General features: G+C 33.1%; 1 protein-coding gene and 2 long non-coding RNA genes across 3 annotated transcripts; all 3 read left to right on the forward strand.

Annotated features, from left to right (window-relative positions):
- The first annotated feature begins 13,340 nt into the window (after positions 1-13,340).
- Positions 13,341-14,741, forward strand: LOC133188071 (uncharacterized). The gene has a single exon (XM_061323460.1). It carries the CDS (start codon positions 13,341-13,343, stop codon positions 14,739-14,741), a length of 1,401 nt encoding a protein of 466 aa, XP_061179444.1.
- Positions 14,742-36,732: 21,991 nt separating this feature from the next.
- On the forward strand, positions 36,733-52,753 carry LOC133187494 (uncharacterized). Its single transcript, XR_009721203.1, has 4 exons — positions 36,733-36,831; positions 48,863-48,973; positions 50,340-50,434; positions 52,635-52,753. It is a non-coding gene; the product is annotated as an uncharacterized LOC133187494 (long non-coding RNA).
- Positions 52,754-53,189: 436 nt separating this feature from the next.
- Positions 53,190-54,142, forward strand: LOC133187821 (uncharacterized). Its single transcript, XR_009721254.1, has 2 exons — positions 53,190-53,312; positions 53,473-54,142. It is a non-coding gene; the product is annotated as an uncharacterized LOC133187821 (long non-coding RNA).
- The last annotated feature ends 16,898 nt before the right edge of the window (positions 54,143-71,040 follow it).

Raw genomic sequence — 71,040 nt, forward strand, 5'->3', positions numbered from 1 at the left:
TGAGATGTCTAAATTTTATTCTATAAATAAAAAATTTTCATGTTGTGCATTTAAGAGATACATGATTAATGTTCAACATATACGTATGTAATGGGATGGCAGCAATTAACCTGTTAACCAATTTATCGTAAAGAAAGATTTTCACCGGTTACAAATTTCTTAACCGGTTAGTCAAGACTTGTACTTGTACTCTTTGATATTTTTCCTTTTAAATCAAAACTCGTGGTAATAAAGTATAGATGTGAATTGCTGAAAACGCCCAAATAAATAATTCTCAAGAAACTGGAACTGTCAAAACAAATGCCAATAATTTGAAAATTATAAACCATATCAAAGTTAAGTTTGCCTGTATAAAAATAGTCTACATGTTTTGGTACAATTCATGCAATTTGCAAAATAATATAGACACATGGGCTTACAGTACATGTAGGTCTTGCTTACCCAATATATAGCTTGTGCAAAAAAAAAAAAAAAAAAAAAATCATCACAATACATTTTGAGAAAATTACTGCAGAAAAAAATAGCCGCTGCTCATTTTACATTCTACACTCTTATTGTCAGTACTAAAATTAACAATCCCATTTAGTTTTCTTTGTACTGCCCCTACGTTTCATTCATTCTGTCTTCATTTCCTCCTATTCGAGATTCATTAATATACAAAAATACACATTCAAAGAAAGTATCTTCACATAAGTGCTAATTTATACATGATTGCAAGAATTAACAAAAAATGAACTTAATCTGGGAGATATTCACATGTAAGTTTCCAACGGAGTTAGTGCACAGGGGCTACAATTGTCCGGTCCATTCAAGGGAACGCTATTGTCTTTCTGTAATACGCCGCTGTCACATCTAATAAAACGAAAATTAAAAAGATGGAGTTCTGGCGTGTCATAGTCCGAGAGTAAGATAGTTAGGCATCTAGCACCGAGAAGAAACAAGTATAATTCACTTTCTGACGGTCCTGATAGCTCGGCGCCTAGTGAGATGTCGTAGTCCCACTGCTAAGATGTATATTTCAGAAGTAAGACAGAGTAATCTTAGAAGATAACTGATCCGCTATATTGTCACTAGTCATTGTATTATCATTTAGGATTGTAATTATAATTCTGAAGTCATAACATGCGACTTCGGAATATCTAATCTAAAGATCAAGCTGAAAATAAACTTTAGTTAGCAGGAACGTCATAGTAATTACAAATTTCAATATATTGTGTAGAACCAGACTGAGAGAATTTCTGTTTCAAATGTGGCAGCCATTTGGAGGAACAGTTATGTTTAACAGTACAGTAAAACAAGAAGTGCAAGGAACGTACGATTTTACTTAATTATAAACATGTAAGGACAATTCGCTATATTCGTTAAGTTCATGATATATTTCAAAGCCACTATGAATGAAAAACATTTTGCTGTAAGGGTAAACTCATTATAAGGTTGTGTGATATAACTGTGTTTTACCGTATTACCCCATCTCCTCTCAGCCAAAGGCTCAAGTGAGCTTTTTTGATCAAAGAGTGTCCGGCGTCCGTCTGTCATCTGTCGTCCTTCATTTGTCGTCTGTAAACTTTTCACATTTTCAACTTCTTAAGAACCACTCGGCCAAATTCAACCAAACTTGCCACAAAGCATCATTGGGTGAAGGGAGTTTAAGTTTGTTCACAAGAATTGCCGTTCCCTTTTTCAAGGGGAAATAATAAAAAATTCTTGAAAATTTGGTGGTTTCTTTTAAAAATCTTCTTCTCAAGAACCACTGGGCAAGAAAAGATGAAACTTAAGTGAAAGGTTCATTACAAAGGAATATATAGGAAATGTCTTTAAAAATCTTCTTTTCAAGAACAGCAAAACCATGATTAGTAAGATTATAATAGAAGTATCCTAAGGTAGTGTAGATTGTTTGTTCTTATCATGACCCCTGGGGGTAGCTAAGCCATTATTAGTCATTTGAAAAAAACAAAAGTATCCTCAGCTATTGCATATTCAAGTTTGTTCAAATCATGATCCCCGGGTGTAGGGTGGGGCCAAAACAGTGGGTCAAAGTTTTACAAAAGAATATACAGGTGTTATGGTTAAGGGGCATTTGAGTAAAACGCATTGAATACTTCAAATAATGAAATGACCTGACAACCCTTGGAATGGACTACCCAAACCAAAGGGTGTAAAAGGCAAAGCTTTGAAAAGACAGGCATTGCGAAGCTAGCTAAAGAAGTTGAATGTGGAATCAGCAATGAAGCAGTTAAGGTGTTCTAACCCTGATAGCAAAATATTTAATGAAATTGAATACATAACAGATGTGTAAGGGTTGAATACTTAGTATATTTAGTAGGGATGGCAATCGAATACAGAATTGCCAATCGGTTAACCGCAAGACGTTCCGACCGATTAGTCGGTTAATCGTATCAAAAATTCTCGACATAGCTACACTCAAAAGTAAACTGTAAAGACTATAAAGATGTTCATGTAGTAATATTATGCTTATATTTATATATTATGAGAATACTACATATGTTGTATTTCAATTTTAAACTGAAGTTGCAGATGCATTAAAAAAAATTCAGAAAAGATGTCAAGGAAGTTCATTCTGCATTGTCACCATTATCAAAATTAAGTCTGAATTATCGCTTATCTTACGATGTTTGTTTTAGAATATAGTTTGATAGGTAACTGCAAAGGATAGAAGAGGTAAGGTACACCTTATAATCAGTTGACAGTAGTCAAAGATCATTTAATTAAAATCATTAAAGAAACACAGGACAGGGTGTGTAACGACGAGTGTTTAAACAGCAATTAACGACTCGAAAAGTGACCAATTACCCCCCACGTGATGTCAATCTGGAGAGCCTTAATTATCTCCGAATCAGCTTAAATGGATAGGTGAACATGCTAACATTTCAGAAAATTTTATTTGTATTTTTTAAATTGAATTTTCAGGAAATTGTATTCAAATTTACACATATATTAATTTTTTTTCGACTAACCGATTACAGATTTTCTAACCGATTGCCATCGTTCCGACCGAGTAACCGGTTAACCGATTACAAATTGCCATCCCTAATATTTAGTGTATTTAGACATAATTCCCTTTTATTACTACATGTATTAACATGTAAGGATGGTATGTGTCCTAATTTATGACCTTGAATTTTGGTAAGAGTTATCTCCCTCTGTTTTAATTAATTATAAATCAATTTTTTTAAAAAAAAACTTAATATCTTTAAAAAAAAAATGTTTTCAATTGTTGTTCTAGTTCTTATGTTTTAATGCATCTTTTCACCACATTTTTATTGGTTTTCTTATGATTTGATTTTTTATTTAAAAACAATTGCTTGTCCCCATGGACTTCAATCCAATCTTTGTTAATTAATTACTGCTTAATTAATTACATTTTTGAAACATTCTCTTGGAAAATTCTTTTCTACTGTAAAATGCCTTAAATCGATATCAGAGTTACGTAATGGACATTTAATGATAGAGAATATGGTCCTATTAGGGATTGAAGCCCATAAGGGTAAGAGCAAATTAAAAGTATATATAAAACTTATACATGTAAACACCAGTGACAAGTATCCTAAGGAAATGATGTTAAGTTCTGGGTGTAGTAAATCTAAAGAAGATTGAGACACCCGGTTCTTATCTATCAATAGGAACCTAGGGGAGAAACACGGTGCAAGTAGTACCTTACCAAGTCCCCGTCTCTAGTACGGTGTGATTTACCTTCAGACAGAGCTGTCTTTATAATCATTCCAATCATTAGCTCGGACAAAGTAAAAGGAAAACCTACATATCCTTTGTAAGAACCTGATCACACGTTACATAGGAAATATCTTTAAAATCTTCTTTTCAAGAACAACTAAGCCATAATTATTAATCATATTATGTAGAAGCAACCTTAGAAATTGTAGAATCAAGTTTGTTCAAATCATGACCCCAAGGGGTTGGGGGGGGGGTCATCTTGAAAAATCTTTTGCTCAAGATCAGCAAAGCCATGATTATTCATATTATTATAGAAGCCTTCTAAGGTTTGTAGATTTCATTTTGTTCAGGATGGGTAGGGTAGGGCCACAATGAAAGATCAGAGTTTTACACAGGAAAAGATAGAGGAAAAAATCCTTAAAACTCTTCTGTTTAAAAAAATCAAGGTCATGATTAGTAAAATTGATATGGAAACATACTGAGGTAGTTTAAATTAAAGTATACCCCCCCCCTTCAATACTGAACTGATTTCTGTTTCTTCCTAGCCAATGTGCTCAGGTGAGCGATTTGGCCCATGGACCTCTTGTTAATATTATTTTAACTTTCTAATTTTATGCATGCGATTTCTTGTTACTTCTTGTCTCGAGTTCTGGACCATTTTCTAAATTCAGTGTTACATTTTGTCCACAGAAGATCTGGAGAACGGTAAGAGATATCAATGTCAAACTTTCAGGGATTACAGATCGTGATATATACCAGAGTTGTCGCCTCTTTTTGTTAGTTGTCGGCTCATATTTGCCTCATTTTGACTCTGAAACATTGGTTTCGCTGGCATAATCATAAGCGTAGTGGATTTTCATGAGGGCGACCCAATTAAGTGCAATTCAAAGATCTGCAGATTTTTTTCTCACTAATTTTAGCCTAAATGTACGTTTTTATCTTTAAATTATATGTGAAAAGACCTCAGAAGATAAACTAGAAATCTTGTAACATTTGTTACATTCAGAGCTTTACAGCTTGTATGTATTCTTTTCCCCTTTGATTTGGACAGTATCTCTAATCTCGGCAGCACTCAGCACACCTCGGCCGGTGACGGAATCAGCCGAGGTTTGCCGAATGATCTCAGCAGCAGAGTCGAAGTTTACGGAGACAGCCGAATCTGTTAAAATTTCACTTGGTAGGGCTTATGTCAGAAAACAACTAAAGAAGAAATACAAGGCAAAGAAATTTTCAAGAATTATACGGACTGATAGGTTTAAGTCAGTTTGCTGTTTAAAATTGTTGCTAAAGATGTTAAGCTGTTGTAAAAGCTCTACTTGTATTAAGTTTGTTATCATTTATGTATGATAGCCGAAATATGGCTGAAATATTGCCAACTCAAAAGACGAATAATGACCCCCATAGAATAATGACCGGGGGATCATATTTCAACGACAAAAAATGACCCCCCAGCCGTAGAAAAAATTAATTTTTTGTAGAAAAAGAGACCTAGGGGTCATTTTTTTATGTGTGCGTCCTATAAAAAATTGACCCCCGTTGAAAAATGACCCCCTTTCCATTAAAGTGCATGGTACAAAATTTATAACGGGTGATTGATGTCAAGGTTCGAACCTCAATGTTTGATAATCTTCTTTATGCCATTTTTGCATGACCAACACTGGACAAACGCACAATTAAAGTGCAATAAAACCGCATTACATTTACCTGCATATTTCTATCTTTTAAGGCTATTGTGTTCCCAGCACGTATTGAAAATCGCAAAATGGTTACTATTGGTTATAACTGTTAACGCAATTTCCCTTTATGACTGTCTTCCATTTGTTTCATATTTGAATATTTGACTGATTATATATAAACATTCATAGCTAAATAATAGACAAGCGGGATGTTCTGGCTTTTTATTGGTAAACATGTCTCCCTAAGTAATCAGCATGCTTTGAGTGGGATCAACTTTAAAAAAAAATAAATAAATGAAAAATCCTCTTAAAAATGAAGGGGAGAAAAGAATGAGATAAGTTTTCAGACATAAATACGGAAAGTTATGCAATGTAATGTATATGTATATTTTGAATGACATAAAAAGTCGAGCAAATGAGGTAGAATGTATCGAAAATGACGTGATAACTCGTGCGAACGACATACTGTGGATATATATATATATATTTAATGAAAAAAATGGTGAAGATAAAGACGAGTGATGATTTTACGGGAATTCCATTGTCGAATTTAGTATAAAAACAAGGGCTAAACAATTGACCCAATTTTAGGTTATATTTGTTGACAGGGTCATCGATACGACCATTGAATCTACGAAATGCTGACTTTAAACGAGGTTGTTGAAACCCCTGTAACATCAACTTACATGTATCTGTCAGTAGCCTGTCTCGATTTAAAAATTAATCGTGCTCTTGGGTATCGAATAAGTTGGTAGACGTAAACATTATATGCAAATGATTGCAGAATATTACCTCATAAATAAGGAAGATTGACAATAGAAAAGGCTGAAGACATCCCGTTTGTCAGACAATTTAGTTGTTAGTTGGTCTTTATCGTCTATAGTCAGTAGAAGCAGACATGACAAAAATAAGAAGGACATAAAATTTCTGCATGTCTGAAATATATACAATCTTATAATGTGCATTCAATTTTATTTATAAACAGTGGTCTACTCTATGGGAATTTCTTTTCAAGTATATAGAAGTAATACGTACAGGAGAATCCGAGTAAAATGTACATTCAAGTCTGGTACAATGTAACATGGTCGTCTGAGAATAGGATATATACATGTAAGAGGAATATTTTTTAATCCACTTTAAAACAGTGATACATTTAACAACTCGATATGGAAACATTTTCAATACAGTGTATATTGAAGTGGATTAATGTTTTCAATTTATAATTAAAGACAGACTATTTTACTGACCTTCAAGGTGAATACACGTATAAGGATTTATTTTTCCTACATTGACCTAAAAATAGATTGAAAACAATTCTGAAAAGTTATTTCACCTGTATCTGAATTCTACTCAAGTGAACATAATATTCAGGCACAAAGAATCGGAGAAGAGGGAGGGATTGTTCCCCTTTTCTGAATGTAAATTTTAGCAATTTCTAATTTGAAAATGTTCATTGAAAGTCTTGTAACCACCCCCTCTTTCTTATACAGTGTAGTTAAAAAAATCTCTCCTACTTGAGTGAACATGATGATCATAGCATTCAGGAACATAGAATCAGGGATGGGGTGTCCACCCCTTTCCATTTCCATGAACGTTTTTATTTTCTTAATTGTTTCGCTTGAAAATGGTCATTGCAAGTCTGGTTGTCCTACCCCCAACTTTTTGGTACAGTAGAGTAAAAGAAAATCCCACTTACATCAATAAACTTTTTGAGGGGTTCATCAAAGATATTTTTAACTAAAAGTATTTTTTTTGCCTCTTATAATGCGCCTTTTCCCCTTTCGATGCTATGCCTGACATTTATTTTTTTCTACATTGCACCAAAACTAGATTTCAAATGCAAAATTAATACTGGTTATGCTTATGTTAACTCCTATTCTTTCACTGTGTTTGGTTAGGACTTGAGCAAATGTAAACAAGAAACTTGACATGTCTGCTTAATCAGTTTGTATCAATATCTTTGAATCATATAATAAAACAATTATTGCTGTTTTTCTGTCAGGACGATTAGTGATTTTCCACCATCGAAAAACAATGCTCTCCTCACTCTTTGAACTCGATAAATCTTTAACTCCACTAGATTCTGAATCATTGAATTGACCTTAAAAATAGCAATGATTGTATAATGTAATGAGATCAATATATCATCGATTTATTCCCAAAGAAGCTCAAGTGAGCATTTTGGCCAACAGGTCTTTTGATTTATTATTTTTATTTTGCCCCCTAAAAGTTTCAACTTTAATCCGCTTAAATTCACAAGGGGTCATTATTCTACGGGGGTCATTTTTCTTCACGTGGGATATGCAGGTTTTTAGGGTGATGACACTTTTTCTACGGGCAAAAGGGTCATTTTTCGACGTCGAATAATGACCGGGGGTCATTTTTCGCCGTTGAATAATGACCGGGGGTCATTATTCGACGTCGAAAAATGACCCCCGGTCATTATTCTATGGGGGTCATTATTCGTCTTTACACCGGCATAAAAAAATAACAGATGATCAATTAATAATTTATGTAGAAACTATCGAAATTTTAAACCTGCACTGCTGTATAAATACTACGATAAGAGTATAGAATAAAACTTTGAAGACGGAGAAAAATACCTTTAATGCTTGTATACCTCTGTAGATTTTTAAAGACCTAAATAAAGCAGCCGAAGATAAAAGTTTGATACCCGAAAAGATAAATGGTATATATGTAATTAAAGCTTTATAAAAAGATTTAAAGGCAGAGATTTTTTACCAGGTGGTAAATTCCAGGTGAGGGAGGGGCTTATTTTGTACAGGTGTGAATGCCTTGAGGGCTAGCGGTCTACCTGTGGTCGTTTGTCTCCCAATACACAGTAGAATACCCAAGAAGTCTAACTTTACCTGTGTTGGGATTTTGAAATGATTTTAAATTAGAAATAAAAAGTTATAAATAAAGTTTAATCTCAATAATTTTTATAAATTTGTCATTGAATGTGTGTCAAAGCATCCCCACCAATTAAGATAATATTATTATTTAAAGTATTTGTTGAGCTTTGAAAAAAAAAGTTATACCTAATTCTGATATATATTATCATTATGAATATCATAATTATTTCAAATAATAAAGGTGTGTGTATATATGAATATATTGTCAAGCTAAAAATTCCATAGTAATGCAGCTTCTTTATTGTTTATACTATGTGTGGTTAATATCAAAGGATCAAAAAATTAATTTGAAGGTCACCACGAGTGCCACACAAGGTGTACAGGGTATACACAGGGACGAGTAAGTAAATGTCAATCAAGTTCTAGCACCCAATGATGTACCTTAATGCATTTGATTTACAGCGGTACACAGACCAGGTATTTTTGAAGGCGGTGCTTAAAATCTCTGCCTTTAAATAAGACAATAGTCTGTTCTTAAGAGACAGCGTACTTGTACATGTATTCATAAGAGAAAGTTTCATTCCTAACCTTGATAATAATATCGGTAAAGTCTTTGGAACCCCAAAAAATATACAAATGTTTTCTCGAAAATGATCTTGTTGTTTTAAGTGAAAGGACAAGGTATGGTACCGCCGAATATGGCCCCTTATTTGATATTAAAATCAGAACACAATTAAAACTGTGATAGTTTGTAGTTAAGAACTTAAAATAATGCTTGTTTTCAAAACAGCACTAATTCTGATTCAAAGTTTACACGGAGGCTACAAGAGGATGCAAAAGTAGGACATTTTCACGAATTTCCTCAGTTCTAGTGGAATTTCGTCAAATTAGACATACTTTTTACTTCGGGAAAAATAGAGCACAAGCATGCCTATCTGAGATTTTTATACACAAGATGCATCTGATTCTAATGTATGAAATATATAAATTTAGTAGATAGGCAAGCTTGTGCTCTATGTTTTCTAAAACAAAATGTGCTGTAAAATCGATGAACAATTGCATAAAAATGAGAAAATCCGGAAAGTGACACATTTTCTGACCTTTCTGTGACCTCTGTGTACCCCATAACTTTAAACCAATATCTCATTTTGTGGCAGGGGTGACAACAGGGTTATATTCTAAAAGACACCCCAAACCAGGGGCCAAAAAGGGGTCTTAGCCTACCTAGTCCTTTCAGGAAATATGCGTAATCAAATTAACTTTGTTCGTCGCAAGGAAAATTTATGATACAAAGATAAGATTTGGTAAAGGGTCCTACAATTGGAAAATAAACAGCTGGATTTAATAAGATACAGCTGTATTGAAATGTATCAATGAACTTAGAAAAATATCCTTCTAGCGACCAATCAAAAGGATTGTAGACTGACTGACCGTTTTATTTAAAACAAATTCTTGCAGACATCTGACTCAAAACAATTTATTATTACTCTTGAAAAGGAAGTTTAAACTATTAACATTATCGTCAACTGATACCAAGGTTATATAAACATTAACTATAGCCAAAAATGAAACAATTTCTTTGAAATGTCTAATTTAGATGCAGGAACTAAGTATGAGAGTATACTTATTTTTATGTTTGTTTTATTGAATTTTGTATGTTTTCCAAATACACAGAAGCACTCAGCATTGGCCATTCTCCGTTTGCTGTTTTGAAAAAAAAAATGTTTTTCAAAGATATAAGGCAATATCACTATATATTCAATAGAGCTCTTCCCTAACACCAGAACCACTGACCTAGGGGCCATGATACTTACAATTCAGAAAATGTAGCCCTGTTCATCATAAGCATACACTTAGTATATAAAAAAATACTCAGGAGCAAAAAGAAGGATTTTTAAAGAAATAATGCATTTTCACTATATAAGCAATAGAACCCCAGACTCCTTTACGCCAGAACCCTGACCCAGGGTTCATGATATTCATAATTTTAGAAGAGGCAACTTTGCTCATCATAATTGTGCACTTAGTTTCTTTTTTTAATTTACATGGGGAAAGAAGAAGATTTGAAAGAATTTATGGAATTTCACTTTATGATCAATAGAGCCCCACCCTAACTACATAATCTTGGGCCATGAATTTCATAATTTTGGTGAAGGTCTTATTGTTCAGTGTATGCTATAATCATCACAACAGTTTGACTGCTTGATGTCCAAGGGTAGAGAAGATTTTTGAATATTAAATTAGTTATGATGGTTTCGGTCCCAAAACTCAGGTCCCAAGGGTGTAGTGACTAATAAATTCAAAATTGTTGTCCCCACCCCACCCCCCTTTGCCGAAAGATGCTCTATATCAAAGTTTGTTGTTCAGCGGTTCTAGAGAAGATGTTGTAAATATTGAAAAGTTTAAAATCGACGAACAATGGACGACGCACGAAAACGGAGAATGGCCAATGCTGAGTGATTCGGGTGACCTAAAAAGGGAATACGTAGAAAAGAAACACAAAGAAAAAATGCCATGAAAGGAAAAGGTGAGTTATAATGCCACGAAAACATTAAAATTATATGGATAGATTTAATTGAAACAGGTAAAAAAATCTTAAATAAATGTGAGAAGGAAAGTTGATTATGCGTATATTGCAGCTCCGATAAGAAAACCTTTAATCAAAATTATTCATAAGTAATTAAGTGTTGTATTACCTAGAAAAACAATCAAAATGTTGATTTCTAGTTAAAGTTTAGTTTTTGGCAACACTTTCTCATTGTTAAAACCTCAATATTTACTATTATAATAGTAATACTCTTTTCAAACTTAGTGATTTCCATTGTAATTAAGAGTTAATAACATTTACATATAATTATTGTACAATATGAGTTTACAATCATGAATAAACTAAATTTTTTTGACATAAAAATGGTGAAAATTTGTATTTAAGAAATTACTTCTATTGTAGGAGAAAACGTTACCACAAGCAACTTTAAACTACGTCTAAATTAACGAGAGTTATTGCATCTCCCTAATAAAAATTTACTATCATGAACTAATGTAGTTCACTAAAGTAAAACCTTTGGCACAGATTTACTATGAAACTTTACTCTGGAACTTTTTTGAGATTTCGAAGCTTAAAATCTCCTTAATTCAATAATAGTGATCCAAATTTTGGAAATAATAAGTGAATATACAGGTAATAGTCTATTTAATCTAGAAAATGTACATGTACGAATTGAAAAACAAAAAATATAACACTCTGAAATCCATAGTAAAAATACTTTGATTTATTATAGTAAAATCTTTGATACTATAGTAAACTATAGTTAACTATAGTAAACTATACTTAACTATAGTAAACTATTGTAAACTATAGTTAACGACATATATAGTAATTTTTGTTAGGGCTTGGCAGAGTTCCATTCCGTTAAATAGCAATATCTGTGTGGATGTTAGTATTTAGCGGAACGAAACGAACACATGTATTGATTGTTCCTCTCGAGAATTTTTCACTAATATGGAGACGCCACCACTTGCCGGTGGAGGGCTGCAAATTTTGACCTATGCTTGGCACTTATGGGCATTGAGCAGTGATGGATCTCTTTCGTCCAGCACCTACTGCGACACGGGACCTCGGTTTATACGGTCTCATCCGAAGGACCTGTCTCCACGTCCCACAGTGGGATTCGAACTCGCGATGTAAGGATCAATTCCTTACTCCGAGACTTTAGAGCGAACGCTCTAACCACTGCGATACGCGGGCGACCGAACACATGGAAATTGAAACATAATGAAACATAATATATGAAAAAAAAGATGTTGTTTTATAAATTTCATTTTTTAAAATTAATAATTGAGGTCTTGTCAGTTAAACTAATTTGCGTAATAGGATATCTCGAATCACAGAGAATTCATGACAGCTTGGCTAATACATATAAATGCATACACATAGAGTGAAAATATCTTTATCTTGATATCGTAGGGAAACGAGATACAGTAACTGGCAGATATTTTAGTGAGAATTGTAGTTTTCTTGATTTTATAGGACCAGGTCATGAAATTATGGCTGATAGAGGAATATTGATTAGAGATTTATTGCTAGAAAGGCACACAAACTTTGTACCAAGAAAGTTTATTCTTGCTTTGACTTAAATTCAATTAAAACTTCTATACATACAATTTTGATATTTGGCATATTTTTGCATATTTAATTATTTGAATGCTATAATGCTATACCTTTTTATCGGAATTTATTGGATTTTGAACAACTGTAAATTTGAAGTATTTCCTCATGCTACAAGTCTGTCAGTAGAAAGAAAAAGATAAAATGGCATTTTCTGTCAGCAGTGGTAAGAATATAATTCGCCGCGATTGTGCGAAATTTCATCTAATACTTTTTGAAAATACCAGTGTTTCAGTTTAGTTGGCCTTTGCCCTACTTTCCAAGAACCTTCCAAGCCGTTTAATTATTTTCAGGAGGCCCGGGTTTGATACTCTTTCGCCGCGACGACGTAACCTTCGCCACGCTCCCGACACTAGATGTGACTCCTATTTAATTTGAGTTAAGGTCAACGGTAAAGGTCAAATTATACATAGCTAGGATATTATTGACCGAACAACAATTTCTTAAGAAGCCTTTGCTTGACAGATGTATATATATATATACATCAACACAAGAGAGATATGAAAATGCTAGGATATCTTCCTTTAAACAGAGGACAACTCAGAGAAACGCAAGGAGTAAGTCACTACAGAATTCCAGGAATTCTTTTTTCGGACAGGGTTGGACTCAAACCAAACGAAAGAAATAATAAACTGTCCTGAAAACACAGAGAACATAGTTTCTACAGAACCCAAAATTATCAATCTATCACAAAGAGACTTAAATAGTGATGAAATAAAACTTTTAGAACATGGTTTAAAATTCACGCCTACTCCGAAGTCTGATAAGGTTGATGCCGTCACGGACACAGAAGAATTCTGCCGAAAATTACGCTTGAATTAATTCTTTCAAAATCAAACCAATAATGATATATCTCTAGTTAAAAATAAGAAGGGTTTTAAGCCACCGCTTAATAGAGATAAACATTTGGAGGACTATATCTCATGTCTTAGAAAGGCAGCTCACTTCAACATGGCGGATAAAAAGGTAACATCAAATATTCCACATAATCAATATCAAGCAATGCAAAATCTTAAAAGAGACCAAACAATTGTTATCAAAAGCGCCGATAAAGGAGGAGCTATAGTAATTATGGACAGAGAACACTATAAAGAAATGTCCCTATCTCAACTCCAGGATAATCAGTTCTATAAGAAACTAGAGCAAAATCAGGATCGGCAAACTATGCTTAAAATAGCAAACCTCACAAAGAAGTTTCAAAGTAACCTCACGAGAAACGAAATTGAATACCTTACGAATTTTGTAGTTAAAACTAGCCATTTTTATGGTCTTCCCAAAATACACAAATGTAAAGAAATCCAGGAAAATGTCAAGAAATATAATTCTACGTACATAAAACTTCCTAGACCAATTTATCTTAAACTGAGGCCCATCATTGCAGGTCCCGCATCTAGTACACAAAGATTAAGCAATCTGCTAGATATAATCTTAAAACCACTGTGTACCAAAGTGACCAGTTATGTTCGTGATGATATGGATTTCCTCAACTATATTCCACAAACAGTACCAAGAGATACACTGCTTGTTAGTTTTGATGTTACCAGCTTATATACTAATATTACGCATGATTTAGGAATTGAGGCAATCAATTATTGGTTGGATAAATATCCGGAAGAAATCGACGATAGATTTCCCGCAAACTTCATCTTAGAAGGACTTAGAATTTTACTAGAGAATAATAATTTTCTCTTTGATGACGAAAATTATCTACAAATCAAAGGTACTGCCATGGGCACCAAGGTCGCCCCTACATATGCTTGTTTAGTTATGGGATTTCTAGAAGAAAAACTTTACACTATTTTACCGGAAACGTTTGATCTGGACTTTACGCAGTACATTAAAGAGAATTGGGAAAAGTACTTGGATGATTGCTTCATCTTTTGGACAAAGAGTGAAGAGAATCTTAGAAAATTCCATGCGGTCATTAATGAATTACATGATTCAATTAATTTCTTAAATGACATGAATCGTGATTCACTTCCTTTTTTTTTTTTAGATATACTCATAATAAAATACGGAGAGGATATTTCTACAGACCTATTCTGTAAAGAAACAGATACTCACCAATACTTGGACTTTCGTTCCTGTCATCCGTCACATACAAAAAGGAACATTCCATACAATATGGCCAGACGTATTTGTACCATTGTGACCCAGCCTACCCTACGCTTGAAAAGACTCCAAGAATTAAAACAACACCTGAGGCGACAAAACTATCCAATAAACCTTATTGAGGACGGAATCAACCGGGCAAGACACACCAATAACCCAATTAAGAAAAAGTCGCCATCCAGAGGTAGTAGTTCATTCATTAAAAACCTGTTGTTGTCATCCCTGTTACGAAATGACTAAAATGATTATTGATTCTAATTGATATTATATACAGAGGTCAAGGGAGGGTAACCAAATTTATCAATTTCCAAATTTCCCCCTTTTTAACCAAATTTTCTTCAAATACAAAACATATATTGTTGCAGAAAACACAGAGCAAAAGATTGCCTATCTATCAGATTTATATAATTCATTCAATTCAATTTATAAAATCTTAGATAGGCAAGCTTGTGCTCTATGTTTCCCGAAGTGAAAAGTATCTCAAATTTAATGAAAGCCCATCAGAGTTTAGAAATTCGGTAAAATGTTGTAATTTGTCACCTTTTTGTGACCTCCTTGTATTCTTTGAATATAATTTAATGCAGGTTTTAAAACAAGCATCATTGAAAGTTCTTACTTGCAAAGTTTCACAATTTTATCCGTGTTCTGACTTTTATATCAGATAAGGGGCCAGATTGGTATTTACCATACCTTGTCCTTGGTTGAGAATGACTTTAAACAAATTAGACCTCACTAGGAGTTTGCTAAATAAAATGAATCAACACTTTTTTCATGTTTCAAAGATAACTGTACTAAATATATCAATTCTGTTTATGAAAACAAAGCGCAAATGATTCCTTTCTTCATCATAATATTATAATTAAAATGTTTCTTTCAATGGTCATTAAAAACAGCAACATTAGGCCAGATGCAAAGTATACGAATAGAACGCATGAAGTCGTAAAAATTTTGAATTCCCAAGATATTTATGTTGGAAAAGCCAAGATTAAAGTTGGAATGAGCAGTGCAACTTTGAAGTTGGGAAAGTCAAGATTAAAGTTGGAAGTACCAACTTTAAAAAAAAAATTTTCGTGGCACTAAAACGCTTCCATAGCTAACGGGAGAAATCAATCAATAGATAAATTATAGGAAGTATGTATTACAAAAATAAAACATTTTTCCGGGTTGATAAAACGCACGGCGGCATACTAGCTGTTATTTGCAGAAAAATAAAACCCAATGCTTTGTTAATCAGCAACTGCCAGACAGTATAGGAAGAGACATCTGCACACAAGGCAAAAGCTGATTTTTTTTCCTTTCTATTGGTTCTTACAGAGTTTTGTGTATTTGCATTTGCAAGGAATTCAGATTATGTAGTCGACCAAAATTTAAATGTAAATCGTGTTTTTTTCCAACTGTCTGTGATATCATTAGAGGTACTCAGTGACAGATCCAGAGAGGGGTTCTGGAGATTGGAATCCCCTTTATATTTCGCCAAGTGAACGCACGCAGAGAGAGAGAGAGAGAGAGGTAGGTTGGATAATACGTATACTTATCAAAACTTATGGAGATGTACATTTAGCAGTGGAGTCGTGCATTACGCGATGTTACTGGCAGGTTCAGCTTAAGAGTGTTTATAAATAACTCATAGTTAATTGATTTTGGTTGAATTGCATGAAATTAATGGAGGAGGCTTATTCCGCAAATGGCCATAAATAATATTTTGACACATGTAAATCCCTATTTCTCATACGCGAAATCTTCATGTAACTATGTTGACGAGCAGTTAAGGTTAAAGTTTTTCAAAAGTAGGTCAAGTTCAAAATCAAATGTGCACTAGGGAAGATCTTGTCTCAAGAAATACATAAGTGAAATCTTAAAGCCATAGCATCATCCATTCAAAAGTTATGGTCAAGGCTAAAGTTTTTCAAAAGTAGGCCAAACTCCAAGGTAGAGGACAAAGGGTAAATGTGTTGGTTTGGTACCCTTAGGGAATGTCTTGTCACAGGGAATACAAATGTAAAATATGAAAACCATTCAAGTTAAGGCAAAGGTAAAAGGTTTTCAAAAGTAGGTTAAGATCAAAGGTCAAGGTCAAAAGGTCAAAATTGTTGGTTTCCAAGGGAAGGTCTTGTCACAAGAAATGCACACAAGTAATATGAAAGCCCTAGTACCAATTGTTCAAAAGTTATGACCAAGGTTAAAGTTTTTTCAAAAATAGGTCAAACTCCAAGGTCAAGGTCAAAATTGTTGGTATCTAAGGGAATTCTGAAACCTTATTGCACATCTACAGGACACCACCTATCATATTCCAGAAGATTAATTGGTTACTGATTTAAATGTTAAAGGAGTTTTAGGAAGAAGAAAGTGTGACAGACGGATGGACGGACGGACCAGGGTAACAACAACATACCTTTAGAAAGTGCGGGTATAATCAAAGACAAATTTTTTCTTTCACAATACACGAGCACGATTTTTCTTTTTGCGATTAAATCTCACGGTTTAATATATTTGTTCAGCAATTTCAATATTCTTGTTTTTAAATAATTGAGTCTTAGTGATAGAAACTTAGTGTGAGTTTTTGGTATTTATTGCAGAATATGCCAGAAGTTATTGAAAAAGAGTGGCGGGTTAGAAGTTGTTATAAGTATATTTTCTGGAATATAAATATATTAACATCTAGTACTTTTGGAATTTAAACGTAGTTCAAAAGAGCTCGATCGGTCGCAATCTCTGCTCATATTCCACTTGCTAATGATAAACATGATAAGGTCTCACATATTTCCTTTCCTACATTTACCTTCACTATTCCTCCCTTCAGCGTTTTTATTTATGACTGAATTTTAAAAAAAATTCATTTTATTTCAATGTATAATAAGTAATATTCGAAACTCAATTTCATATCTCATTCTGGCGATCTTTGGCTATATACCATTTTCGAATCATGTTTTGAAGAAACTTCCGTAATTAAATAATAGAGGGAATATGCGTAGGGCCGTAGTAAATTATTTTTTGTGGTAGCGGCTGCATGAACTTTTTCAACGCAGTTAAAATACAATGTATAATTAAAGCATAGAAATTATGGCGTGTAAAACGTTGCTTTATTCGATAATCTTGTGATGTATATTCAAAATCTTTTGATGTATGTTCAAAATCTTGTGATGTATATTCAAAATCTTGTGATGTATATTCAAAATCTTGTGATGTGTATTCAATATCTTGTGATGTATATTCAAAATCTTGTGATGTATGTGCAAAATCTTGTTATGTATATTCAAAATCTTGTGATGTATGTTCTATAATCTTGTGATGTATATGCAATATCTTGTTATGTATATTCAAAATTTTGTGATGTATGTTCTATAATCTTGTGATGTATGTGCTATATCTTGTGATGTATATTCAAAATCTTGTGATGTATATTCAAAATCTTGTGATGTATGTTCTATAATCTTGTGATGTATGTGCAAAATCTTTTTATGTATATTCAAAATCTCGTGATGTATGTTCTATAATCTTGTGATGTATGTGCAATATCTTGTGATGTATATTCAAAATCTTGTGATGTATGTTTATAATCTTGTGATGTATGTGCAAAATCTTGTTATGTATATTCAAAATCTTGTGATGTATGTTCTATAATCTTGTGATGTATGTGCAAAATCTTGTGATGTATATTCAAAAACTTGTGATGTATATTCAAAATCTTGTAATGTATGTTCAATATTTTGTGATGTATATGCAAAATCTTGTGATGTATGTTCTATAATCTTGTGATGTATATTCGATAATCTTGTGATGTATATGCAATAATCTTGTGATGTATGTGCAATAATTGCATTTTGGGTAATATGACGCAATAATGTTCTAGTTAAGTAAGGACAATTTTCATTGGTTGGAAATAACGAAAGTAGCGGGGTGATGCATACGTAGATCAATTGGACTTTCATTTCTTTCGTTTTGATCGCCGAAATATTGCCGACTCGGCGTTAAGAAATAATTATCAATCAGTCTCTCGTTTTGATACAAAGAACAGAGACATAAGATATGGATTATATATGCAGGTATATCAGTGAGGAAGATATAAATGTAATTAACGTGATAAAGAGAGTGAAGTCCTCAAATCATCGAAAATCTTAATATTTCTAAATTAAGAAAAACAATAGCTGTTCATCAAGTTTTTTCTTCTCCTGTAAAAGAGCTGATCGGTAGTCTAGTAATACTGAAAACACAAAAAGATTATCTTCTTGTCATATTAATTAGGGTGATTACTTCCAGCATAATTCTATATTTGGAATACTCATGATAAATTTGAAGAGTATATAGAAGTTTAAGGCTTATCTAATTACAGTGTCAACTACACTCTATCTTTTGTATGTTTTTTTCTTCAGTTCGCAACTACTGTATACATCGATCACTTTCATATGATTTTCTCAGTGTATTACACATGCAGTGGGACAGCTGATTAGGTTTGACATGAGATATGGTGATTGGTCACCTGCAATCATGATTGCTAAAACTGATGACCAACTTGATGCAACCCAATGTTTAAACCCATGTGACCTAAACTTATCTCAAAGATTTTTTGTAAGCCTTCCAGTCATTTTTAAATATACAATGTACATGCATGCTTCACATGGAGAGTTGTAACTTGTTAGAGGAAGTCAGATAAAACCCCTGTTTTTCCCTGTCAATTGAAAAGCAAATTATCACTGTCTAAATCTTCTGCAGAGTTGTATCAGCTACAGCCTTGATAGATGCTACTAAAATGACACATTGAGACATTCCATCACATATAGATATGCTTGCAATGGCTTACTTATCTCTTACATAAATCATCATACTTCATAACATTTTGCTCAAAGCTAATATGTCCTGGCTCAACATCAGATGTTTGTCATAGTCCTACATAGTGAGGTTCAAATTCTAAAATCAGTGCAGGAGTCCTTAATTATCTTACATGTATCTGATGAAAGATTCATCATTCACTGAATCAGGACTGTGTCTAAATATACCTGCTTTTCTTTTATTCAGAGGTCAGTTCACTTAACTAGAGGCTGCATTGAGCTTTAAAATTGCCAGTGCACAACATCACTGTCAAGTGCCAATAAAACTATCAAATACTGAAATACTTCATTTTTGGTTTACTTTCACAGATATTTCAACTATGTTCATCTTGTTAACTTGCAAGTCCCTCTTTTGAAAGAAGTTGCATAATTTAACTTCAATATTATCCTTTTGTCACCTGTTCAACTATTATATACATGTACTAAGTCTATGTTCTCCCAATGTTCCTGATGGAAGTTTTGTATTTCGTAGATTCGTTATTGGTTAAGAGTGAAATTGACCCTTTTATGTGTTTTAAAAAATTCTTACACTCATCAGGTTGCCCACGTGGCGCAGTGCTTAGAGCATCTGCTCTAGATTTGCGTGGCGCAGTGGTTAGAGCATCTGCTCTAGAGTCCCGAAGTAAGGAGTTGATCCTTATGTCGTGGGTTCGAATCCCACTGTGGGACGTGGAGGCGGGTCCTTCAGATGAGACCGTACAAACCGAGGTCCCATGTCACAGTAGGTGCTGGTATGAAAAAGATCCCTCCCTGCTCAATGGCCCTAAGTGCCGAGCATAGGACAAAATTTGCAGCTCTCCATTGGCAAGTGGTGGCACCTCCATATGAGTAAAAAACACTCGAGAGGGACATTAAACAACATACAAACACACTTATCAGTTGGAGAGCAATCAATGGCAATGAGTACTTCACTTATTCCTTTGACAATATAAGTGTTTTAAATACACAGGTTACTTGTTGCAATATTTAAATGATCATGTTTTACAAATGAATGATTAAAAATTAGACATTATGCAGAAAGTGTATTTTTATATGTCACTGAACTACACATGTATGGAATTTACTACCAAATTTTGTATGTCCATGCACTAAAAAGGTACTGAATTGAAATTTTATTATTTTTTTTACAAAATCTCATTCACTTTATTTACATGTATCTCACATTTACATTGTCATATCAATTACTGAACAGAACAGAGACCAACATAGTTTGTCAAAGTTTCTAGTTTTCTCTTGGTTCTGGAATAAAGGTACTGTAGTAAAAATTTATAGCAGTGCAATATTTTTAGTACATTCCTTATCCTACACAATTCTTATGATAATGACACTGTTGACCAGGGTCCCAACCAAGAAGATGCAACATGTCTTGTTACACATGTGTTGACCTTGAATCTGGTGGTAGTGGGCAAAGTCAGTTTTCAGATGTAAAGAATCTTCCCCGTATTCTGAAATATGAAAATATAATTAGAATTTATGCAAACTAAGGTAAATTTTTTACAGATAAATTTCACCAAGTAGTCGGTGATAGCCCAAAGGAGCACTGGAGTAATAAACCTTTTTATAATATTATAAACAATAACATGTACCTAAGTATAAGTCTTTCAGATAATGGACTGCATCTTCAGCTCTTAATAATGCAGCAGAGTAGGTACACTTGACTTTCACAAACTTGGAAATTGCTGTCCTAGCATAGAGTCTGGTAAGATACTTCACAGAGAGGAGGATGCAGAACTAAATTAAGTGAAACACCTTAAGCACCCAATCAATTCATTGAGCCAAATTCCTGAAAAATAAACCAAAATATTTCAATCATTGAAAACTAAAACCATGTCCATAGTACGTGAATGCCCTGCCCAGTGTTCATTGTAATGCAACATGAAAAGAAATGTGCTTTGCTTCTTTGTTAAAGATGAGGTAAATGAGAGATATTGAGGTCAAGGTCACAGTGAAAGTTAAGTCAGAAAGATGTGACACAGTTGAATAGCTGTGACCAATTTGTGTTAGTGAATGAGGTTTAAAGAAAATCTTGAGAATAGTTTCTTTCAAACTAATATTAAAACAAGACTATTAGTAAAGTCAAAATGTCATGGGGAACGACAAGGTAAAAAATAATGGACAGAGTTGATAAGTTTTCACCAATAAGTTTTATTATATGTGATAAAGATAAAAATATCTTTAATGGTTTCTTTTAAATTGAGTTTAAAATAGTAAGGTCAAAAAGAAGGTAAAAAACAGCTAGTCTGCAGTTAATTAGTTTTTGCATAAAACAAAACAGTTTTATCTGATTTAACTCATTGATTTTTTTCATAGACATTTAAATATATAACATTACACTAAAATTTAAATTTCTTTGCATTAAGGACCCTCCATACACTGAAGGAAAAGATTTTTTGGACATTGAGAAAATTATATTGTGTAAAGGTGTAAATGTTGAGCTTATCCATTACATATTCAACATAGTGTACCTTGCATTTACCCCCAGGAAAAATGTTCAAAGACAATGAAGTACTGATGAACAAAAATCATTGTTGTTTACTTCAATGGGCAAAATACCAGCAAATTAAAGTGTTCAATCTATTCATCTTAGCCTATTAAAATGTTGTAAATGCTTTATTTGACCACAAATTAAGAAATAAACTGTACACATCAATTTATCTTATTCTAGATCAAAGGGCAGATTACTCTATCTGCATAAAAATACCACAAATCAGAACTCTTTAGTGTGCAGTGTATAGAGGGCTCTTAAAATGTTTGTACATGGCTACACATACTTTTTCTACATAAGTTCAGACACCCACTTGCAGATGTGCAAATGCATTACTTTTTTCAATTAAAATTAAGCACAGCTTCAAAGTTGGAGACAGTTATTCTTTGTGTCCTCATGACTTCCCCCATAAAATTTGTTCAATACCCCTTTGGTACCTTTGTAGTATTTAGACAAAATCATTGCATAGCATAACCAGACAAATGGAGCATCTGCTTCAGTAAATTTCAGAAAAGTCAAGGATCCTCTGTCATAAGAGCAAGAAGGATCTGGTGCTCATGTGACTCTGGCAGCTGAATCCAATCCATAGCTGAAAATATTAAAAACATTTAGTTGATGATGCCAATTAATATTTTAACTCTATAACCTGTGGTTCATAATTTAAAAAAAGTATAAAAATTGGGAATGTTTGCAATCTACACTACCTCAGGAAGCTTTCTATAAAGTTTCATTTTTTTCCTAGTAAGTTGTTCAGTAAAAGCAGATTTTTAAAGACTTTTATCCCCAATTGAAAGGCCCCATCTTACCATCCAGGGGTCATGATTTGTACAGTTTAGAAATTTCAAAACCTCATCACAATACATAAGAAGCTTAGTTAAGCTTTCAGGTCAGGTGAGCTAAAAAAAAATAAATCATTCATACAATGTTCCAAATTTTAACAATAAACCTGACAAGCCTTGCCAATATCTTTCTAAGGAAAATCCTGTACTTATTATCAAATGACATATCTAATGCTCTTTTATTTTAAAATATACAGAATAATATAATTAGAGTGTTTCAAAGAAGTGTAACCTTCCCTATATTGCATCATTAAAAGTGTAAATAATCTTAAGAGTGGTCAGCTATTTATTTCCTACTAGCATTATAGTTCTTATTGCCTGCTAAGAAAAAAAATCCATGAATAGTAAAGTGTGTAAGACTTTGATAGAAATACATGAGTATTTAAATTTCAATGTGTATGGTAACTATACATAATCCAGCAAGTACAGTGTCATGAGCTCATAAACATGTATAAATGCTAATTAATTATCGATACCCTACCTCTCAAAACTTAAAAGGCATACACATATGTTAAATTAAATGTCTGGAGTATTTTTTGTGAAGTAGGTCAAAGATCAAGGACATGTAGAGTTGTAGACTGTTCACATAATGTTGGTATTGACAACAATCAGTGCACATACTAAATAGCATATACTTACCTCTTAAATATCAAAAGCCTAACCGGATACATTCATTATGAACTATTTAAAAAAAGTATAGTCAAAGGTCACATTCAATGGTCTCAAAGTTTGTAACTATGGTATTTTACAAAAGTCATTGTGCGATGCAAATAATTTGTGCAAAATATCAAATCCAATGTGTGACAGACAGACAGCGGGTAAAGTGATCCCTAAGTGTCACTCTGCTTTGCAAGTGAGACAAAAATAGCAAGGATAATTTGTTTGTTTGTTGAAAAGTGATTGAAGGATCCTTAAAAGTAGAAATTTTTGTTCATTAATGTACTGTAATTTTTACCTGTATTTTAAAGGATTTATTGGACATATCTTATGCACCATGGTTTTTGTGTTCCATTGATGTCTTCAGATTTTTAAGCCAAAAACACTTTACATATGTTTTACATACACAGCATACATTTATATCTGAAAAAGAAAATAAAAATAAACTAGAGGCACTGTGAGCACTGAGCTCACAAAATGATACCCCCTGCCTCCCATGTTATTATAATGGCAGTCCATATTTTGCTATGGGAAACCTGAAATATGTGTCCGATTAAAAGCAAAATAGGGGTTGAAAATGGCACTATGTAACAAAGATTTTGTAAAAGTCTCATCAAATTTCATTCAGTGGTATAAGAGGAGATGCTGATAAGAAATGGTACCCCAAAGTATATATTAATGGATAGTTGTACAGAAAGATGGAGAGCTAGACGGACGGACACCCCCATCATTAACCCACCCCCCCCACTTTTCAACTGGGGAGTATAATAATTATAATTAATTTCATTAAAACAAATTAGTACAGAATACACAAGAATAATTAACTGATTCCGTTAATTTATACAGTTTCCATTTTAACCTCTTAACTGATTGAGGAAAAAAAAATCAAATTAATTTCACTTTACAACAGAAACTTGTAGATGTTCATTTAAATTATAAGTACTGTACATGTAAATCTTAATGCATATTTCATAATTACCCACACAACAGAGGTGCAGAGGTTGTTTCAAAATGATGTCATATGAAGTTATCCAATGGGCATTCAAAGTACAAGCAGATACTGCGTAACTAGAGTTGACTGGAATAAAAAAAATATAAAAATCATAGTGAAAATTTGGAAGTAAAGACCTGCCTTGATCCACCCACCTCCGGGGGCAGGGGGGGGGGGGTTAAAATAAATTAAGAAATGAATGTAATATTTTTTTTTGACCAAAGTATCAAACAAAAATTTGGACAGAAAACGTCATCAATGCGCGTAAGATGAAAAAGTTTTCCATCCAAATTTTTGTTTGATACTTCGGTCAAAGAAAAAATATTAGGCCACATTCATTTCTTCGATGGAAAAGTCATGGAAAAGTAAATTTACAATTTAAAAGGCTTAATCTAAAATGCGAAATCATGTATGCGTACAATCACTTTCTCATAAAAAAAATGTTTATGATCAGGATGATTCCTTTTTTATCAAAAGTGCACTCCTATACGTACCTACATGTACCTACAGTGACTTTGTACAACTTTCTTTTCATCTACGCCTGGATGGACATGCAGAATTTCCTCGTTGTACAAAAACTTTAGGACATGTTCACTGGTAACAGGATTCAAGAATTGCGCAAAAGTTATCGACTTATCAGTGTAAAATAAAGTTACAGACCCCAAGCCCGGACTGAGGACTCTCCTTTTCACAGCGTTTCTACTTTCACTTTGGAGACCAATGAAAAAAAAGTCCTTACAAAGGTTATCGAAATTAAGTCGAATATTACCCACAATGCAATTATTACATATACATCACAAGATTTTGCATATACATCACAAGATTTTGCATATACATCACAAGATTATTGAACATACATCACAAGATTATCGAATATACATCACAAGATTTTGAATATACATCACAAGATTTTGCACATACATCACAAGATTATAGAACATACATCACAAGATTTTGAATATACATAACAAGATTTTGCACATACATCACAAGATTATAGAACATACATCACAAGATTTTGAATATACATAACAAGATTTTGCACATACATCACAAGATTATAAAACATCCATCACAAGATTTTGAATATACATCACAAGATATTGCACATACCACAAGATTTTGAATATACATCACAAGATATTGAATAAACATCACAAGATTTTGAACATACATCACAAGATTTTGAATATACATCACAAGATTATCGAATAAAGCAACGTTTTACACGCCATAAGAAATAATATAAAATCTGTGAATACATAATCTATCATTTGCGATTTAGTTTTGGATTGAACAGTCTTATAAAATAGTCCTCTTTGGTAACACGAGCGATTTCATCCGATGTCCACATTTTGTAGAACGGGAAAATCTTAAAATTTCCTTTACCACACTCAGCGAAATGTTCTGAACATGGGGTTGCATCTGACAGTTTCATCCATAATATGTTGTTTGTGAACCCTAACTCGTGCGTTGAGTTGATTTGTCTGCCCTCTGTAATATTCTCCACAGGTAGGGCATATTCCACAGTAAATCAAATTTGAAGATTTACAATTCATACTAGTATTTGGTTTTAAAACTTTCCCGCTTTTAAGTGTAATCTGTTCGCCCTCCTGAATGAAATCACACGGTCCACATCGGGGGTTACCACACTTTTTAACGACTCTCTGGTTGCTCGAGGAAAATTTTGCTTTGGTTAATATCCGCCTCAGGTTTGGTGCTTGTCTTCTGCCGTTAATAATTGATGATTTATCCAGAAGATTTTTCATGTTTTCAGATTGTTCTAATATTGGAAAAAATCGTTTCGCTGAATTGAGAATATTGTGGTTACGTGGGTTATGAGTTATTACAAATGGGATGTTCTCTTCGTCGTTTTCCTCTGGATGGCGACTTTTTCTTAATTAGGTTATATGTCTGTCTTTTGCCCGGTTGATTCCGTCCTCAATATGGTTCATTTGGTAGTTTTGTCGCCTCAGGTGTTGTTTTAATTCTTGGAGTCTTTTCAAGCGAAGAGTAGGCACGGTCACAATGGTACAAATACGTCTGGTCATATTGCAGCTCATCCAACATGGCGGATAAAAAGGTAACATCAAATATTCCACATAATCAATATCAAGCAATGCAAAATCATAAAAAAGGTATCGTTGATCATGGAGATGTGAGTTAAGAACTTCTTTGAAAGGAATGCTACAGAGCAATATTTTTTTAGGTCTTCACTAATAACGCTAAAATATTTCTTTTTTGAAAATTGTTACACTTACTGATTATTCTTATGAATTCAAATGTTACTCAAGTTTTCTAGCATATCCTGGGTTGGGGTCGTACCTTTGTTTTAAAAAAGCTTAAACTTTTTCAAAGTCAGATTACATATACGACAATCTTTTTAAAGAAATAAAGTTCTAAAATTAGATCGTGAGATATGCGAACATCCCAGTGAAGTACAGAAATTGTGACCCCTGGTCTAGGAAGAACCATAAAATTAAAGAGGGTCACAGTTATACATTTATGTAGTCATCTGATATGTAAGAAAAATGTAAAGAAATAGTAGGGCGTATTAATGTGTAATTGTAATATACACAAGCATCTCCATGTGGTGTAGATTTAGTTTAGTTGAAACAAGCCTTTGTTTGGTTAGCCTAGGTTTGGACAGACAACAAAAGGTCAAAATTAAACATTATAAAATATTTTTAAAAATATTTTAAAAGCTTCGCAAAAACAACAGAGTCAAATTTATTCTATTACGTAATTCCATGTCGTGTACATGCATATTTTTTCTAACCGTAGCCCCTGGTACAATGGCTGGATTGCGACTAGGGAAAAAAGTTTTATGCAGAAATATATCGATCTTCCCAAGGACAGGCTAGGATGGCCGCATTTTTTTTAGGTTGACATTAAGCATCAATTTACTGCACATTGATAAGGAAGAAAACCTTGCCTGATATGGTGAACATCGTAAGGAATTTCGTTTATCCACATGTACACGTTGCTTTGAGTAGCTTATAGAATTGTGAATCTTATAGAATGACCAATTATTGTGCTAGAGGATAAAATACAAAAACTAAATAAAAAGCCTATAATGTGTTCGCACCCCATCCTCCTTTCTCCCGCTGGATTCATCTTTGCCATGATTATTTTAATGGGCTTACGTCCTTTTGTAAATATGTTTTAGTTTTTGTGAATGTTGTAATTTTTCCTCATTATTTGTATTTTGTAAAATATTTACCTTTTTTTCTTTATTTTTTATTTTACAAACAAAATATGCTTATAAATACTATATGCAGAATGGTAAGAATATTTCTGACTAACTTTGTATATTTTCAAATTCAGACTTGACATTACTTTAATCAATTTAAAATACATATCTGGCGTACACCTCATAATCTCATATCATGGTAGTCCTAACTTTAAAAATGTTTAAAAAGAAATATGAAGACGATGAACAGTAATCAATTGCCAACTTTTCCAAAAGTCAGTAACATCAAAACGTACGATTCTTCTACACTTTATATAACCATTCCTCACGATGAAGTAAAAAGTAGGTTTTTTTGATACCACACACAACTGCTTCTTCAAATAAAAATGGAAGTCGGAAATTTTCGTACCTTGTGATTAGTCAACAACCAAATTACTTTGTTCAATGTCAGTCTGACTCTACACATAAGAACTCTGAAGTTGATATTAAAAGGATGCTGGAGTTCCTCATTGACAACTTAGATGTAGGAGACCAGGTCTTCAAACAAACTGTTGGAGTTTGGTGGGCACAAATTGTGCTCTTTTACAGCTGATCTGTTTTTTTTTATTATTCCTTCAGCAAAATTTATTAAAAAGTTATGAGAAGAAGAAAGCACTTGCTATGGCCTTCAACTCCACAGTTAGACAAATCGAAGACGAATTGTCAATTAACAATACATGTAGTTACTTTCATTTTTATGTTGACTCGATATATCCAAGTGAACTTGAAATAAAAGACACCACAGAGTCTGCCGTATCTGTTTCATGTTTGGATGTTTTACTGACTATAGACGATAAGGGCCAACTAACAACTAAATCGTATGATAAACGGAATGGTTTCTATTATTAACTTTCCTTAAATAGATTGTAATAGTTTGCTATCACCTGCATATGGTGTTTATATTTCAACTTATTCAACAATCAAGAGCAAGCTCTTAGTCCGATCAATTTAAACCGTGACAGCCTATTGACAGATAGGTGGATGTTATAAGGATTTCAAAAAAAAAAAAAAAAACTCGTTTAAATTCAACATTTCGTAAATTCTTTGATCGTTATAATAACCTTGTTAGCAAATCTAACCAACCACTGGGTCGTATTTTTGACTGACGTGTTTCATACGAAATAGTAGACTTTTGTTTCTTTACAGAACTTGCCTACAGAATGTCCCGTCAACCTGATCAATGCATAGGACTCACGGCGGGCGAGTCAACAGGAGATGCTTGTTCATCCTGAGCGCCTAATCCTGCCTCTGAAGTTTCCATGGGTCCGTATTTGTTGCCATGTTTGCAGAATTGCGTTGTTTGTGGATTTTTTTTTTTTTTGATCGATCACTATTCGTTATCTTCACCTTTTTGATTGGAACAATACAAATTGGGACCAAAGCAAAGACGGACCTCTAAAAACATCAAATGTGGGATCAGGTGCCATGGAGGAGTAAGCATCCCCGTGTGATAAAAAATGACCTAACAATTTGTATGAAAAAGTCAGTCAGTTTTCGACTTAAAGATTTTTGTTAACAAGGTCATTGTATCGACCATAGAATTTGCGAAATGTTGTCTTTAAACGTAACTGTTGATGTCCTTGTACGTAAAGTATGCACTTGCATATCGAATCAACTGGAAAAAATAATCTCCATATGCAAGTGATAATAATATATTGCTACATAATAAGGAAAGTTGGCGATATAAAAGTTGTTAAGAGTTCCGTTGTTAGATCGTCATTATCGTCTTTTCCTAGTAAGATATATATCCAAATATGAAATATATGTATCAGACTCTTTGGTAATTTTTATTTTGAGTTCAAAGGGATATATCTAAGCAACGCAGGAATAGAAATGATTATTGTTGATTGATAAAACGTCGTTGATATATCTAAATGTTGAATGAATTGAAGGTCATAGCATGTAGAAGTTTTTGAATAAATTCTGCTTCATGAAATATGGAGATAACGAACACTGTTCAAGCTCACAGTCCATTTAAACAAAACAAATCGGGAGAAGAGCAAACACGGACCTTCAAAAACTTCAGAGGCTGGATCAGCTGCCATGGAGGAGTAAACATCCCCTGTCGACCGGTCACACCCGCCGTGTGCTCCTTGTCATGATCGGGTAAACGGAAAGATCCATAGAAATTCCAGTGTGTAAATAATGGTCTAACAATTAGTATGAACAAGATGTGTTTGTGAAACACTATGCCCCCGTACGGCAGCTTATGTCGAAGGTTAAAGTTTCTCAAATGCAAGTCAAAATCCAGGCCAAAAGATAAAAAATGTTGATACCAAAAGAAAGATCTTGTCTCGAGGAAAACACCTGTGGAATTTGAAAGACCTAGATACAACTGTTCAAAAGTTATGGTGAAGGTTAAAGTTTTTTTTAAATAAAAGTCAAACGTCAAGGTCAATGTCAAAGTGGTTGGTATCCAAAGGAAGATCTCGTCACAAGGATTACATATGTGAAGTATGAAAGCCCTAGCACCAACCATTCAAAAGTTATGGCCAAGGTTTAAGTTTTTCAAAAGCAGGTCAAACTCCTAGTTCAAGGTCAAAGGGTCAAAGTGGTTGGTATCCAAAGGAAGGTCTTGTCACAAGGATTACATATGTGAAGTATGAAAGCCCTAGCATCAACCATTCAAAAGTTATGGCCAAGGTTAAAGTTTTTCAAAAGTAGGTCAAACTCCTAGGTCAAGGTCAAAAGGGTCAAAGTGGTTGGTATCCAAAGGAAGGTCTTGTCACAAGGATTACATATGTGAAGTATGAAAGCCCTAGCATCAACCATTCAAAAGTTATGGCCAAGGTTAAAGTTTTTCAAAAGTAGGTCAAACTCCTAGGTCAAGGTCAAAAGGGTCAAAGTGGTTGATATCCAGAGGAAGGTCTTGTCATAGGAATACACATGTGAAGTTTGAAAGCCCTAGCTCCAACCAATCAAAAGTTATGGGCAAGGTTAAAGTTGACAACAGACAGGCAGACAAACAGACAAACAAACAGACAAACAGACAAACAGACAGACAGGACAAAAACAATATACCCCCGGGATCTTTCGATCCGGGGGCATAAAAACGTCAGTCAGCATTTGACCTAATAATAGATTTTATTTGCTGATAAAGTCATTGCATCGACCATAAAACATGTCAAATGATGACTTAAAACGATTCTGTTGATATCCTTGTTTCATCAACTTGTTAGTTAATAGCTTGCCTCGTTGTAAAAATTGATCGTACGTAGGGAACGCTCTTGTGTATCGAATTAACTGAAAGACATAAACCCCATATGCAGGTGATACCGTTATAATGCTACATAAGTAAGGGAAATTGACGATAGAAAAATTAAAGTTTTTACGTTTATCATAAAGTTTTGTTGTTAGGTTACAATTAACGTCTTTTTTTCAGAAAAAAAATATCCAAATATGGAACAGACGTGTCAGACTCTTTGGTTTCTTTTATTTCAAGCTCACTGGGATATGAATACAAAATAGTTTTACTAATACTGGGTCCCAGTTAGTACACTTTGGAATTCCAACAGATTTTGTGAAGAAGATGTTCAAAAACTGCATAGATATTGTCAATCAGAACTCGAGCATCTTTTTTTAAATATCAACTTGGGATTGACTGTGTCAGTCAGAATGTTTTTTAACAAAATTATTTTGCAAATGACAAATGACAATGTTAGTAAATTAATAGAAATAAATTTTATTTAATGAAAAAGCAGATGCCTATGATGTCAAAAAGCCTGGACTTTTATATATCGCGAGGAATGGTTGTATAAGTTGTTGCAATGTCGTACGTTTTGATATTTTGGTAAAATTTTGATTTCAAAATTTCTAAAAGTGCCTGGAGTTTTAAGCATCCACATCTGATTAAAACCACTTCTCGAATATATTTGCTGTACAATACTCAATACTCTTTCACTTCTGTTAATATTTTGGTGAGGAGTAAAAAAAAAGAGGCTTGAATATTTACTGGAAACCCGCTCTATATCTTTTTTGTGAGGATTTTTATGTGGTTTAGGAATGCAGTATAGGTATGGTAATTCAAATTCAATTTGATTCTTGGGAACATTAAAGATATTTACAACTGCATGGCATGTGATTTTGTAGAATTTCTTCTTTAGAAAGAGAACTATGAGTATAAGTTGGATTGCCATTTGCAGAATTAAATCAGAATTCCTCTAAAATACAATTGAAAATTTAAAATGGGTTTTACAAAGACATTGTTGTTATCTGCTTTGTCAGCTGGGACCAGTGCATATTGATTGTGTAATCTTTCTAAATTTTTTTTTCACTTCTGAATTATTGAAGACAGAAGGATAGATGGTTTTCAAACTGCTCCCAGTCGCTTTATATGAGATTTCAACATTCATCTGATACTTTAATTTTAATCCATTCTGACAAAGTGTTAAGGTCTTCTTTTTCATTCTTGGCCCGTTGCTTGGTGTAATCCTCCACAGAATTTATAATATTAGATTATACAAAGATTACACGATCAATATGTGCTAGTCCCAGTTGACAAGGCAGATAACACCAATGTCGTTGTAAAACCCATTATTTCAATTGTATTCTAGAGGAATTTGGATTTCATTCTGAAAATGGTAATCCAACTTATACTCATAGTTCTCTTTCTAAAGACGTAGTTCTACAAAATCTGCAAATAGTACTCATTGGAATTCCAACAGATTGTTGGGGACTTCATCTCCAAGCATCATGTAGATATTATCGATCAGAAAATCAAGCATATCTTTGATATCACATGTTTATGTTTATAAGGTAGAAGTGATCAAATGAGACATCGTACATGTTTTTAGGTTTATTGTGAGACCGATGTCCATGTCTCCGTTTAGGTCTCTGTATATTGTTAAAAAGTCCCATCACATTCACCTGGCTATACTGTGGACTTCAAAGATTTCCAACACTATCAACATTTAAAAAAGCATATAAAGGTTAAAAGATAAAGGTAAATCAATTTGTTGTAAAATTTGAATATGAATTATGGAATGAAAAAACTCTGACTAATTTGAATTAGCTTTCGGAGAACTGATCAAATATTGTGAGTTGATTTCTTTTACCATCCGACTTTAATTATTTCATTCGTTTCTTCGATCGCGAGCGCGAGAGGGGAAAGAGCACATTGTGCTCTTAATATTTCCTATTCTCTTACAAATTTTGAGGATGTTTCCTAGTAGTTTGTTCTTTCCCTTTTCTGTCAGTCTGTCTGTCACACTCATATCATGGAGTAAAATGGGTTATGTTTCTTATGGAAGCTTGTCATATGATCTATCTTGTATATTTTTGGATGAATTCAAATATTTTAGTTGTGCTAACCTTTTACTTGTATATCAAGGGTTTGAATGCTGCAAGCAACGTTTTTCCGAACGAGTGATCAAGGCAAGTTTTTTTTCAAAAAGATGTAATCCCTACCTTGAACAAACTTTCGTGGACGATGATTTCAAGAAAACGTACCATCGATAATGATGCAGATGCTGCATGTGACCTATATTTCCTGAAAGAGTTCGCAATAGATGCTCTATATATGTAGCAGCTCCACTTCCAAGTACTTAATAGTCCTGACTTGGGATGCATACTACCAATCATGCAAAGAATGCTGAATGTTACCAATATTTTATATTAAAAATTCGATTTCAATTCAATATGCCAAATTTATTTTAACATAAATTCCGAACCTTCGTTATCTGGGCTAGCATTACACAAGCACCATCTAGCGTTTCATTTTTAGAATTGCTATGCATTAGTTTCTCTGAAATGTAACAAACGCATAACTGAATTGGTGCCTCAAGAACCACTGGACCAGGAAAATAGAAAATTATGTGAAAGCACTGTAGATTAAAATTTGTTCAAATCATGGTACCTGGGGTAAGGGTTTGACCACAATGGGCGATAAAAGTTTTACACAGGAAAAACCTTTAAACTTTTCTCAAGAACTACGGATCCAGAAAAGATCAAACTTATGAGGGAACATCCCAAGGAAGTGAAGATTCAATTTTGTTCAAATCATGAACCCCGAGGATAGAGTGGGACTAGAATAAACAACCAAAGTTTTACATATGAATTTATAGGATATTGTTTTTTCAAGATCAACAAAGGCATGATTAGTTATATTAATATGGACGCATACTCAGATATTGTAGATTCAGGTTTGTTCAAATCATGACTCCGTGGCTACAATACGTGGTCAAAGTTTACATAATATATAGAACAAAAATCTGCTCATGAAGAACAAAAGGCCCTTAGTGACTCAGGAGAGCGTTGTGATCCATTGGCCTCTTGTTTACATAACTAGATCTGCTGTGATACAACTACAGGCCTTTACAGTGCCTAAGTATGCTTCCTTCCATGTTTTCCCCGAATCTTTACGGAGATGTCCTCTAAAGTGATATCATCCGTAGCTTTGTGTACATTTTGATGGAGGAAATTTTCTTTCCAAAAAATGTGGTGCAGTAGATGCAAAAGTTTTGGTGATTCCGAATTATTTCAGAATTGAATATAGGACACTAAGCCAATTATATTGCGGTTGGAGGATCTTGTGAGCCCTATTTGTACTCGAAAAATCTAAACTGGAGAATATCACCGTGTACAGAAATCATTCAGTTGAGAATAGAAACAGATTTTCTAATGACACAAAAATGTGGTTGACAAACAGTTTCACCAAAACGTTGAAACGAAGTCACATATGGATATTCAAAGCTTTCCTAAAATAGATGAAATCTTCAGCTTCGTGTGTTATACATGCATATTGATTGGTCGCCATTTTCTTGCGAGTAATTCTTAAACAAACTTAACATTTTTTTACTTACAAGATACGCAGATTTACGAACCATATCACTTAAAAGGTTATCAAAGAAAACTCGAGTTTCTTTTTCATAAATCTCAAAGATTCTAAGTTTTAATGGTTTAAGAACGTTTAAAAAAAACTACATTCAATTATCATATAATTTTTATTTTGAGTTTTAAGGGGTGTATATGACTTGTAAATTTGAAATTGTGCATTGGTGAAACAAATATAAGGCAATTAAACACTTTCGATATAAGTATGCCCCTCTCCCTTGAAAAAAAGGGGGTATTGCTTTGCATCTGTCGATTAGTAAGTCGGTAGACAAAGTGTTGTCACACAATATCTTGAGAACTCTTTGATTGACAGAATTTGGTACACTGGTACCCAGTGAAGAGTTAATGACCCTTATTGATTTTGAAATCACAAGGTCAAAGGTCAAGGGTCAAACGACTCTAGATATTGTCATTAAATATTTGAGAACAATTTGCTTGACAGACATGACATCAAACTTACAAATATATTGAGAACTCAATATCTTGAGAACTTTTTGCTTGACATACATCAAACTCGGTACACTGGTTCGCATGAGGAGTAGATGACCGATGTTGATTTTGAGTTCAAGAGGTCTAGGATGAAGGGTCAAACTGGACATTTAAAGATTTTACTTGTTAATATCTTGAGAATCCTTTGCTTGACGGACATCAAGCTAAGTACACTGGTTCCACTGAGGAATAGATGACCACTGTAGATTTTGAGGTCGAAAGGTCAAAGTTAAAACGTAAAACTTCTCTAGAGATAGGAAGATATTGTCCGCCAATATCTTGAGTACCTTTTGTTTGAGAGACATCAAAATTGGTACATTGGTTCCTGAGTTTGAGGTTACATGTACATGTACAAGATATTAGGTCATAAGTCAAACTGGACATAGGAATACATTGACAGCTCAATATCTTCAAACTTCTTTGTTTGACAGATATCAAACTTGATACACTGGTTCTCCTTGATGACCCCTATAAGGTCACAAGGAAAAAGGTCAAGGGTAAACCTGAGATAGGAATATATTGAATTCTCAAAATTTTGAGAACCCTTTGCTTGACAAACATCAAGTTTGATACAGTGGTAATCCCTCTAATATGTACATTACTCTTAACAATATATTGAGGTCTGATAGGGATCAAACAAAGAATTATGTTTGCTCCTGACTAGTAGATGGTCAATTGCTTTCATTATCATTACAGGCATTCTAAATTAAAGTTGTTGTCTTTTTAATATTAGACGGTCATGGTAGCCTAGTGTTAGGGCGTTCCCTTCGTGATCGGGAGGCCCTGGTTCCATTCTCAATCTGCGCGCCGCGTCAAACCTAAGTCGTAAACATAGGCAGTGACTTCTTTCGCCAAGCGCCCGGCCTTAGAAGTGAAAGTCACGAAGTCACGGGTCTTTTGGATGAGACCCCTTAAAAACTGAGGTCCTAGGCGTTGGCAGGATAAAGAATCCTTACTGCTCAATGGCCCTGAGTGCCGAGGGTATATATAGGTCTAAATTTGAAGCCCCTCGCCGGTATGATGACGTCTCTACATGAATGAAAAAAATTTCGAATGGAACTTAAAACAGCATACAATCAATCATTTTAATATTGGCACCTGGAGAGGAAGGTATATGTTCCTCAAACACTGTTTTAGAAAGATTCGCTTGTCTAGGATTTTTGAAAAAAGGGGGAGGCAAAAGGCCAGGGGTCTGCGCAAATATTAAAGATTTCTCATCTTAACTGAAACTTTTCCTCCCGGCAAATCTTTATTTCCAAAGACTTTTGGAAAAAGAAATATATAGAAGTATATGAAATTGTTTTCTTTGGATACAAACTCGATTTTTATTCCTAAATTTATGTTGATTACAGCTTAACAGCAGTGTCTACACTGATCAGCAATCTAGTGCGTACCTGCATCAGTTTTTGAAAAAAAAAATTATAATGATTTCATTTTTATTTTTTGAGGGAAGAGGTATTTAATTATTCAGGATGGAAGTAGTTTTCTAACCCGTCTCTCTCTCTCTCTCTCTAAAAAAGGTGAACCACGAGGAAAAAATATTTTGATTCTTGATTGATAATTTACCTTCAATTTCGTTTTTCTGATATCCCCCCCCCCGCCTTCCTCGAGAAAATTTTTGGATGCACTCTTGGATCCTTAATCTTTTTTTTATTATTATTTTATAAGGGAGTAATAATCATTCTTCAACAGGAACAGAAAGTGAACAATTATACTTTATATAGACTTGGTAAAAGTATTGATCTCCGGCTCACTTCAGATGTGAGCGATAACTATAACTGTCTAGTGCATCGCTAACATTCGTATTGGAGAATCAATACAATGCATAACTTATTGGAGACAGGACCTATAATAAGTTAGATTGTTGTGTGTATCAACATATCAAATACGTACACAAGCTGTTATTATAGAAAGGTATAAGGATGCTTTCTTAATCAGCAAAGAAAACCTCCAGTATGGGGATAAACCTCTACACACAAGGTAAACACTTTTTTTTCTACCCCTAGGATTCTGACAGAGTTTGTTATTAATAGAATCATTCATTACTACGAGTGTGGGATAGTGAAATTCCACCAAGGGGACAAGATTCACGGTCTAGGACGAGGCTTTGCCGAGTCCTAGACCGTGAATCTTGGCCCCGAGGTGGAATTTCACTATTCCCACACGAGTATGTAATGAATGATTATTTTTCTCGCATTATTTTATCCAAAATAACGGCCTGTCAATGACGTCGCCATGATAGGGCTAAAAATATATTCTTTTAATTTTCCATCTAATTAAAAATCTAAATACACCATCAGAGAGAGCGTACCTGAAAATGGTTTACACATAGTGTAAACTGATAAAATGAATTTCAGTCCATGTAAATTAATTAGAAAGATAAAAACTGGGAATAAAAAAACTTATCTATCCGATAGCGTACACATTCATTCAAGAAGAATCCTTCCGCGATCTAAAAATAGTACCATTTAAAAAGTGAAATACGACAATATTTTGAATGAAAATAAGTTTATCTTAATAAGTTAAATGACAACATTTTAAGGATGTGTAATATTTTTTTTAACATTGTTACAATTTCTTTTTATAAAGACGGAATGTTTACGTTATCGTTCGCGGCGTAGTAATAAACAGTGTAGGACAGAAAAATCTCACACTGCTGTCTCACACCGGACAAGTCAATCTTACACTGGTGATTATGCGAGAAATAATGTTTCTTTATGCCTTTGCCTTCGCAAGGGAATTCAGATTATGCAGACTACCAGAATCTAACTGTATATCACTAGGGGTACACTGAAGGGTAAAATGTAACGTTGTTTTCTTTAGACTGCAGAAATCTAAAATTAGACTTGAAATTTTCGGCATAAATTGATACGTTGAGAGCATTGTTGAACCCCAGATTAAAAAATCACTCCACTCTAGATCTACTGTAAAAATACGAATACGTACAACTGCACTGTTAGGAAATCGAAATGTATTCATGTAGTATATGCACATATATTTACAAGCTTTGTTTACGGTTCGCACGTGTACCTCTGCAATGCTCACCTGACAAGGCTTTAATCTTGAAGACAAAATTATGGATAATGCAAATTTTTTTATAAGAACACTAAAATTAACAGAAATATTAACTGACAAAAAGACCCCTTGTTTATTTCATAAGATTTTTCTTTGTGTAGCTAATCCCGAGGTGGATAATACGCGTGACCTCGATACACATGTATGCTTTAACACCACGGGTCACCAAAGGAGTTTTCTACTTAAATATAGTAGCTTGGTCGCTTTTTACACCCTTATTTTACCGGTTGAATATAAACATAACGGTTTTTTCATTATGTATTACAAAGTATTTTAAATTTAACATGTTTAAAGGATTGTATATTTATAATTAATAATTTTAACATATCCAAAAATACAAGCCAATTTTTAGCACCTATATATATCGCACGTAAAATTTTCCCGAACCGATTGCAGTTTCTTTATTACATTGAGATAGGCGGAGACATTTGAATTAAATGCTATAAAAAGAATTTAGTTTTTTGACAGTACATAAAAATAAGGAAACATTGTTTTATAAATGTGTATCAATCATTTTCATTTCTTAGTTGTATTCTTTTATATCATGTATGATTTATTTACGTTCTTTTCAAGGGAGGGGGGATTAAACTTTCTATGCAGCTTTCAGATTTGGGAAGCATTTTTGAGAAAAAATGCTTTTTATACCCCCGTATCGAAGATTCGGGGGTATACAGTTTTTGCCCTGTCCGTCCGTCTGCCTGTCTGTTTGTCCGCAAAACTTTAACCTTGCCCATAACTTTTGATTGGTTGGAGCTATGGCTTTCATATTTCACATGTGTATTCCTTGTGACAAGACCTTTCTTTGGGTACCAACATATTTGAACTTTTGACCTTGACCTTGGAGTTTGACCCAGTTTTGCAAAATTTTACCAAACTTAAACCTTGGCCATAACTTTCGAACAATTGGTCCTAGGGCTTTCATACCTCACATGTGTAATCCTTGTGACAAGAGCTTCCTTTGGATACCAACAACTTTGACCCTTTGACCTTGGAGTTTGACCTACTTTTGAAAAACTTTAACCTTGGCCATATTGCCATAACTTTTGAACAATTGGTGCCAGGGCTTTATTTCACATGTGTAATCCTTGTGACAAGACCTTCCTTTGGATACCAACAATTTTGACTCTTTGACCTTGACCTTGGAGTTTGACCTACTTTTGAAAAACAGTAACCTTGGCCATATTGCCATATAACTTTTGAACAATTGGTGCCAGGGCTTTCATATTTCACATGTGTAATTCTTGTATTAAAATCTTCCTTTGGATACCAACAATTTTGACCCTTTGACCTTGGAGTTTGACCTACATTCGGAAAACTTTAACCTTGGCCATAACTTTTGAACGGTTGGTACTAGGGCTTTCATATGTAATCCTTGTGAGAAGACCTTTCTTTGGATACCAACAACTTTGACCCATTGACCTTGACCTTTGAGTTTGACTTACTTTTGGAAAACTTTAACCTTGGCCATAACTTTTGAACGATTGGTGCTTCGGCTTTCATATTTCACCTGTGTATTTCTTGGGAGAAAGCCTTTCCTTTGGCACCATTAATTTTGACCATTTGATCTTGACCTTGATGTTTGACATACTTTTGAGAAAACATTAACCTTTTCCATATCTATTCAATTGCTGCTGCTAGGGCTTTCATATTTCACAGGTTTATTCCTCGAGACAAGACCTTACTTTGGGTACCAACGTATTTGATTTGCATTTGAGAAAGTCTCACCTTTGCTATAAGTTGCCATACGGGGGCATCATTGTTTCACAAAGACATCTTGTTTTATCATATATTAAATTATTATTTTTGGCATGGAAGTAACCACCTTGTTTGTGAATAATGTGTCCATCTTTCATAGTTAAAAAAATTATGTCTTGAGTAATTTAGGAATAAAGTTCTGAAGCTACACTGAATTTTGAATTTCTTCTTAGTGATTGGCATTGTAGGCGGAGATAACTCAGTGGCGTAGCGACCTTTACGAAGCAACGGAAATGAATACACAGATTTTTTATCAACAAATATTAATGATTTCGAAAGTTCAATTAGAGAAAAAAAAATTAAAAAATATTTTAAATTTATAAAGAAGACTAAAGTTTTCAAGATTTATTTGTTTCATACATATTAACCTTAAAATTTTCAGCTTTTTATTGATATTTGATACAATTTCTTCTCGTTTTATCTAATTTATTTATTTATTTTTTGAATTTCAAAGAATTTTTTTATAAAAACTTAAAGTTTGAGTAATTATATAAATTATTCATCTCCTGGTAATTTAAAATACAAATTTGCTGCGTTGCACGAGTACTTTATTTTAAAAACAATCAATATTTGAAAATGTAATAGCATTTTAAATGGATATTCTGTGTTTGAAGTTGGATATCGCACTCCTGAAATTATAAATATTTGAAAAAAAAAGAACTTTCTTGTGAAATATATTCCATATCAAACATTGATTTTTCTGTTTTTAATGTTTTATTTTATTTTATTTTCTATTCTCTGCTGTCTCTCTATTAACGTTCAAAACGATATTGCGATGAAGGTACATTATAAGGTGCATTTGAAATAAAAACAAATTAAAATGAAATAAGGGTTCAGTAAATTTGAACAAATAGCCGAGTTTAGTTAAAATTAAACATTAATGGTATTTTGAACGTTCAAATATGACAAATTTGATATTTTTGTAAATTGATTTTAAAAAAGATAGAGTTGTGCTGCCACGTAGTACTTTGCATTTCTGATTGTAAAAATAACACCTGTGAAATTATCAGTCTTATTCAACGGATGTTACAAGTATGATCTGCAGTTTTTCACTGTTGAAAAAGAAATGCCTTCATACTAACGGAAATGCTTTTGGAGAAACAGATTTCGTGGATTCTCTCAAAACTCAGCCTTTTTTCATATATAGTAAAATTATTATAACAAAAAAAAAAAATTAAAAAAAAAACAAAAAAACATGATATTACAGGAGCTTTCGAGGGTTCCGTCCCCTTGCCCCCAACTAGGCCAGACCTCTTGCCTTTTTTAACACAGTAATTTTTTATTTTTTTTTTTGCTAGCTACGCCACTGTAACTGGTGTTTTGTTTACACAGGAAATGGTTGTAGCCATGTGCTGTGTGGTAATGCTTTTCATACTCTACTACAAATATTTTCACTAGCTGATTTTTATAATCTGTAAAGAAAAAAAATGTCTGCAAAATTTTTTTATTTTGAACAGTAAATATGCAGGTGTTGAAAAATAAATATGCAGCATTTTTTTTCCCATACAGATCTTGGTAAACAAGTGTTAAGATAACTCACTTAATATATTCCAGTATCTGTCACTTATATGTAGATAAATATTCACAAGTCAAAAAATATTTTTAACATTGGTTTAAGTTCCCTATCATTCCCACATATGTCCCATGTACTGCTGATCATTGAGGTTAGGAAGTCAATGTCTCACAACGCTGACAACACATTTTGGCATAAGGTCTCTCCTAAGATAAGATGGTAAGCTTTATTAAAAGTCAGTTTGGAAATAAAAAAGACAACACAAGCACTGATGAGCTTTTGACTGACATTACTAACATATAAATAACAGTAAAACAATGAAACGTGCAGCACTATAAACATAGAATTACTTATAACAGTACAGCACACAGTCACATTAAGAGAATATATCAGATAAAGATACATATATAAGATACACACACGTACAGACACACAAACAAGGATTACATAACTTACCTAGTGAAGCAGGCTGTGCACCCACAGTCCTTACCGCACCAAGAGGCTATCATAGATTTAAACTGTAAAATGTTAGATTGACATTTAAAATTTTCAGGTAAGGAGTTACATTTTACCACAAGAAGAAGTTCTAACTTTGGGTATTTCTAAAATATTCGAATATCTAAAATTGTATGTTACTTTCTTAAAACTCACTAAGTCTGACAAACATCTTTGAGAAAGGTCATGTAAAATCCTAAAACATTCCAAAGCCATACTGCGCATTCTTCTAACCTCTAATGATGGTAATTTTGCCTTATGTAGCAGATTCATAGCTACTTTCCAAATTTTCATAAATAGAACGTAAAGCCCCCATTTTCACTGGTGTTTTTCTTTGAGCGGAAGTGCCAAACAAGAGGATAGAAATTAAAATTTGACAAAATAAAACTATAAAATATAGTAATTTTGTTTGCCCGAGTTAATACTGAGCTAATGCGTTTAAGAACATTTAATTGTTGGGCAGCTTTTTTGCAGATATTACTAATATGAACATCAAATTTAAGCATAAAATCAATATCAACTCCAATAATTTAACAGTTTCATTACACACAAAATTTCAGCATCATCAATTCTTAATACTGATTTCTTATCAGAAGTTTTCTTACCCAAGGCAATAGCCTGAAATTTTGTTGGATTTGCCTGCATACAATTTTCATTAAACCATTTCAATAATACAGAAATTTAATCTTGCGAAGTACTTATCAAAGTGTCAAAATCCATATGTCGGTAGGCTAAAGTATTATCATCTGCATAATTATAAAAAGACCCATTCTTAATGAAATAAAAGAATGTCATTTATAAAAACATTGAGAAGTAATGGTCCATGAATAGAATCTTGTGGCACTCCTTTTTTTATACCAACCCTACTACTGACAATTCCCTGAAGTTTCACTTGCTGAAAACGTTCAGACAAGTAGCTACCCAGAATGGAAACAGAATATGATGATAAACCATAAGCAGAGAGTTAACTTAATAGTATATCATGTGGCGGACAATCAAAAACCTTAGAGATGTCCATTAAATTAGCAGCTACATGTATATTTGATCTAGAGCCATTTTCATATCTTCTAGGAGTCGCAGAAGTGTAGTTTGACATCCATGACCTTTTCTAAATGCACAATACCATCAAAATAGTCAGAGAGTTGTACACTCAAAACTTTCCCAAAAAGCTTTGATACAGTAGGTACAATACTGACAGGTCCATAATTAGTTTTTATCAGAGGGTCTTAATTTGTACAAAGGGATGACCTGTGGTAAATGTAATTTTTTCTGCGCGGATCCTGTCGTAGGGCATTTCTTTTCCACTGAATATATCTCGTATCCCTTCATACATTTCTGTGGAACAACATTGTCCAAAATCTCTTATATTTCTCCTTTCTCTGCTGAGAATTACTTCTGTTTGGTGGCTCCGGATCCTCTAACGACCACATTTGTCGGTTGGTTTCCGATGTTATGCATGGAAGGTATAGACAATGGACATATTCCTCTTCTTCATCATTCTGATTTATAACGAAATAAGGTATATCCTCATTGTTCTGCTCCTATTTAGATGGCGTATTGTTTCTCTCTGAGTTTCGGTAACTTCAGTTGCTAAAATAGATTTGTTTTCTGTTCCCTCCATGCTGTACTCAGCGCATTCCAAGATGGCTACACATTATACTTGGAACACTGGAAACCCAACCATTTCATAAGGACCATACAGGAGACATTGAATATTTACATGAAAAAAAAGAGAAATGAACCACATGTGTGCGTTGAGCTACACAAATGAATTATTAATGCTTTACAAGCTCTACATTATTATTATTTTTTAATTAAAATGCTGTAAGATAGATAAATTGTAATAAATATTTTATTGGGAAACCCATTTGTGCCTCTGTAACTCTGCAGCTAAAGGTCAGATTATGTCATTGTCAGATACTAGATCAGGATTTTGGCGGGGAAGTATGAGGCGCCGTTTTGGTATTTACTGCCAAAAAGTGATATCACCTATTCGAATAATTGATATCACCTATTCGAATAAGTGATATCACCTATTCGAATAAGTGATATCACTCATTCAAATTGAATAGGTGATATCACCTATTCGAATAGGTGATATCACTTATTCGAATAGGTGATATCACTTATTCGAATAGGTGATATCACCTATTCGAAATGAATAGATGATATCACCTATTCGAATAGGTGACATCACCTATTCGTGTTGAATAGGTGATATCACCTATTCGAATAAGTGATATCACCTATTCGAATAAGTGATATACCTATTCAATTTGAATGAGTGATATCACCTATTCGAATAGGTGATATCACCTATTCGCATTTCTTACAACAATAAATAATGAATGCTCCCTTCCTCGAGATTATCTAGATTTTCATTGGAACCAAGCAAATTCGGGCTGCGGTAGGGTCTGTATGTCTCGTCACGTGACTCGCGAGGTTTTTCGATAATATTAACTTCCAGGTACCTCACACATGGAGATGTGTATTGGGTGATGCATGTTTATGGTTTACACAAAGCGTATAAGGAAAGTTTAAAAAGTTGTACAAAGCCGAAGGGTTCTCCGACTAACGATGGATAAATTGAGTGTCTTGTAAAAAAGCTTGGGTGCGAGCAAGTAGGAAGAGAATTTCGATCGAAGTACAGGTAAACAAGTCAGAGAATGTCACCTGCTTCTTGGGTATTCTTGGGTGAAATAGAAGTCTTATATGAGCCGCCCCATGCGAAAAGGGCCCTTATGTATTTTGACGTCATAATGAGAAAAACGCCGGTAAAGATAACGTCATAAAATGCAAGTTGCGTATGTTATATATTTTTCCAACATTTTAACCTGAGCGCTATCAACTTATTTTCATTGTTGTAAATATCATTTAGAGCCAATAGAATATCAGGGAAAAAAGAAAATATGAATTTTTAGAGCTAAGTTCATATAAGTGGACATTTCCAATATCGAATATTAAATTTTGCTGATATAATTAGGTGTAGTTTTTTATCCAATTTTTTATACATTGAAAGCTATTGTACGTGATAATCGATATGTAAGTCTGCATGTACACATCCTTTTTAACACAAATACATAGTAACCGAATTAAAATAATTAACAATAAATGAAAAAATAATTCTAAAACCGCTTATATATGCAATTAAAATTTTGTTCAGCTCTACAGGTAGCAAATGACGAAGTTTGAAAAGGTTGATTCTTTGTAAAGCATTAAATTTAATGAAGAAATCATCTGATTTTTTTTTTCAAAACAACATTCATTATGTGTGTATAAACGCGATTGACGATCTGCATTCGTCACGGTCATTTCCGGGTCAATGTTTTGTTATCTCATTCAAGTAGAGAACCGGCTTTTACTGTTTACGGAGACTGCCTAGCTTCTGTGTTTGCTACGATAAATATTTCATGAAATTTTAGAATAAAATCTTGTACCATTTGTTAAAAGTCTTGGACCAGGCGGAAAAAAAATGAGAAAAAAGTAAATGCTGCCAACGAAAAAAATATTGACCAGATTTTTATTATGCAATCTATGGGAAGATTTGAGTTTGCTAAAAAAAAAAATGGGGGGGGGGTGTTAGAGGAGAGTGCAATTAGCCATCATTCTATAACATTCAATTATCAGTGAAACATTATGTATGGAAACACTCGTCCCCCAACAACATGCCTGCATTTCATTCCTAGTAAATAATGGGTCAATATTTATAAAACCCCAAAAACATAATACGAGGAAATTAAATCTGATTATTTATTTCCCTGTAATATTGCATCTGATTATTATTTTAATTTCTTCCAAAGATGCAGTGTTTGTCTGAATTAAAGGTTACGAAAATAAATACTTTTTTGTGTAGGGTTTGCAATAAGGTGTTTAATCTTTAACTGATAAATGGGAAGAATGAGTGCTTATTTTTTTAATGAATCATATTTGGCCATTTCTTTAGGCATGTACATAAGAACGTTTTTCAGAAGGGGGGGGGGGGGCTTAAAATAACAAGTTAAAAACTAATATAGGCCAAAAAAAAAAGAAAAAAAAGAAATGTATTAGGGGGTTAATCCCTTTTCGACAAAAGAAAAATTAGCTAAAATGGCAGTGCTCAGCAATGTCGGGGATACAACCAGAGGTAACTCAGTAGATAGATACAAGAATATCCAATGCTACAAATTTATCAGACCTCGGGTCAAGGGCGTTTCACAAATACTAGAACATGTCAAAATTTTACGAGCTTGACAGTACCAGCAAAGAAAATTTGATTTCTTTTTAAATCTGAGATAAATACTTCTATCACCGTGCAAAATCGACTCGTAAAATAAATCTTAGTTTGAATATTATTTAAAACATACATTCTTTTTATCAATTTTAATTACAAATCTTTATTTAGTGTAAAAAGCCCTATATAAAAACATTGAAGTAATTATTTAATTTAAACTTCTTTCATGTCAATCTTATCAAAGCTTTTCACAGACTTTGTAATTTACTCAAGACATGTCATTTTATCAATTCGCTAATTGTTGTCAAAGAACTCTGTTATATACCAGTATATAAATTGTATGTGTTCGGATGCCCGACAAATTTACTGGCCACTTCCGTCTGTGTCCCTGCATGTATTTCTTGAAAGTTAAAATTGCCGTCCATCGTTAAAAGATTTAATAAACTCGGAAACTGATTTACTCATTACTTTAGATTTACAATATGTGATTTCGGGAAGAGTCCTAGGGATACGGCACTACTACTTCCGGCCCGCAGCGCCACTTATTTCACTGCCAACATTCCTTCTTTCCCGATCAACGATATATCTTATTAGACCCAAACTAAGCGGTCACACTTCCACAAAATTTGAGAATCACAAAATGGATGGAAGAATATGTAGGCTTAAGCTTATAATTTTTTTTTCTTCAAACGAAATTTAGCGAAAAAGGGGGGGGGGGGGGGGTTACATGATGAATCAATATGACAAAAAAAAAACTTCAAACTTCAAAATATATTCTGGACTTATAATGACCGTAGAAGGATATGATAATAATATGAAAATTATATCCTCATCCTCAGTTTTTGTGAGATTACATGTTCACTGCAAGACATACGAATATTGACCCGCTTATAAGTCGGTACAGTGCAGATATTGTGACGGTTTACGCCAATATTGCAGGGAATACGGCCAACTTTAAAATAATGTTCGTATGCCCTCTCCCGACTCAGGACGAAAAAAATGGGTCGGTAGGTAGGTGAGAATTCCCCCCCCCCCCAAGAAAATTTTGATATAAATGCTGAATTTTCAAAATCTATTTTCCGAAATGCAATAAAAAATGCTTCCTGGCAGTTAAAAAGAGTTTTGAGTCGGGCCATTTTTAGCCGGCGGAGAGGGCAATCAGCCAATTTTGACAGATGGTCCGGTCTAACGTGTACAATATCATAAAAAACATATATTACCCATGTAAAGGGGGAAGGGATTGTCTCGGCACTTATTATTTGCCTGTGTCAATATTTACCAATGTAGGAATTTGAATACATATATGTTCAGTATTGTAGGTACATATCCTCCCCCCCCCCCCCTTCCCTAAACTTCATTTGTCAGAAATTCTCCTCAAACTTCATTCTTTAACTTTTCAGAAAATTTTAACTGGATTGTGTTACTGCAGATCCCCCCTCCCCCCTTGCCGATCAATGTTCTGTATCCGCCCTTCAAGCTTTCTTTCATAAATTCATCTAGGTCATGAATAAAACAACAAAAATTATATCCTTATGATGAAAAATGATCAAACAATGAACTCTATAACTACAAGGAAGACGCAATTTATCAGTCTTATCTTAAGGATTCTTTTTAAAATTTTAAACATTGTTTTTCATAAACTACAAATAAAATAAAATACAAGTCTGTAAAACATCTAAACACATATCTTTTATTTGTTTGTTTTTTATTTAATATTTACTTTTCTCTGAACCGTATATCGGAGCAATATTCACGTCTACAGTGTAACATGACGTCGCGAGTGTATAACGTTATTATTTAAAAAAAAAAAAAAAAAAAAAAAAAACATACTGGGTATTTACCAATATAAATCCATTATCTGTGTTTTATTTATGAGAAAACTTGCATAAAGAATTTTTTATCGGATTTTTTAAATAATTTCTGTTAAGTTGACCAAAATGGACATTTATGTGACATGCAAAAATGTCGACACTCTTAAAGTGTACATGTAACTTACGTCTAATCCAGAGTCCACGGTTTCGACAACTAGTATATAATTTATATATACTTTAACGAAAACAACTATATCAAATATTGCATGTAAAATAATTCATAAATTTTTCATATATATTTTCGTGTTATAAAGTAATGTTTTGTTTTTTTTCAATCAGATACATATTTCAAATATTTCTGAGAGGGATATACCAGGTACAATGTAAAAGCGTCAGTTTGAACGTCATTTTTCAACGTCATTTCTCAAGGTTATCTTAACATTTTCTTAACCTTTGATTCCCTATATCTCAGTAATTATTCTGAATATTTGAATCAAACTTTATATTTGGTTACTTTACACTATAATCTATCATAATCCATTAAAAAGTCAATTTTGAAAATTTTTACCTTAAGGTCAAGATCTAGTAAATAAAAGGAGCCTACAGATTCCTCAAATTTAAGAAATAAATTCCTTTAATGAAGCTTTATAAGTATAGCTTGGTAAAATAAGGTGTTTCGGGGCATAATTTGTAGGTAAACAAGACAAAAAATCATATTTTAAACTGTCATTTTCAATGAAAAATTAAGAAAATCAGTCATGAACATGGGAGTTTTTTCCATATCAGACAAATTAAATGTATCCATATTGCCTACAGTCTCTCAGAAAACGGTAAGAAGTATGTTCTTAGCTTTTTCTTTAAAATAATACTAAATTGAATATAGGTTTCGGGATTACTTTTCACATGATTTCAAATTGAATTCCAGAAAAATACTTTATTTTCTACATAATTCTATTACAGCCGTAAAGTACGGGAAAAAGAAAGTTTAATTTGATTATGACGTCATAATGGATTTAGCATCAAAAAGGCAGTCTAAATTCATTTACTAGATCTTGACCTTAAGGGCCCTTTTCGCATGGGACGGCTCATATTATACATTTGTATCTGATTAGAATAGTTTTGTTATCATCATTCCAACTAATTTATTAACAGATTTTTCTTGAATTCGAGGATAATGATGTTATTATCAGCTGATTAAGGAGGAGTAGTGTAAGTGTCAGATGGGTACGAACGTCATCTTGTGACAGCATCACCTTTGTTTGGGTAAATAATTTGTTCAGAATACGCTTCATTTATCAACAAAAATTTAGCTGTTGCATGTCAGTAGGTCTAGTTTTTTAAGTATTCAATGTTTGAAAGCACTTATCAGGTCCAGTACAATCTTTTGATTTAGCTATATATATAGCTTTATTAAGCTGCTCAGAATAGCTTAATTTAGCTATTTTATCACACTTTTTCTTAAATGTGTACTTTTCTCAGCATGCACAAAAAGTCGCACCTTGGTGCAGTGATGATACTCAACCTTGAACTTATCTGAAATTGATGCATTTAAAACTCACTCATTAAAATCTCCTTGCATACATGTGATAATTTTTAGGCCCAAATACTGTACAGCAGTCCTCAAAATACAGGAATTTGGGTGAAAATACTGTACATTGTTCATCAAAAAACTATACAAAAAAAATGTAAAAAATATTGACCAAAAATCAATGTAAGAGGTTCATTTTTTAAGCTCTTCTGAGCCAAAGGCCCAAAGAGCTAATGCTATGGCCATTTGTGCGGTGTGCGTAAACTTTTTAGAATATGGGCCATAACTCAAGAACCCTTTGGCCAATTATTGTCAAATTTGTCATAGGGTATCCTTGGGCCAAGGGCTTCCATTTATACTAAAACTAGAGTTGTGACCCTTAAACAAGGGGAGATAATTAGGAAAATAGAAACAAAAGAGACTTTGTACTCAAAGTTCTAAAAGTTTTTGGGCTACATACGCAATCGATACAGTTACTTCTTCAATGAATTTATAAAGGAGGCCAATTATGGTCAACAAGATAATTGATTGGTAATTAATTCAGTACATTCAATGAGAAGCAATCATACTTATCCATGCCTCAATGCACACAAGGTAGTGGACAGTTACTCAAATAATAGAAATTTATCTTTTGCTTAAAAGAAATCAAAAGTTGCAAAGTTGGAGCTATCTTTGATTTTGCTTGTTGTTTCGATAGCCCATAGCACATATATGAATAGTCAAATACATGCAACTTTTTGTCTATTTCTTACCAAAATAATTTTTGTGAAAAACTGCATATAAATAGCTAAATCAAGCTATTTTGAATAGCTTAATAAAGCTAAATAGCTATTTCAAGCTATATAGCTAAATTAAGAGATCATTGTACTAGACCTGCTTATTTCCCAATCCCAACGATAAGACTTTCTTTATATATTCTGCAAATTCTCTCTGCATTTATCATTGAACAAAATTCATATGACTGCAATTATATGACCATCTTCTTCAGTTTAGAGAGCATGTTATAGAGGATATTTTGGTTAAAGTTTTGGTCTGTTTCATGCAGTGTTTGAAATATTCTTTCATCTTACACAATTGTATACATTAAGATTTATTTTATAGCTAAAGTACAAGAGAACTGCAGCATATAAGACTACATGTACATCGACTTTGAATAATCTACCCGGTATATCCTCAAAAAGGCAACTCAAATACAGGTATGAAATTGATGTCACAAAATAAGTTTTTGGACTTACATTCACTCTTATAATTCATATACATATAAAGCATATAAAAAATAAAAATAGAAAAGAATTAAAGGTTCATCAGGTGACAGCTCAATCATGTATGGAATATTATTAGGCCAAATAAAAAATTTTTGTGGTTCCCATTACCTGACCGTCCCTATTTTAGATCCTCGACCCTAAACTTTTTTCGACAATATTCATATTTATTTTCCGGAATTTTCCGCAATTTCCGTCATCCACTTCGGTATTAGTTTTAGTTCCAGCAATGGCGGCCTCCATTTAAAAATCGTTTTAACACGTAGTGCAAGTGTTTGATGGTGTTAAATCTAAAGCAAGCTAGCATGGCGTGGCAGTATACCTTTTTCCAGCGCCATGTTTTTTTGTTTGTTTGTTGTTTGGTTGCCAAAATTAAATAAATATGCCCAAGAGTGGCGAGATTCAGTTAGTTGCTCTGTTTACAGCTGGTTTATAACAAGTGCATGCTGATTAGCCCCTTTATTATTTAATGCACGCAAAGGTGTGAAGTCAGAATAGGAAATCACTTCTCGCTTGAAAGCACACAGACAGCTGGCCAGGTAACGTTTTTTGAAGTTAGGGGGAAGATAACATGAGAAAACATTTATTTGATTGCATTGATTACGCAAGAATTAGCCCAATGTGTAAGATAGATTAACTTGTAAACTATTAAATAATTTATATCAGGATCATCTCTTTTAAACCGAAAGTAGAAAAAAAAACAGTTCATGAGGAAAAGTGAAAAAGAAGCTGATTTTACATGAATAAAGTCAACTTGCAAAACACCAATATATATGAGAAATGAGCTTGGAAGTATGAAGTCTTCAATGAGGCAGAAAGGTTTCATGAAAGGATTTAAAATTTTAATAATATTAAATATTTGTAATTCTGACAAATTTGAATGATTCTATGTCATCTTGCTTAGGTGATTTATTTTGTTTTAAACATTACTGTACAAAGTATAGGTGTCACATTCTTTTCCTCTGACAGCTCTTAGCAGAACTCTCATGTCCGTTTTCTAGTTTATAGTTCAGAATTTATTATTATGTAAAATAAGAACTATTCTGGATAAAAGTAATTAATTAATTTCATTTATAAACACTGATTTAAAAAAAGGATGTTCACCTTGGACTTTATTTTTTACAAAAAGAAAAGATTGTGTTTTCATTATTTTTGATTTAAAAATATTTGTTTCATATTCATAACTAGGGTGCCCCCTGCCAATGTTGACTAGTATATTTAACGCCACATCAAAATGCCACTTATTTTCTCCTTCACTCTGTTCATCCACAAATAAAACATTTCTTTTCTGAACCATAGTTGGAAAAGACTGAATTCAAAATAAACAAAACATTTATTAGTTATGAGTTATATACTCAGCTCTACACAAAATATTTCTGTTTTTTCGCATTCTATGTACATTTTTAGATTTTATATACCTGTATAAAGACTACTGCAGCAGATTCCGATGGAGAAATCATGATCTATATTTAAGATTTAATGTATAATGCTTAAGATATCCATTAATTTTACTTATAATATACAATTCTGAAATTAATATCATCCTTTAAAAAAAAGGATAGCACATATCATCTTCGTAAACACTTAACATTCTAAAAAAAGAAAATATAATATCCAAATAACAGTTAAATAATTCAAATTGCTCATGCTGATTTTCTTCAAACATTGTATTTTCTAGATGAGTATGGACTCAAATGAATAGAATCAGCAAACAACTGTTTAAATACCCAAGACATTTTATTCACACATTAAAGCACATATCTAATCCATATGCTGAAGAGAAAACATATCTAACACTCTACACATAAAATAGTTCACTTATGCTAACGAAAAGAAATAGGTATTATTTAGAAAAATTTAGAAAATCATTTTGTCCAAAAAAAAAAAAAATCCCTACCTACCCTATTTTTTTGGAGGTGTAACTGGAACCACACATATTTTTTTGTTTGGCCTTAATGCTAAGTTTCCAAATGTCAAAATTAAGGGTATTCAATATATTCCATACAAGTTGTCAATCATTTATTAGTGATTTATACAGAGGTTCATTTGCATATAAATGTTGTTAACATTGTTTTACTGTCTTTATTAACTTGTAATACTAAATTTTATAAATTGACAAATTCATTCTTTTTAGAAAGTGCATATAATTTGGAAAAGAGACCATCAATCCACTGGGGGGTATCACATGAAAGCAATGATTATAGAATATTGTAAGGCTAGAGGAGTTATAGTACAACAGGCAGGCGAGTAATGGTACTTTGTTCTGGAAATTTTTTGCCCCAGTTTTATTTTTCTCATTCTGCCCTCCTTACAAGTAGGTGAATTTAAAATGGGACAAATTCGAAGAAGGCAGCATATATCTTTTAAACACAAATGTGTCTGATCAAATTTGAAAAGGGCAAAATTGTTTTCAAGGGTGAAAGAGTGAATATTTTAAAAATTAGAATGGGGTGAAAATATCCAATAATACAGGTTATATGTATTAACACAGTACATATGGATTTCTCTTTTCTTTATAAAGAAAATAATTTGTTCTGTAAAAGGACAAATTTTGTTCTGATTTGTATCAAATAAATAAATATGTGCCAGATTTATTATTTTGCAGGCACCTAAGTTACCATCAGTTGTATGTCAAGCTGTGCAAAAATTCTATGTCATGTTACAGAATCTTTCTTAAATACAGGTATATGTCTGCACATCTGGCAATCTTAGGACATCACTGGATGGTTTTGTTAAAAAAGATTACAGAGTAAACACACACTTCCAGCATGAAGACCAGCCAGTTGCCTCACCTGTCCTGACATTGTTAAAGGTAAATGGTCCTTTCAGAAAAGGATCTGACAATGCAAAGGCTTGCTAATCAATTAAAGATTTCTATTTACTAATAGGTAATTAATTTGAATTTCTGTAGCTTAAAAATTTAATGATATGAATTAAAAAAAATATTTTAATCAAAATTATTTTTATTTCAGTACTTTGTGACAGTGAAAAGACATGGCTTTAAATTACTGTATCAGAGATCAATCCAGGTTATAAATCTGAGGAAAACAATAAAGCATCCACTTCGAGCTACTTATATCACTGCCTTAATAAGATGTCTGCATGTGTAACTAACAAAGGACAGTGACCAGTTGTAGCTATGATATCAGAGGGCATCCTGAAAAACACTCATCACTAAGAATAGAAAACTTCAAATGACTTTTGTATCAATCCTTTTGAATTTCATCTGGCTTGGAATTTCAGTAGCCTTTAGCATCCTTCAAGCATTTCATGAAGTACATGTACCAATTTGCAGGCATAAAATGTTTGAAACAGATTGCTTGTCCCAAATAAAAAAAAATAAATTCTCTGCCAATTAACAGTGTCATAAGCAGTTGATTGATATCACAGTTCCACTGGCATAGTATTTGTGGTTGAATGGTGCCATTTTTAAGAAAACTTTTCACAAAAACCATGAAAACATCAGATGGAAAGAAGCATCTACAAGAAAAACAGTTAACACTTTCTTGAATATTAACAATGATATATCATGCCCATTTACATCCTTTATATAAACTAATTAACCTAATCATAGAGAATTATGTACAAATATGTCATTTTGTGTATTTATAGTGTATTAAATTGATTTTACTAATTTATAAATATTTATGTTTTTCACAGTCATTAACATTTACAAATAGAAGTACATATAACATAAAAATATTACATGTTTAGTAGGATAACGTGAAATTGTTATACCACGAAAACCATCGCTGACCTCACCTCAGTCAGCAATGGTTTTAAGGGGTAAGAATTTTACATCACCCAAAATAAACAGGTAAATTTTAATATTTTTCTTGGCATAAAATGCATTTTAAAGAAAACATCAAGGTGAAACAAATGTGCAAACATTCTGCACAGTTAACATTTTTTATTACTGTATATACTGTTACCCGTAGTCATGCATTTTCAACCACTGGGATGTAATGTTTGGCATACAGTATGGTAATAGTACTTGTTAACAAATGTTTTTTAAACCAATCGAATTTGACTATTTAACATAAAAGTGTATCATAACAAATTTATCTAGCATAATGGTGCTGTAAGTAACCATGGAATGTGAGCTTGTGTGAACTTGATCCTGAATTATTAAGTTTTGAATATTGTAAAAAAGAATTGTGCAGCCTAAACTTTAACTTGTACCTGATTTAAATGGAGTTCTGTCATTAACAACTTGGAAGTTGGAAGTTGTCACACTCTTCATGAGTATAATAACTGGGGGATCTGCTTCATTTGCCGATACATGGATAACACATTCACTCAAAGCACTGTCCCTTTTTCAGTACCTTGTGCAGCCCTGTAATATATAATGACAAATGGAGAAAAATGCCTATTTCAAGAAAAAAAGTCTGTCTCATAATTGTAGGAGTATTGGAAAGGGGGGGGGGGGGGTCATGAAACTTGGCGGTTAATACAGTTTGTATGTGTAAATGAAAAAATGCCTTCTTCTTTGTAGAATAAAAAATGATTATTTTTTGAGTGTGTGTGACCATTTTATTTCCGAATAGACAGGGTAGCTTATAGCCTACAGAATGAGCTGACCATTTTTATTTATTGTAGTAATTAAATTAAAAAAAAAAAGAATGTGTTTTCTACAAAGATCATATGTTATAGATGTGGTATTCAACTTTGTATTCCCATGGTCGATGCATTTGGGTACATCTATTTTTTTTATTTGCTTTCAATGACATCGCATTCAATATCCCAAACTCATATATACCTGTCCAATACTCCAAATTATACCACTGTAAGCTAAATCAATGCTTTAAATTTATGAAACCAATCTGTAGATAAGCCTACCTTTTGAATACAGACGATTTTAGCATAAAAACGATTTAATTTTCCCTTTTTGCTTAAGTATGTTGGCTAATCTTGGCCCCCTCGGAATAGCTTGTGTTTACGTTAATAATGAAAAAATAAAGCAATTAAACGCTATTTACCTGCATCTATCAATCCACTTTCTCCTCTTCTTTGCAACAATCGGGGATCAAAACAAACTGCGATGCTTACAACTTAAGTAATCCATTGTCTCCAAGAACGCTCAGGTACCCGGGAGTTATAAAACGAAAGTGAAAGTCAACGAGACTTACAGACCCTTTGAATTTTCCTATAGTATACATGATAGATAAGTGTAATAAATATAATTTGTGAGCAAAACAAACAACAAATTCTACTGGGGTGCTTAAAACTAAATGCGAAGCTGTAATCCATTGTCTGCAAGAATGGTAAGTTATAAAACGAAAGTGAAAGTAAATGAGAATTAAAGGCTATAGTCTTGGGAGCAGTTGTTATTTCATAAATAATTTGAATAGGTGATATCACCTATTCGAATAAGTGATATCACCCATTCAAAATGATTAAGTGATATCACCTATTCGAAAAGGTGATATCTATGGAACGCCAAATTAACATATATTCAAATATTTGTACCTATCTTCAAATAATTGTACCTACATGTATCTTCAAATGAATTGTACCTATCTTCAAATGAATTGTACCTATCTTTAAATCAATTGTACCTATCTTCAAATGAATTAGAGAAAGGTATAATTCAATTATACCTATCTTTAATTCATTTGAAGATAGGTACAATTGATTTGAAGATAGGTACAAATGCAATGAATTGAAGATAGGTATAATTGATTTAAAGATAGGTACAATTGAATTGAACCTATCTTTAATTACTAAGATATTGGCAATAATAACTACTCCCTTCATTATACGTCATTTCCGTTAGGTCTACCGATCTCCGACATCTCTCGAGTATATATATTTTTCAGCTCACTTATTGACATACATGTGTATTTTAATAAGTATGTAATGCTTTTTGCACATTTTAACATATCTTTATTTCTCCTTTCATCCTCGTTGTCGTCGCTCTGTGTGTTCTGTGCGTTTCCCTCCATGTTCAATATTGTCTCCTAGGGAGCGTTCATTATTTTCAATAACACAAAATGAATTGAACCTAGGTATAATTGAATTGTACCTATCTTCAAATCCTTTGTGGACATGTTCTAATTGTACCTATCTTCAAATCAATTGTACCTATCTTCAAATCAATTGTACCTATCTTTAAATCAATTATACCTATCTTCAAATGAATTAGAGATAGGTATAATTGAATTGAACCTATCTTTAATTGAATTGAAGATAGGTGTAATTCCGTTAAAGATAGGTATAATTTATTTGTACCTAGGTATAATTATTTAGAGATAGGTATAACTATTTACACCTATCTTCAATTCAATTGTACCTATCTTTAATTCAATTGTACCTATCTTCAATTCATTTGAAGATAGGTACAATTATTTGAAGATAGGTACAAATATTTGAATATATGTTAATTTGGCATTCCATAGATATCACCTATTTGATTTGAATAGGTGATATCACCTATTCGAATAAGTGATATCACCTATTCAAAAGGAATAAGTGATATCACCTATTTGAATGGGTGATATCACCTATTCGAATAAGTGATATCACCTATTCGAATAAGTGATATCACCTATTCGAATAGGTGATATCACCAATTCAAATCAAATAGGTGATATCACCTATTCGAATAGGTGATATCACTTATTCGAATAAGTGATATCACCTATTCGAATAGGTGATATCACCTATTCAGAAGCTGAATAGGTGATATCACTTATTCGAATAGGTGATATCACCAATTGAATAGGTGATATCACCTATTCGAATAGGTGATATCACTTTTTGGCAGTAAATACCAAAACGGCGCCTCATAGGGAAGTGCTAACTGCAGATAAGATTAGATGTCAAGTCTGACCAGTTTTTGTGAGGGGGTCAAGATTGTGTCAAGATTGCAGATACATAGCTTCATGGATGTAGGAAATAAAAAAAAAATGAAATAGTTTTTTTCAAAAATTATGTTTAAAAAGATTGAGAGATTGATTGTATTTTGTTTAACGTCCCTCTCGAGAATTTTTCACTCATATGGAGACGCCACCACTTGCCGGTGGAGAGCTGCAAATTTTGTCCTATACTCGGCACTTACGGCCATTGAGCATTGAGGGATCTTTTTCGTGCCAGCACCTACTGCGACACGGGACCTCGGTTTATACGGTCTCATCCAAAGGACCGGTCTCCACGTCCCACAGTGGGATTCGAACCCGCGACGTAAGGATCAACTCCTTACTTCGCGACTCTAGAGCAGACGCTCTAACCACTTGTTTAAAAGAAATACAAGGTAAAGTATATATATATATATATATATATATATATATATATATATATATATATATATATATATATATATATATATATATATATATATATATATATATATATGCAATTCAGCATCATTTGTTGTGTTAAGAATAAACTTTATGCAGGTTTGTAAACCAACACCCCTTTTTAAAGAATAATAGTATATTCCCAGAATAAGTATCTTGTACATTTGTTAAAGCCAAATAAATAAAAAGTTCAGAACAACGACAGTGAATGAAAGTGAATATGTCTAACGGAAGAGAACACCAAGTTTCAGAACTGAATTATCAGGAGATATAAATAAGAAAATTAGTGTGTTGGAAAATTTACAAAAACTAAGATCTGAATTAGAGATCAAACTGAACAAACATGCTGGAAATCTATGAGTCATTGAATATCTTTTTTTGTCTTTGGACTGAGAAAAGAAAATGAGGAACACATCCAAGGTGATGTTCCACTGTCTGTCCAAGAAAAATCTCCAGCACTTAGTCCTTACATAAAAGTTCAGAGAAAAGATATGAATGAAAAATTCTTCTTGTGTGCAGAAGAATCTTTAAGAAGACTAGTAACATGATCAAAATTGTACTGTGAATTTAAAAATGAAGAACATGCATCAGAGAGGACATGTAATGTCAACAAAATTTCAATGTGAGGAGGAGGAGTGTAGGCATACCTTTCTATGGTCATCCTCTCCTTTTTTTGCCAAACAATGAATATTTGGTAAATGAACGCGTCAACCATTTTTTTATGCAGCGGGGTGCTTCCATCACACTACACTAGATTTGCTGATGGAGCAGGTATTGGGAAAATATCAAAACAGAATAGGAAAAAGTTTTTAATGAATCTAAAAAAAACATTCAAAAGGAGTATGAGGACTCAATATACACAGCAACTCTGGAGAAAGTGGCATCATATGAAGACCTGGAAAGCATAAATATTATGACTGGTGAACGTCATGGTTGGCGCAAAACGCCAAAGGTCCCAGCGTTATGGCTATTGTGGACAATACTCACAAAATTTTATCTTGTCAACACGTGACAAAATCTGATGACCAAGTGTCACAACGGAATGAAAAACTCGGAACAGAAAGAATCTACCAACATCTGAGAGATCAAAATGTAACTGAAGCAATCTATACTCATGACAGAAATTTGTCAATTAATAAATATATTCGTGAGGAATGCGAGTCTATAAATCAAAACGACACCTGGCATGCTGTTAAATCAGTTAAATTTTCTTTGAAAAAAATATCTTCTGGACCAGCATATCTTGAGGGAAAAACCTGATCATCTCAACTTGGTGACAAAGTGGAGCCAGTGTGCACTCACTTTCACTGGGCCATAAGAAATTGTGACGAAGATACCTCAAAACTTCAAACACTTCTATTGAACATAGTAGAACATTAGAAGAACAATCACTCAAATTGTCATTCGTCCTCCAGGTTCAAAATGGATCCAAACTATGAAATATCTCAAAAAGTCATTTCTTACCCATTTGCCGAAAAGTTGTTGGTAGGGGGTCATAAAAATTATCTTGTTTATAAGCATCCCCAGGATTACATTTTATGTCACCTTCTACGTTGAAAGCTTCAACAATGTAGTGAATGTATACCAGGACATAAAGATATCGTTTTACCAGGACAAAAGGATATCGTTTTCTGATGACATGTACAGAGCAAGATCTAATTTGGCTGTATGTCATTCGAATGGAAACCAAATCAAAGAATGCCTAGAAGTGATAAGGGTTAAAAGAACTACAAAAAAAATTTAAGAAAAATATTTGAAAGCGATATGTAAATAGTGTCTACAAAGCTAAAAGAAGAAACTGATATTATTGCTTTAATTGAACAAGACATGTGTCAATATCCCAAAAACGTTAGAATTTTTTTATGAAATTCCTTAATTAATTAAAGAGATTGAAGCTTTTGTCCTGTGATTATCTGCAAAAAAGGTAATTGTTTATTCACTGTATATATATATATATATATATATATATATATATATATATATATATATATATATATATATATATGTTTATAAGTAAATGTTTTATAATTAATCTTGAATAATTAGATTCACAGTACGTGCACACAGATTTCGATTGTTTATTTATTGACATACAAAATGGAATGGAATTCCCACTGTCGGTTATTTGTAAACAAAGCTAACTCAGCTTAGTGCCGTTCTTATCAGCAGCACTGACAGTGATGGAGATATTAGCACCGCCTATTTATCAGGTGGCAAAAAATCTAGGTCGTCCCCAGCCTTTAAACCTGGTCCAGTAAATTTCTTATTATTCTGTACTCCGTCCAATTAGTTACCTGTAGGTGTCTAATAAGATTCAACTTATTGGACAGCTACAGGTAACATTGAAATAAAAACAAAAGTCGACGCAGACAAAAAAAACCAGAATTGAAAAGGCTTTGATATATCATACAATTTACTATGAGTAATGTAGAAAACTTAGCATCGTAAATTATAGATATTTCACAAGATAATTCTATTGAACTTTGCATGAATAATCCACGGTGAACTGAATGTCTCACAGGAAATGTAGAGGAATCCGTGGCACCGATTTTAAATTCCATTAAATCACCGTTCATTACTCTTTGTTTCACATTGTTTGATACATGTTACATTCACAGAATCGTGGGAACACAGAAGAAGAATCAGATGCATGTGTTACCTTGCACATATCCTTAAAGCATTTTAACGTAGTTATTACATTTTTTCTTCCTTTAACTATTTCGCTTACCAAATTTCAATTGAATCGAATTCTGTGATATAAGCCTGTATTTTCGTTAGGTAATGTGAACATATGCCCTTCCAGTCTTTCGTTGTTTGAGCGAGTGTCTGTCGTTGCTTTTAAGGAGTGACTGGAGTAAACTCCTTCAAAACTTGCGCACAATCCAGAAACTGTTTGTTGCATATTTAAAAAGAAAAAAATCATAAATAATCTCCCAATTTCACACTAGGAAAAAAAATCAAGCTTCAAGAGTGGTTGGAGTAAAATCTTTCGAATTCTGTTGTTTTGCACAATCGGAAACTGTTTCTTGCAAACTCCGAAACATATGAACATCTCCGGATTTCTCGGAAGACAACTTCAAGATTTAGCTTGCGTTTAACATTTGGTTTTCTTTATGACACTGTCAAGAATACTTGAACCTGAAGAAGTCGCTGTTTTAAAATGCATGTCCTCATCCGTAGTGTTGTGTTGTAAACTGAACAAATTGTCAAGAATTTAATAGAACTAACTTTAACGCATGCGTAGTATATATTTAAAAATGCCACAATGCGGATAAATAAGATTAAACAAAGTTTATGTTCACATTTATCGATGTCAACTGTGACTCGATGATTCCTTCTATGGAAAAACTTCAGTGATAAATTCAAAAACTAGTTTTCTTTGGCCGAACTTAATGGACAATGCCCGGTAATTATAAGTCACCCAAGCAGTTTGATACCGATTTACCTGTAGGTGTCCAAATAAGGTAACAATGGAAGTGTTCCGACATTGGTGAAATATAAGCCTCAAACTGACCATAAGGTCAGATATTAGACTCTCCTCGACGTTAACGTGTCTCGGTCCGTCTAATATCTAACATAATGTATAGTTTTCGGCTTATAACCATTACTTATTATGGTGTAACCTGATTTATTTGGGCGAAGGGAGGTGACGAGAGCTTCACACTCGTCGCCAAACTGCCTTTGCCCAAGTAACTCAGGATATACCAAAAGAAGTATACAATAACTATTAATTGTGAAATGTGTTAATTAAAGGTTCTAATAACACCTTCGTGTTTATTTATACCTCTAACCGAATCTGATTAGTTGTAATGCTGTTCATCTTGTCTCGTGACATTTGAATATTCATTGCATGGATTTTATCTGACCGCTATTAGCACTGAAAGTTCTGTAGCCATTCGATGGTTCTTTTAAGTGCAGGTAACACGTATTTTTACTTTCTCTTTTCCAAGTTACATGGGCGACTCGGATGACGAGCTGACTTTAGATATAAATTACCGAAAGACAGCACAGGAAGGACTTCTTCATTGGGGATCTCGAACATCCCTTAACTCTTTACGGGAGTAGTACAGTCCCAATTCAAAAACGTTCTCGGGGCAGTTAAAAGCGGAGCTGTCAGAGTCTGTTTCGAAGAAGTCCTCTACATAAGATCAAGCCCGCAGATAAACAGAATTCAGTTCGAGTTTAACGTTGAAATTGTTAGAATATCAAGAGAAGTTAGAGTCGAGAGCCTTTGATTTGAAGGATTCTGAGTTACTGAACATTACTTCCGACTTATCTAAAAATTGAAAACTCGGTTGAAACATATAGCCGATTCGTCTCCTGTTGAATGGAAAACTGTCAACGAATATCAGAGTAATGAAAAAATGATGATGAAAAAAAGATTCGCAGTGCTGAAAATAGGGCCCTCAAATATCACAAGCAAAACAAGAGATTTCTGCCTTATGGGGCACAAAAAAACACCACCAGCGGAAGCAGTGGGATCTCCAGATCTCCTGGGGTTTCTAGTACTTTTCAGCTCTTTCCTGCGTTTCAACAGCAGCGACAGCAGCCATTTCATTACGATCAGGGCAGAAACAAGCGGTCAAGGAGAAGCTAATGCCGTATGACGTTTGTTTCAATTGCTTCGCAACAAGGCAGTGGAAGTCCAACTGCTCAAAGGGAAAGACCACTCAAAGTCCATGATAAATATACTAGTTGTTTTATTGGCTTGTGCTTATGAAAAGAATAATACGGAATATAGTATAAAACATAGCTTAAAAAGGCATTACCGTAAATGGGAAGGAAATGGGACTTTTCAAAATATTTTGAAAGTAATACATTCTCGTTACGAAATTCCTTTTGTTTCTATGACTTTTCGAAATATTAAATCTGCAGGAATGAACGTTGACTTTGTCACATCAAAAATATCTCAATTAATTGAGACAGGTTCAGTTTTAGAAGTTACGTACAGACCAGATTGATTCTAGATTTGAGTTGACTGAATAATTATGTGAAATATGAAAAAAAAAATAAAGTTTGAAGATTGGAAAACAGCTTTGGATTATTTTGAAAAACATTGTTATTGCCTAAAATTCAGTCTCAAATGAGGCTAACATTATATAGATATGCAATGATACAAATTGAAGTGGTAAAATTTTTCGTTCGGAATGGAAAGTTTTGAGCTTTCTTTTGATCGTTGTTCGTCACATAATGACTTCTTCAGAAAGAAAAAAGCGGTCAAATGGTTTATTCGAATACCTTTAAGCTGAACACGACTCGTAAATAGGCATACGCCATATTCGATTATACTATCTACGATATTAGCACTGGGATATACTGATCGCATTCATTACACCTGACTGCTTGTCACGGGTATCGGCGTGGAATGTCGACAAGTGTTCGTGCTGGTTATCTTGAATTGCCTTTGTTTATTTATTATATTGCAGTTACGTGTATTTGTGTTTGTTTGTATACTGCACTGACCTGTGCAACTATTGTAATTTCTTTGGTATCTTACTCTCCTGTCGTAGAAGTACACAGTTATTTTTGTCACTATCGAGTGCTGTGTAGCATGCGTCCTTCTACACCGGTGACAACTGATTACACTGAACAGTGACTAAGTGAGCGGCTTATATAGGGTCCCTCAGATATATCGAGTGAATAATCGAATATGGCGGGCAAATTCCTTTTACGAATCATATTCAGCTTCAAGAACAGGTCTTCCATAAATACAATAGCCAATCAGTTTGGCAGTCAACATGAATACCGAATATACACGTGTTCGACCAATACACGTGTTGTGATAACTGCAATAAGCATGATAAATTCATCATTGTGTACATATTCGTTGCAATAGGTGAGTTTTACTGATGCGAGGATGGTCTTTCTCTCCTAACGTTTCCAAATCATCAAAACTCATGTTGCTAGTTGCAGACAGTGGGGTGTCGTAACACATTTCGACAAATATTGATTTCTCGTTTCTAAAGAGATGGGCGTGTCATTGTGTTACTATTGACATTTGAAAAGAAAGACACAAAAGTTCCATTCAAATGAAAAACGTTTAGCACTTCAATGAGCATCATTGTATTTCTGAAAGTTTCCAGACATCTCTAGTTCTCTTGGAATAAAAAGTGTTATTGTTATACCTTGTTTTCGTTTGGTTTGTCATCCGGTCCATTCGTTTTTACGAAATGTCCAAGATTTGATGTTCAATTCTGGAGAAAGAGGGGTATAAGATTAGTACTTTACCTAGATGACGGTTTTGTGGTTGCTTCATCTTAACATGGATGTTTGTCTGTTTCTGAATTAATCCAAAAGAGTTTGTCTGAATTTGGACTATTTATTAATTTTGAAAAATCTTAATTTTACCCAACCCAAAATTTAGAATGATTAGGAATTTAGTGGGATTCAAGGTCTTTTTCTATTGCAGTGCCAACAGCGCAGTACAGTCAAGGTGCCAACCCTAACAAAAAATTACTATTGTAAACTATAGTTAAGTATAGTTTAATAGAGTTAACTAGAGTATCAAAGCAAAAACTTTGGAACTTTGATTAACTAAAGTAAAAAAAAATTGAACTTTGATTTACTATAGTAAAAACTTTGGATCTTTGATTTACTTTAGTGAAAACTTTGGAACTTTGATTTACTATTAATAGTGAAAACTTTGGAACTTTTATTAACTATAGTAAAAACTTGGAAACTTTGATTAGCTATATAGTAAACTATAGTTTACTATAGTATTTTTTGTTAGGGAAATGCCGAATCGCCCATCCATTCTTTACAAGGATGGGCGATTCATCTTAGGACTTTACTATTATTGGACAAATGTAATGTGGTTCAAAACTATATGTTAAAGACGGTTAGATTTCTTATTTAGAGTTGTCACATGATGTGGCAGTCACGTAATTTTAGCAAATATACCTGCAATTTGAGGTCAACTATATAAATTCCAATATTGCAAAGGCATTTAACCAAGTTAAAAATCTAAGTTTAATTTATAATTATTTTCAACACTCTTTCTTTGTAGTTCGTAAAAAGTGCTGCGAACCTATATAGATTCTACTATCTAATTGTTAAAATTACATTTGTTAGACCACTTGTTGAGTATTTTGGTGTTCAACTACATTAAATAAATATATAATAAATTCATATGCAAGATTTCATCAGGTTCGCAGCACTTTTCAAATATCTTCCTACTTCTTGAGTTTATGTGTAAAAGCTTGTCATGATCCATTGAGGGTATGTCCTTGCAATATATCGATTTATTAAGACCCTTAAAATGCTATTATCCTTCAATGAATCTGCATGCAAATATACGGTAGTATCACTTGTCTAGGGAATGTACGGAAAGTATATGAATAAAATTATAAAATAGACATCGCAATCAAGTTAATGGTCTCTTAAATATCTTCAAATAATATTTTATTTCATTACAAAATAATTTTTCATTGTATTAAATATAACTTGATCCGCCTCTCACTGCATACAGACTGCGTCAAATTGTTCGATATGACGTCACATTGACAAGTGCATTGCGATCAGTGTATTGTTTATATTTTGCTTTGTGGGATATAACAGAGACATATATAACAGAGGGACCGCTGACTCATTTTCGCGCCAAATTATCTTCCTGTTTTCGCAGCGCCCCCACCGGGAGGCATAGAAAGACTTCCTGTCATAACAGCTGCTGTGTTGTCTTCACAGCCTTTGGGGTAAATATTGCGAATATATTCTATATTTTATTATGTATAGCCTGTACGTCAATTACTATTTACATAAGGCGATATCTTAAATGTAATTTTCCAGCTATAACGAGAATTAAAAAAAAGAAGAAGTAGAACTTAGATCATCAGATGTTGACACGCAAGTCATGGTCACATCGATACATGTAATTTGAGTTAAAATTTTGTCTTGTATAGGTTGTTCCCTTATATCATCAGGATAATTGTAGACTCAGGCCCGTAAGAACCGGTGAGCAAGGGGAAAATAATTTTGCCAGTATACAGGCACGTAGTTAAGTATTATTTTTTAGGGGGGGGGGGGTTATATCTGAAAATCTTGGACAAGCAAAAAAAAAAAAAGTACAATTGTCAGAACTCGAAAATCCTATTTCATGGAGAAGGGGGGGGGGGGGGCAGCTTTCAGTGGATATTTTACACAATCTTTTACTGTTGAAAATATCCACTGTACAGTAGTTTCTAATGTTTAGGCTTTGTATACACTCTGACATGTAAGATGTAGTATGGGGGGGGGGTCCCTTTTCCATACATACCCACATATTTTTCCACTCCTTGGACTGTAAATTCTGAGTAAAGAAAAGATATATGTGATGTACATTTCAAATTTCAATGTGATGCATATAAACTGGAATTTACTGCAAGGCCTAAATGTGTGACAATAAAACTAACTTTAAGTCAACCAATACATACCGGTATTTTTGTCTTTTTTGAACACCTACTTTTTCAATATATATATATATATATATATATATATATATATATATATATATATATATATATATATATATATATATATATATATATATATATATATATATATATATATATATATATATATATATACCGTTTTGTCTTTTTTGAACACCTACTTTTTCAATATATATATATATATATATATATATATATATATATATATATATATATATATATATATATATATATATATATTTGAAAAGGTAGGTGTTCAAAAAAGACAAAAATACCGGTATGTATTGGTTGACTTAAAGTTAGTTTTATATATATATATATATATATATATATATATATATATATATATATATATATATATATATATATATATATATATATATATACACAATGTTATGTACATACAAGAGTACATGTTTGTCATTTAGAGTTGAATAAAAGACAAAGTAACCAAGTACCTCTACATATTCACAAAGATCGAGTCTTTAACATCCTCTCTCTGATTTTTTTTTTTTATTATTATTATTTTTTTTTTTACATTTCAGAAGATTTAAACTGTTTAAAGCTTTGTTACATATAAATATACTTTGTAGTAAATACAGGGTTTTTGTATGGGCAAAACATTCTTTAACTGTGTCAGCTTGCAGGGCTGATATACATGTAAATAAAGTATTCATTAAATTTTATTTTGGCTTAATAAATTTTAAGAATGCTTGAATTGATTAATATGAATGAATATACTGTAAATTTTAAATTATTTCATTTTTAATTAGAATGTAGATCTAACAGAAGGTCAGTCTTCCTGCATATAAGTACCACATAATACGTCTAAGGTGTGCAATGAATAGAGGGCTCCTAAAACCATTAGCATTACTTAAGTTGCATAGACCGAGTGCACTTTGATAGGGTTTTCTTGATCAGCATCACTTTAGTTAAATTTTTTTTCAGTTGACTTTTTTAAAGCAAAATGGCACTAAATGTAACAATGTTTTAAAAATGCAGTAAATGATAAAATGTATGAGTTGCTTGATTAGATTACAAGTCACAATCTATGCTTGGTTTCAGGATGGTGTATTTTGTGTTTTTAGATATGTTATACATGTAAATATAATAAAAAATCAAATATAAAATAATATATTTTATTTACAGCAATATGATATATATATATATATATATATATATATTTAAAAAAGCTAATTTTAGCGATTTTTTAGTTTAATTTTATTGAATGTATACAGATATATTCATATAACGATATATAAAAAAAAAAATACGGGAAATACACCAACCTAGTTGTATGAAATCTAGCACCTACGTATACATATAGGTAACCATGCACTAAATAATATAATGCATGCCAGTGCAAAACCAACACGGCAAACAAATGGCCTCGTCAAAAGAGGTCTTCTTATCCTACACAATAAAATACATGTTACAGTGTATTTCTTAGTGTGGAGGTTGTAAAGAAGACAAGCCATCAATCATGAACAAATGCAACTCGAGTCGGGGTTAGAAGATCGATTCTATCTAATTACTGTAGATAAATTTGTTCTCAATTCTTTGTCGTCATGAAAACGAAAGTAACTCATCCCCCGACGATTAATGCCACGAGTAAATTTTGCTTAAAATTGGAGTTGTAGCGATGTTTACTACCCATTCTATGATGAAACGCCATACTGTTTATAGTTTCTATGCCTCCCGGTGAGGGCGCTGCGAAAATCGGAACATCATTTTCCATTCGGAATTAAAGTACCCAGCTTAAAGTGAAAAGTCTAGAGACGCCCCGAATGAGTCAGCGGTCCCTCTGCTATATGTCTCTGGATATAACCAACGGCAAAATGAATACAATAGTAAGTATTTATGTAGTTTAAACCTCTCCAATAGTTTAGAACACAGTTACTTGTGGACAGGACCCCCCCCCCCCGAAAATACCCCCCGGGTCAAAAAATATTTTTATGTCTTTTTTTCATAAATTATTCTTCTAGTACATATTTACAATGTATTCCATAAGAAAAATCCAAAAAATAACGCAGAATTAACGTTTTACTAAAAAATCATACCCGCGGTATTATAAAATAGAGAAGAAGTGACTTACCTCTATTTTAACTGTGCTACAAACACGTCTTGACGACACAGTTGCTTCTTTGCAGAAATAGTGGAGAGTTGTTTTTTTTTCTAAAGTGACCACCAGAGAGTTGGTAAGAGTGGTACGAGTTTGATAGGATTGGATTTTACTGAGTAAAAAATAACGATTACTTGGATTAGCTGAGCTTCAAGAGTAGTACCGCAGTTATCGTACAGGGGCTAATACAAGGGTTGTTCGGAAAGTTTGCGGACTTCTGTGATAAGTGTTTTACTTAACGTCATATTAAATGTTATGGTGACATATTTCTGCCCCCTACATGCAAGATAAATTTTGTTGACATGCAACAAAATTATGTAGACATGCGACTTATTTATGTCAGCATGCAAAATAATTATGTTGACATGCAAGTTACCAATCTCTTTAGAGAATCTAATTTAATGTTGGTAAAGTTACTTACTACTGTCATTACACTACTGGCTTTCAAAACCCCTGTCCGTATGAAAATCCCCTGTCTTTCTCTGTAACCTACAGCATTTCCACAATTATCTACGGTATATCTACAATATGGTACGGTATGTCTCCTCTGCATATACAGTAATTCTCAGTATGCCACTGTATGTATCCCCAGCATGCCACAGTTACCTACAGTAGGCCCCAGTACGCCTACGGTAGGCCCCAGTATGGCTACTGTTTCCTACAGTGATCTACGGTATGCCACAGTATATACCCCCAGCAGGCCCCTGTATTGTTAACCGAAGCAAAACGGTAGAAGTACACAATGTTTTAAGAAGCAATGTTTTTACAGTTGAAGCTATTCATTGCTAAAAATTATTTATGAAGAAGATTATGATGATTTATAGAATTGTTTTTGTATATTACATCTCTAAAGTAATATGATATACTTGCTATGTTGTAACAAATAAAATTAAAAAAAATATATAGTATAATAGATTTATTTCTGACGGGGCTGATTATGGTCAATATATTAGAAATAACGAAATTTAATCACTATTATTTCTAGAAAAAGTTCTGTCCTGTTGTAAGTGGCTGAGAATCTTTATATCACTTTGAATCATCGAATCATCAACAAGGTCAGTCCGTTTTGACACATTGAATGTACATATTTGGACTTTCTTCGAACTTATTAAAAAGAAGAATTAGTTCGTATTAAGCCCGCATGTTTTTCAATCAGATAAATGAACATGTTTGTAAAGAAGGTTTTTTTTTTAATCTAGGAGTATAATTCCCGATAAAATTGTTAAAAATGATGCCATTAATGAAAATGACAGTGGCTAATGAACTGATGGACGTGATAACAAATCATTCTTCCTGACGCTTACTTGATAAAAATGAATTATAAGTCGTATTCAGATATTTAATTTTTATGTATTAAGAGCCCTCTATACACTGCACACTAGAGAGTTCTGATTTTGTTGTATATTTATGCACATAGAGTGATCTGCTCTTTGATCAAGAATAAAATAAATTGAAATTGACAGTTTATTACTTAATTTGTGATCAAATCAAGCATTCATAACACTTTAATAGGCCAAGATAAATAGATAGAACACTTCATTTGCAGGTATTTTTCCCACTTAAATAAACAACAGTGATTTATGTTCATCAGTACTTCATCATCTTTGAACATTTTTCCCGGGGGTAAATGCAAGGCACCCTTTATTGAAAATGTGATAGATAAGCTCAATATTTACACCTTTACACATTATAATTTTCTCAATGTCCAAAAAATATTTTCCTCTAGTGTATAGAGGGTCCTTAATGTAACGAATTCAGAAACAATTATTAACAACACTGAAATGTTATTATTCTTTTCTCTTTTTCACGTTATTTTAAAACGGCCCAGAAATCATTTGAATGTAATTTTCCATTCTTTTTTGTTGCATTTCTGACGACTCCTAATCTGCGTTTTGATTTAAGTAATATTCTGCAAAAAGTCAATCAAGTTTCGATTGTGAAATCGATCAATCATTTTCTTTTTAATTTATACGCAACTTTTATAAATATTTCAAACTGCTGAGAGCTCATACTATTTATAATTGGAGGATAGTATAAAGCTTTTAAGTTTATAAGCCACCCCCTCTTGTCTCCGTAAAATACGCTAAAGACAGGGCCTGATTACTTGTACACAGTTTTAGACATTAATTCTACGTCACCTTTTTGTTTAATATCGTGATGAGATTCTACATTATTTGGACCTTATCAGAACAAAATTTTCCGATTTCCGATCATAAAATTAATTATTATGCACTTATGGTGATACAGAAGTAATTTAGTTTAAAATGAAATGAATTTATAATTCAATAATAATTTCATTAACTCTATCATCTAGTTTCAATTTTCAGACCCACTTATGATTAAGAATCATTGATCCGCCCCGCTCTTTTCTTTTATCAACTTCATTGTATGCACTGAGGCAGAACCAGGGTAGGTTCTAGTATATATATCTAATGTAATTTGCAATGGTCAGCTTAACAATAGGTCCTAATTGCCTATTGTTCTCTATCTGCGTCTGACCACTGGTGTTAGGACTAAATAAACGACTGACCACTCCTAACAAGACTGTTCTCAAATTCACTATGAAATATCAGTTTAATTTATAGTATAGATATGCTAGAAAACTTTAATTTAAAAAAAATATAAAAAAAAAAACGAACACTGAAAAACAATATATTTACAATTATTACTGCTAATTTGTACTTTATCCTTGCT

Source organism: Saccostrea echinata, unplaced genomic scaffold (assembly GCF_033153115.1).
Source record: "Saccostrea echinata isolate AGI-Se365-2 ecotype Australia unplaced genomic scaffold, CSIRO_AGI_Sech_v1 ptg000015l, whole genome shotgun sequence".
NCBI lineage: Eukaryota > Metazoa > Mollusca > Bivalvia > Ostreida > Ostreidae > Saccostrea > Saccostrea echinata.

Excerpts from the sequence above, each read along its gene's own strand:
- LOC133188071 (XM_061323460.1), top strand. The coding sequence starts at position 13,341 with ATGGCGGATAAAAAGGTAACATCAAATATTCCACATAATCAATATCAA.